Raw genomic sequence first — 65,746 nt, 5'->3', positions numbered from 1 at the left:
CACCCCGTTTTCGCGCACTATCTTCGCAAACGTAACCACTCCACCACTAGACCGACACGACGAGACGGGGCAAGAGTCTTGAACCATGAGCCTCTGGCTCACGACATCGATAGGGTTCCATACGAGCTGGGCCGCCGCCGCGGCACTGGCCCCAGCAGCCGCGTTCGCGGCTGCTGAGGCCCCCGCCTCGGAGAATCCGAGGCGGGGTCCGACAACACGGGCCATGTTGCTCCTAGTGAGCTCGAGCGCTCCCATGTAGAGTTGTCAACTGGGCCGGGCCGGCCCAGCCCGAACCGGCCCAAGCCCGGTATGGGCCGGCCCAGGACCAGCCCACTTGATCGAATGGGTTAGTTGGGCCGGGCCAGCCCTTTGAAATGGGCTCCATTTGGGCTATTTATCAAACCCAAGCCCGGCCCAGGACCAGGATCGTTAGAAGCCCAGCCCAAGCCCGGCCCAGGACCAGGACCAGGCCCAGCCCAGGACCGGTCCAAGCCCGATAATTTAGGTTAAATATTATTTATATATTTATTCCTCTTATTCAATATTCAATTCCCTACACAATTTAGCAATACTAAAATATTAAACCTATTTAATTTCCTATTCAAATACGTCTCCAATTCAATCTTCTATTCAAACTTATTAAAATATTAAATTTATTAAAATTTAGTGGTTGTCCATATATGAACGTGCACATTATTTATATGATCCAGATTATAATTAGTTTTCTATTTTGACAAGGACCATTTGAATAGGAAATAAATAAGCTCAAAATAATTTAAAGATAACGATTACAAATTTGAAACAATCTAAAATTGAAAACTCATTCGTACCCAACTGAAGCTCATTCGAAGTACAACCCAGTATAAGCCCATCATACTCGACCCAACATAAGCCCATGTGAGGCCCGGCCCATTTGAGGCCCAAGCCCACTAGACATGTGGTCCTGATTCGGGCTGGGTTCGATATTTTATAAAAAGCCCGGCCCAGGACCGGCCCATTTCAAATGTGGGCTTGGGCTGGGCTGGGCCTAACTCCTTACGGGCTCAACCGGGCCTGGGCCGGGCCGGGCTGGCCCAGCCCAGTTGACAACTCTACTCCCATGTAGAGCGCTCGAGCTGGGACGGTCCCGATTAGGGAAGTGGTTAGACCGCGGTAGAAACCGCGGTAACCGTCGCTGCGGATGATGGACCGTGCTATTTCGGAGCACGGGACCTTTTCCGGCAGCATCTGCTGCCGCGTTTTCAACACGGCGGCGGGGTAAAGAGCGCAAGAAACCGACGAGAAAAGAGCGGCGCCGAGGAAGAAAAACTTGGATTTGTCGAGCATTTCCCAATCTATATTGGCGGGAACGGGGATTAATTCTGCACCTGAATTTTCCTCTGCAGCGATTAAGCTCATCTTGGCCACAATTAATTGAAATGAAAAATATGTGGAAAAAGAAGAAGAATTATTTTCAATCTTCTTGTTCAAAAAGACCAAGTGTTAGCCATCTATATATACACAACGACGAAATACAATCAAAACAAAAGGCAACTCTTCAATAATATTAAATTAGAAGAAACTACGAAAAACAATAAAATAAAATGGGTCGAGATCATATATATAATAATATTAAAATTGAACTCTGCTTTGTATTTAATTATTTGATGAGATATTTTTGAGTTTATGCCAGCAGATTAGCACGCGATATTTTCGAATGTGTGAACTTGCTTCATCTAAAAATAATGTTTATAGAATTAGAAGAAGAGATGGTAGTATTTTTTTTTTCCTTTTAAGTTATTTAAATATTAGACTACACTCAACTAATTTCGAAACTAGATTCCAAATATAATCAATTCTTATTTATAAATGGAGAATTGGAAAATAGATGTTCTTTTCATTCAATAATTGAAAATAATAATAATTGATGTTCAATTATAATTTTTTTTTTATTTAAAGTCCATTTATAAGTTGGCCCTTTGCCCATGATTGAACATCCCTTCGTACATATTCTTTATTCTGAAATGAAGAGATATAATTATATTGGGTTAGCTAGATAAGGTTTCTTAAGAAAAAATAAATCGTTGTTAATATCATAATTGAATATTTTTATTTTAGTAAAGAAATAAATAAATAAAAAGTTCCATATTTGTCCATGTTAAATGATTGGGCTAGCCCAGAGGCCCAATAAGCTTTCAATTGGGTCCAATACTAAGCTTCTAGCTTCAGCCCCATTAGGACTAGTCGGTATTTATGTCCCACTGGGTATCGGGTATATCCTCACCAGACCCGATACCCTCCTAATTACCGAAGAGGGTCGGGTGCGGGTATGAAGTTATAGAAAATTGCGGGTATCGGGTACCCGTGTTGGGTAATGCGAGTACCCGCATACCCGAATTTAATTTCAATTAATTAATTAATTTATATAATTATTCATTTTATTACAATTTTGAATTTCTAATTCCGTGAAATTATTAGCTATGCCTATAATTTGTGAGAATTGAGAGCACCCAATTTATTAGATTCAATAAAATACCAATATATTGGTTTTTGTCACTTACGTTTCTGGTCAGAATTTTGGATTCAAAAATTCATCAAAACTTTATATTTTTAAGAATTCTGGACTAAATACCCACGGGTAATGCGGGTACCCGCAAATTGCGGGATAAAATACCCTCAAAATTACAAGCTTTCAAAAAATTGCGGAAAATGCGGGTACCCGAATATCCGCTGCGGGTATTCGGGTACCCGCACATGGTACGCGGGACGGGTGTGGGTATGCATTTTGGGTGATTTTGCAGGTCGGGTACCCGACCCGACCCGAATTTACACCCCTTGTCCCAGATCAAGATAATTACAGAGTTAATTACGTCGATAAACGATCAAGCAATAAATTATAGTTTTTATTTTTATTTTTACAAAGGGTGATTAATAATGGTTTCTCATTTGTGTTTCTTAGCTTTCAAGAAAGTGTAATTGTTTTCAAACGTGCAATAAATAAACGAAGGCTCGACAAGTCTGAAGTAGACTTCTGACCATAAAAAATTATGCGTACATTGGGAAATAATCAAGAACTTGCGCAATTATTATTATTATTATTGTTGTTGACTTGGGGCATAAAACATTATGCTTACATTGAGAAAATAATCAAGAACTTGCGCAATTTTTTTTTTGACTCGGGGGTTAGGGTTTAGGGTCTAGGGAGAAAAAATGGTTAAAAATATTATGCCTCTTATTAATGTACAATGTGTAAGAATATTATTAATACAAAAAAGTGAAATAAATGTATATTATTAGTTAAAAATTGAAATAAAGGTACATTTTATAAGTAAATAAGATGTAATAACTCATAAAGTTGATTTTTAAACGAATGTTGAATTTGATTCATCCACCATTTCTAGGAAACTAAACTTCTATATGCATCTATAAATTGTGAAGTGCATCGATCCATCCATACACACAACAAAGAAGAAAAAGTAAACAAAGGGAGATATGGAGGTGTTGCAAGCTAAGCTATTCGAAGCTGCGACACAAAATTCCATTACTTCACTGCACCACCTACTCATAGATGATCCATTGATTCTCGACAGAGCTCTCGTTAACTGTTTCAACGAGACTCCTCTGCACGTCGCGGCCATGTTAGGCCACGACGATTTCGTGCAGGAAATCGTGGGGTTAAAACCAGAGCTCGTAAACGAGCTGAGTTCGCAACTATCATCTCCTCTGCATCTGGCAGCGGCTAAGGGCCATCTCGGTGTAGTGAAGGCCCTCCTACGTGTCGATAGTCAGGCGTGCTTGGGCCGGGATAGAAACGACCTGCTGCCGTTGCATTTAGCAGCAGCGAAAGGCCGGGTTGAGGCCGTGAAGCTGCTGCTCGAAGCTCGACCGGATACAGTCAGGCTTCCAGCGTGCGGAGGAGAGAGCATCTTGCATTTGTGTGTCAAAAGCTACCAGTTGGAGGCTCTAAGGCTGATTCTGAAGAGTGTGATAAGTGTGATGAGCAATATTGATGAGTTCATCAACTCTACAGATAGTGATGGAAACACTGTCTTGCATTTGGCTGTTGCAGACAAGCAAGTTGAGGTATGTGTAATTTGTGACGTGAGTTTTTAAGGGTTAATGGCCAGTAAAACTATCCAACTTTCACATATTGTGATTTTAACCTCTAACAAAAGATTTTGTCCGTAAAATCACACGGGTGAGCAAAAATTCCGAAATCGAATAACCGAACCGATCCAAACTGAAATTTTAAAATATGGTTCGATTTTTCGGTTCGGTTCAGTTTGAATTTTTTAAAACCGAACAAAACCAAAAATCGAATTATATTTATATTATATATATATATATATATAATATTTTAATTATAATTTTCTAATATCTAACTTATTGTCTAACCCTAATATAATATTTTAATTATATGTTCTTGAAATCAATGATGGATAATAATAAAATATATAATATAATTTTGAGCAATTTTTTTAATTATATAAAAAAAATCGGGTTTTTCAGTTTTTTTTGGATTAATTCGATTTTTCGGTTCGATTTATTTTAAAATTTTCGGTTAATTTGGTTTGATTTATTCGGTTCGGTTTGAGTTTTTTTTTTTTTTTTTTTTTAATCGAACATAAATTTGGTTTGGTTTGGTTTTAGCAAAACTGAACCAAATAATCAAATGCATACCCCTAATATGAACTTTTGGTATATTCCGATTTTAACATGTAACAACATTTAATTGTTTATGATTTTAACCTTTAATTGTTCTAATTTTTCACACGGTTGTCAATTGCTCGAAATGTCTACTTAACTTAAATGACCAATGTACTTAGGGATGGCAACGAGCCGAATCTGGACCGGGTCTGGTCAATACCAGATCCAGATCCGTGGATCTGAAAATTTTGGATCCAGATCCAGATCCGCGGGTCCACGGGTCCAGATCCATGGATCTACTATTTTTAAATTAAATTAAAAAAATTTCACAAAATCAACAACATCTAATTTCCATCATGAAAAATATAACACAAAATATTTTTATCTATTTACTTTTAGTTTTTATTCTTTTGAATATAATTTATTTATTAATTTTAATTTAGTTAATATTATTAGTAAACTAAATATAAAATATAAAAAATATATATAAAATAAAACGGATCCACGGGTCGGATCTGGGCCGGATCCGGATCTAAAATTTCAAGATCCAGATCCGTTTTCAGATCCAGATCCAGATCCATCGGGTCCAAAAAATTGAGATCCAGGTCCGTAAAAATGGATCTGGATCCACGGATCTGGACCGGGTCCAAGATCCACTGCCATCCCTAAATGTACTTAATGATGTAGTTGTATGTCTGCACTCTGCACTACTTCAAGTAGCTACGATAACTGCATCAATACTCTGGAAATTAACATCCGTCTGAAAAATCAAAACAATTAAACGCTTGCGTAAGCGACATCATTATTGAAACCTGTAACAAAGCATATGTGTAGAATTGATCTCGATCTCTGGTGATACACAGACAATCAAATTCTTGCTAAGTGTGGGTGCACTAGAAGTGAATGCACAAAACCATGAGGGTTTAACAGCGCTTGAAGTTCTGATTCGAAGCAGAAGAGATGTGAGGGACTCACAAATCGAAAAGCTCCTAAAAAATGAGCAGCCACTACAAAAGAATCAGAAGAGCAACAGCTGGGAGAGCTTGATGGAGAAGCATGGTGGTTGGCTCGACAGAAAGAAAAGCACATTAATGGTGGTGGCTTCACTGATCGCCACCATGGCTTTTCAAATCGGAGTCAACCCCCCCGGAGGCGCCTGGCAAAACGACTCTCCTCCGGGCAACCTCGAGACATACATGGCGGGCGAGAGTGTTCTTATGACTACATTCCCTCAATGTTACGTGAGGTTTTACATTATCAATACGACGGCGTTTATAGCGTCCCTGAGTATCATATTGCTTCTCATGAGTGGGTTGCCCATGAGGCGGAGGCTCTTCGTGTGGATCCTGATGGTCATCACATGGATCGCCATTACGGCCATCGCGCTAACCTATTTGATCGCCATACGTTTAATGACACCCTCTTACTTTGAGAATACGCCGGTATTCAAGGCGGTTGTGGCCACCATCTTTGTCTGGATCGGCTTGATGGCGCTCCTCCTTGTTGCCCACACTATTCGTATGATAAAGAAGTTCGTTACAAAGGCTAGAGAAAGAGGGATGATCGGGCCTACAAGTTCAGCTGCAGGCCCTTGAGACAATTGCAAAAAATTCGTGTAAATAGCATTGTTACACGAATTTTGAGGCCCCCAATATGTTATAAATAGCATTGTTACATGAATTTTGAGGGCATAATATGTTATAAATATAGTTATTATTTTCAAAATTTTATCTACATGAATAAAATTTCATTTTGCTATATGGGAAAAGCTAGGAGTACATTGACGAGAACGAGAAGCTATGCAAGTATAAAGAAATTTAAAGACTGCATGACGATGAACTCAAACCAGAACCTCAGACTTATGCACACCTACCGCTAGGCCAACACTAATTAGCTTTCTAGTGAATCTAATTGGTTTCAAATGTGAAGTTTCACTATGCAAAAATATATTTATGGCGCAACAGAATTAAGGTTAATTCTATAAAAAAATCATGAGTTAGTATATCAAAATTGTCATTATCATATTGTAAAGATAAAAAAATAAAATAAATAAATAAATAAATGTATAATAATAGTAGTAGTAACAATTGAAGTAAAGATAAATAGTAGTAATACAAATTAAGCAATGAAGATTATTAGGCCACAAAGACCTGATCAAAATAAATAAATACCAATAATAATTGAAGAAATAAATAAATAAAAGAACCAAAAGGACAACATTGATGTAACCATAGGTGCTTTCCCAATAATTTCTCTTCATCTTCTTGAGAAAGTCACACAAAAATTCATTCATGGACTAAGTCTCTCAACTGTCTGCAAGTAATAAGAAGTCAACCACCCAAGTCAACCCTATGATTAACATAAATCAAGAACTTGTGTAAATGCTGTAGAGAGAGAGAGAGATGGAAAAGCTGTATGAGAGTGCAGCAAGAGGTGATGTGGAGGCTCTGCGCCAATTACTCCAAAAAGACACATTTCTCCTAGAAAGAGTCTCCTACACAACCCCAAACAACACACCTCTACACATAGCTTCATTGAAAGGCCACTTACCCTATGTTGAAGAAATCCTGAGAGTCAGCCCTCATCTGGCTGAGGAGCTCGACTCTCAGCAATCCTCGCCCCTCCACGTCGCCTCTGCACGGGGCAACGTGGAGGTCGCGAGGAGGCTCGTCGGTGCCGCGCCCGAAATGTGCCTGTCCCGCGACTCCCGGGGCCGGAACCCCGTCCACGTTGCGGCCATCAAGGGCCGGGTCGAGCTGCTGGAGGAGCTCGTCTCGAGAGCTCCTCCGGCTGCTCGACAGAAGGTGGGGCGAGGCCTCACCGCGATGCATTTGTGCGTCGAGCACGGCCAATTGCCGGCTTTGAAGGTCTTGGTGAGGGAAGTGAAAGAGCTGATCAATGCAAAGAATGATGATGGTGATACCATTTTGCATATGGCAGTCATGGGGAAAAAGATTGAGGTAATTTTGTGAGATCAAAATTCTAATTTTCATTTTCTTATTTTTATTTGTTTTTATTATTCATTATTTTTTTTTTGATGAAATTACATTATAAATAATACAAACCACACACACACCCCACCTAGTGGTTATTGTGGCCGAGAGTATTCGAACCTGTGACCTCTTGGACAACAGGCAACCACCCCAACCACTAGGCCATCCCAAGGGGACGAAAGGTAAATATAAACAAATTTGTCAGAAGATTAAAGAACATTAAAACAAAAGGCTAAAATTATTGATTGCTTTTATTATTCATTATTGATCTGATAGTATGTGGACTGAGGCTTTTCTGTTGCAATATTCCTTTGGTTGCTGATATTTTGACCTAGTCTTAATTTGAAAATAGGAAGTCTTGACTACTTTTTTATTTTATCTAACACAGTATCTCATAAGTTACATAAATTATGATCAAGATTAGATTACAAATTACACAGAAATCAAAAGGCTAATTTGTAATTTTATTAAGGGGTTATTGCCCCTAAATACACAAACTATGACCAAATTCTAGTTTATAACACCAACTTTAGATTTGGCTCCATAATACATAAACTTTCAAAAGTTTCTGGAATTTCCCATGCCCAAAAGTATGGATATTCAAAAATTACCCCATTATAAAATCTATTGCAATTTGACCCCTAAAAATTTGATTTTTGACAAAAAGACAATTTATACCTAAAATATGTTTAAAATTGGGCTTAAATGGTATATCGGCTGGAAACTTTCCTCGTGCCCGATAGGTTACTGCGGTAAACTGGGTCTGGACTGTGAGACAATGCCACGTACTATTAAGCAAAAAACAGTTTAAAAGATCCTTGTTTAAAATGGTATCAGAGCGGGTTTTTATAGAGGAATTATGTAATTTTTAGTTTATTTTATTATTAACCCATGTGGGAGGAGACTCCATTAAAAGTTTATGGATCCGGACGAGTGTCCGAGATGTGTACACTACAGGAACTCTCTCCAAAATTTGGAGATTGAAATGGGTCACTTTATAAGTGATCTCAGGTGGAACAATCGAGCCCTCGTTACCAACCTACGACGAGGAGGAGATATCGAGCTTATTCGCGATATCATCGCGAGTATCCAGAATTATCATGAGCATCTCATGAGAATGGCCGCAGCCAGAGCGACCATTGAACAAAACATGTACGAGGCCCATTGGTCACACGACTAATGGAACCAAAAGACAAAGCAGGAGTAGTCTATCCAGGCTACCAGAAGATCGAGCCAAGCTCTTCCGACAACGTTAACTTGCGGGAGATCCAAAAGACGGTGGAATATTATGGCGTCAAGCTGTACGATCTACCGATGGAGCTGAGCAGAATATCACTCAAACAAGAGGAAATAATTACCCTCTTGCGTGATATCCAGAAAAGAATGGAGGAAATCGAAAGGCGAAAACCATGTTCCGGGAAAATTCGGAAGCAATGGTCCAACGACCCGACGAATTCTCCTATATTTGATGCAGCACCCAAGGAGTTGCAGCCAGAGGATATAATCCGAATCATGAAAGGCAAATATCATGAATAGCCTTGACAGAATCGGATTAGAAGATCTACAGGAGTTAGCAGAATCCTTTGCTAACCTCAACATGGTTGATCTAAAGATGAACCAAGGAGATGAGGTGCCCAAACCCGAGCACCAAGAAGAAAGTTCGTCAAAAAGGGGTGGGGCTTCAGATGATGCAAGCCACTTCCAACGAACCAAAAGACGTAGGCCACAGATGCGGGATACTCCGGTAGGGAAGGCCACACTTGAACCAATCCATCCCTATGGATTGATTCTCAACCTCGACGAAGCCAGTTTCAAAGATTGGGAGGATCTTATCGATGAATGGGCTTCAGCTTTGAATATCGTAGTCACCACAATTGAATACGATAAAAAGGAGTTTGCCAAAATCTTCGAAGCAAGTCTGGCAGGAATGGCAAAACAATACTGGGAAAAAATCAACATCTCAGTAAGGGAAGAACTGTTTACTAGCACAAAACCTTATGACATCATTAAGGAGGCTACTAAACAGATTAAGATCCATTTCTTGGGAATGGGTTTTTTCGAAGGATCCGCAGAGGAGAAACGCAAGAAATATCATCAGGCACTCTACAATCTAAGATTAATGGTGCTAGAGCCAAAAGCTCTTGATGAATTTCTACGTCTTTATACCCTATATGTTCATATGGGGGTAGTTGATGATCAAACTGCCAAGGACCTCTTTTTCACAAAGTTTCCGAGTCCATGGAGGGAGATGCTCATCAACGAGTACGTGTCACCGGGAGAATATCCACTTGATAGTGCATCAAGAAGGATGTCCTACGTTCACAAGAAGCTGTCCGAATGGTGCCAGAAGGCGGCGGACCTGAGGAATCTCAAGAAATTGAGGAGGCTCAACAAGAAATCTCCATTGATGTGCGACAACATTGATCTTCCAACAGAGATTGGTGCTGAGTTGCTGTATCAAAGGAGAAGCAGAAAGAAACATAGGTACCAACCCTATGAAAGAAAGTCCAGAAGGAGTTCTTGGAAGCCAAGAACTATGTGGACCAGACAGAAGGCACGCTCCTACAAGTCAGGCCAACGGAGCGGACCATCTAGGAACCGATTCTCAAATCAAAAGAGAATCCCGGCGAGAAAAACTTTCAGGCGCACTCAAGCCAAAGCAAATGAAAGTTTTAAGGATTGCAACTGCTGGTCGTGCGGTGCAAAAGGGCATATTTCAACCAATTGCCCAGACAACGAGAAAAGGCAGATAAGGAGATTCGAATCCACACCGGATATCGAAGATGCTATCTACCACCAGAAATTGATACCTGTGTATCAATTTGAAGATATATCCTCTGATGAGAGTATATATGAGCAAGAAGAAGTCTTTAGTTCTGAAGATTCGGGGATGTCAGATGGATCAACCGGAGACGAGTCAGACTAAAGAGGAACACGAGGTCCACCACATCCAGAAGGAGGATCAGAATGGATTCACAAGCCATTTTCTGATTCCACAGGAAGAAGTGGTGAAAAAGCTCGTGAAGAAACTCAATAGGGAAACCGGAGAGGTACAGACATACCAAGGGTTTTCCAATGGGAGATTGAATCGAGTTTTTAATAGCTTGATACCATCCAAAAGGAAGCATCATGTCTATTTTGGTGTCACAAACCGAGAAATGGCGCTTCCAATGGAGATTACAAGTAATCAGGTGGAGATCCAGCTGGTTCCTGCTGAAGATATTAGGCAGGATCTTAAGAAAATGAAGCCAGAAGTCGCAAGCACGATGAAATGGATTCATATTGGAGCAATTCAGTTGGTAATCAAATCATCCCTCTCCCCAGGGACAGACCAACCAATTGATGTCGCACTTTGCGACAAAAGAATCAGAAATACTAGAGCATCAGTTCTAGGAGCCTTTTCGGGCAATCTCTATGCCAAGAGGATTATAACCGAGTTCTATCCACAGATCGCTTATAATCTACAGGATTCATCCTTCAGCAGAGCCCTGACCCTCTATCAGGACTACAAAAAGAAGGAGCTCATGACAGAAGGGAATAGGCCATACTCACTGACTTATCAAGTCTCGTATGCCTTATCAAATTCCCATCATACAGAATTATTTCTGGGAAAGGAGTTCATTGAAATTCCAGAAATATTCAAGGAGGTAGCCAAGGCAGTCAAACCAAACCGAGTGGAGATTCCTCAGATCGGAGAAATCGACATCGATATTGGAGACAAGACGGTGCTGAGCCATACTCAAAGTCTCAGACTTGGAGTACCAAGGCTATCATTCCAAGGAAATAGGCTAACTTCAGGGCCTATTACAAGGAGTTTCTCTCAATCATATGAGAGAATGACGATCCAGGAAACACCAGCTCCAGACATGAGGGTTAAACTCAAATGTCCCGAAGGATGGAGACAAGTTTCCACAAGATTTGATACAACAAGCAGGGAGAACCAATTTCCTTGTAGTTCGTTGTATTATCTGGCGAATCCAGGGGATAACCGATACATCGGAACTCTGGAGGTTGGAGGTTTTGAAATCCAAACCGAAGGCCAAGCCGGACAGGAAGCAGATGTCCTGATCTTAGGACGGGATTTCCTTGACAAATATAAGCCATGGTCATGGAAATCAGGAGGAATGGAGATCACAATCGGACGCCAAAGATTGATGATCCAATGACAAGTCCATTCTCGATATACATCTCTGTTGGGATGTTATACGAGAAATACAAAGCAGAATATTTTGCTGCTTATGTGGATTCAGGAGCAGGAATCTGTACAGCAAAACGAGGAGTCTTTCCAGCAGAAGTGGAAGAAGATCTACCTCGAATTGCAGGAAGGGATTTCTCCAAAAAGATTTTGCTCCTATCAAAAGGAGTAAAACAGACGGAAATACTGATCGGCGGTGCAGGACAGACACCTTGGTACAAAGTCAAGACTCCACCGATATATTTCCATGATACCGGAGCAGATATATTATTCGGGAATAATTTTCTGCAAAGCTTCAAGAGGTACATACAGGACAATGAAGCCCGGAGGCTAGTGTTCACAACCAATTGTGATCACAAGATCATTGTGCAAAGGCTCCAAGGAGCTTTTCATCGTTCAATGCCAATCAAATTTCGCAGCAAGCGTGGTGATGATGGCAGACTCCGGAGACCTCAAATGAAGGATCAAAGGAGATTCGGAGAAGTTTTGCTTAAATGCAGAACTGAGGGATTCCCAAATCTCTCTGAAGAAGAAACTCAAATCCTCAAAGTATCCCTGATATCACACAAAGATATCAAGGAAGAAGAACAGGTGTCAATTGCCGACGTCAAAAGGAGAATCCAGAAGTGTTACCACGAGAATCCTTTGGCATGGTGGGATAAGAACCAGCTCAGAGCAACCTTGAAAGTTAAAACTGGAAAGGAGCATGAGTTCGTAAGGTACAAACCTATCCTGATGAACCCTCAAGATCAACAGGATATGATGAGTATAATCAAGGAACATCTTGATTTAAAGCTAATCGAAGATGGAAGATCACCCTACAGCAGTCCTGGATTTCTGGTGAGGAATCATGGGGAGATCAAGCGAGGAAAACCAAGACTGGTCATTAATTACAAAGGAATTAATGATATTCTTGAGTTTGACGGATATTTCATCCCAAGCAGAGAACACCTTATTAACTGCATCAGAAGTGCAAGGGTATTCTCAAAGTTCGATTGCAAGTCAGGTTTTTACCAGATTCGCATGGAGGAAGGGAGTAAGAAGTTCACAGCCTTCTCAACTCCACAAGGACATTATGTCTGGAATGTTATGCCAATGGGGTTAGCCAACGCGCCTCAGATATTCCAAAGGAAAATGGATAATCTCTTCAAAGATTATTCTTCGTTTATGTTTGTTTATATTGATGACATCCTCATTGCATCAAAAAACATTCATGAACATGTCAGGCATCTGGAGATCTTTGCGGATGTTTGTCAACAAGAAGGACTTGTGCTGTCTGAAAAGAAGGCAGTTATAGCCACTCAGAAAATGGAGTTTCTGGGGATCGAGATCGATGAATCTGGGATAATTCTACAAGATCATATTGTGGAAAAAGTCCAGGGATTTCCGGAGGATCTCAAAGAGAAAAAACAGCTCCAAAGCTTTCTCGGAGTTGTCAACTTCGCAGGGATGTTTATCAAAAACCTTGCGGAACACAGAAAGGTCTTCAGTCCACTACTGAAGAAAGATGTTCCATTCATATGGAAGGAGGAACATCGAGAGGGTATGAAGAAGTTGAAAGAGATTTGCAAGAATCTCCCGAAACTTTCAATACCACAAGACGAGGATGATTTGGTCCTCTACACCGACGCGAGTGATTTCTGGTGGGCAGCAGTGCTTACAAAGATCACCCCATATGGAGAAGAACCTTGCAGATACTGTAGCGGTCTTTTCTCTGACGACGAGGCTGTGCGATGGCACATCAACGAGAAAGAATTCTTTGCAGTGCGGAAGGCGTTTAAAAAATGGCCGCTTTTCTTACTGGCTAAAAAATTCGTTTTGAAAGTTGATAACACTAACGTTAAAGCTTTCTTAACAAAAAAGTTTGAATCTAAACCTGAAAAGGCTAGATTAATTAGATGGCAAGCAGAATGCCAATATTATGATTATGATATTGTCGTTTTGAAATCTGATCAGAATGTTCTTGCAGATTTCCTTACAAGGGATGGAGCTCCCTGAAGCGGAGGCCATCGAGGCAATACAAGGGCAGCTCTTTGAAAGCTTAGAGTTGCTACAACAAGAATGGCAGAAGTGTGTACTACACACTAAACAAGCAGGAAAGATACAAGCGGCTGATGAGGCCAAAGTATCTAGCCAAATTGATGTCTGTTTCATGAAGATGTTCAATCTTCAGGAAGCAACTGAAAAGCCGCTCTTGCGCGCAGTCCGTGAAAATCGGGCTAAAGCAATGCTTTCCGTACAGGGCGGATTACCTGTAGCAGGGGATTCAAGTACCCCTAGCCCAAGTCCTGAGAGAATGGCTTCACAGCCGGACGCTCGAGGAAAAGATGTTGTTAAGGGGTCACTCCCTGAATCAACATGTCAACCCTCCACCTCTGGGGAAAAAGAGGGAGAGATCAGCCTTAGGCCCATGACAGGCCAAGTTAAGGTTGATACTAATCTTATTATTTCTTCTCCTTCTTGGCAGATGTATCAAGATAGGTGGGAGAAACTTCTCACGAGGAGAGGCATTAATCCGGGAAATTGCCGGGTTGATGTTGCAGGGAAATATCCAAGGGTGTGGTTCACGCCAGGAGCCAATCCAAACGATGTTAAAGAATGGTATGAATTTGGGGCATTAGCTTCAGTTTATACCACTTCTCCGGCATTCACCGAAATCAAGGGTCTACCCAAATGGATCCAGAAAACGGTGTTCGACGCATGGGAGAACAACGAGTCCCTCAAAAGGGGAGACGTTCTGGAATTGTACTTCTTCAGTGCAGCTCCAGAGCCAGTTGGCAAAGGAGTCTACGAAGCCTTCCATTTCATCAAGCTTCGGAGACCAGATACAGGGGCCTTGAACCGGATCAAAGTTCCTGAGTTTAATGCCGCAATCGTCTCAACATTTTCGGAAGATCAAATCTCCACGAGGCGAGCATGGGGTCTATGGGTCTGTCTCACAGAGATGGACAAAATGAAGTCCAGATTTAAGTTCTTTCAAAGCTCAGATCTGGGAACGTTCCTGGTTAACACAATGACAGGAACAACAACTCAGTTTGCTGAAAATTCTTTCGAGAATAAGAGGCAAACTATTTGGGGAAACAAGATCGCGGGGAGCAAAGAGACTCGTCGCAAATTCTGCAATATGGCTCATGTGAGCCATTGGATCGAGAGGATCTGCGACCAATGTTCGTCGCAGAAGGAGCCAGAATTCGGCAAAGGTTTCCTCCCGAAACCTGACAGAAGGAGGTTCCGGTCTGATGAGCATGATGAGCGTCAGACCCCAAAGGGAAGAACTCCGCGGGCACCAAAAAAGTAAGGTGGCCGACAAAGCAGAGTGAATCATGTGATTCACAGCAAGGACCGCACCCACAAAAGAAACGACAAAAGTGGGTGGAAGAACAGGAGGACCACTCACCAAAAGCTTCAGGACAAAAGTGAGTGGAAAGGAAAAGTAGCCGGCCCCTACCAGCATTATCACAAAGCGATAAAGCAAGGGCCCAGCATATGTGACAACACCAACAAGTGTCGGCAATAATGGCCAACAAAAGAAGGTGGATGTCAATTTCAAGCAAGCTGGCCACGAAGAAAAGCATCCGAGGCCAACTACCAAGCAATAATAGAGGGTATCAGACCTCTATAAATTCACAAGTGCTGGAGAGAAGAAGGCATCGAGAAAAATTCACAACTTTCTCACACTACACACTCTCTCTTCAGAATCTATCTTTGTAATTTTAATTCTTGTTTTCAAAGTTTTTCGTTTTTAGTTTTAGTTCCTTTTTATTTTTTATGTACACAAGTATTAGCTACCATGCGTAGCTAAACAAGTAGTCTCCTCCCTTGGGGAATATTTTATGAAATAAATTAAATTTTATATAATTCCTCTATAAACGCTTAGTTTTTGTCCAACTATTCCGGGTTGAGTAAAAATATTTTCTTTATTTTTCCAACAAATTATTTAGTTGGCACTTAGTGAAGGAGAAGGGTTGCAACCATCTCTTGCGAGTGTGTGGTTGGTGCGTGCCGGGTGGGCAGACGAGCCGTAAAACGCAACAAGACCGACTCCTGAAGAAGACCAGTCGACGAAGGTATAATGTTGGTTTAATTTAAGAATTATTTTGAAGTGTTACGGAAGCATGTTGGGCCTGATTAAATGATAAACTGTTTTAAAATTCATAAATGGGTATTTTGTCTTGGTTTTGAATATGCTGGGGTGATTCTGCAATTTTTATTATGTTGGGGATAGTTTAGAATTTTCAGAAGATGGTTATGGGAAAAACCAGAAGAATTGTAAGGTTGGTGTATTATGAGGCCAAAACTAAAGATGATGTTAAATTCTAGAAAAATGGGAAAGTTAATGTATTTATAGGCCAATACCCCTTTTATTAATGGGGTAATAGCGCCTAAATACACGAACATTTACACATTTTTGGTTTTGCAAATGAGCTTAAAATTCTACTTCCAAATGCATGAATTTGCATTTTTTTTTTTTTTTGGCACACGATGAACATTTCCGACAAATTATTGTTGAGGTAGAAGTCGGAACTGACTACTTGGCTTAAATGAAAGTCTTGCTAAATAACGTAGTTGGACATTAGGTATATTGTACTACAAGAACACAAAAACGTATTAACAAACCATTCACCGAAAATGTTCATCGTGTGTAAAAAAAAAAAATTAAAAATGAAAATTTGTGTATTTGTAGACATGATTTTTAGCTTATGTGCAAAACCAAAAATGTGGGAATGCCATTGTATTTAGGCTCTATTACCCCTTTATTAAACTAGGAAAAAAATTAATATGCTACAAAAGGCAATAAATCCAGACCATTCAACATTCATTGAAATCAAATGTATAAGAGCATCTCCTTGATTCTTTACCTACAATCAAGAATTCAAACACATCATATTCTTGCAGATTATGGAGTATCTCTTCGAAGCCCCCAACATAGACATCAATGCAAAGAACTCCAACGGCCAAACAGCAAAGTCCATTTTGGAGCAAATCCAACCCGACGCCGAAAAAGATTCCGGAATCCGACACCTCCTGTGCCCCGGCCTCGCCAGACTCAAGACGAGGCACGGAGACACGCAGCCGGTGAAGTGGCTGACGAAGAAACGCGACTCCATAATGGTGGTCGCGGTCCTCATAGCCACCATGGCCTTCCAGGCCGGGGTGACCCCCCCGGGCGGGGTCTGGCAGGAGAACCTCCTGAACGACCCCAGCCCGCACAAGGCAGGGGAGGCCGTGATGGCCCACAACCACCCCCGGGCGTTCAAGAACTTCATGCGGGCCAACACCGTGGCCTTCGTCTCGTCCCTCAGCACGATCCTCCTGCTGATCAGCGGCCTCCCCTTCAGGCGGCCGCTCTTCATGTGGGTCCTGATGATGATCATGTGGCTCACGGTCACCTCCATCGCGGCCACCTACGCGATATCCATCGTCGTGGTGACCCCGAGGAAGGATAGGGGGGCGCTGAGCCACGTCATCGAGATCTCGCTGGCCGTGTGGTGCGGCGTGATGGGGATTCTGCTCGTCGGGAACACGGTTCGTTTGGTCGACAGATGGTTGAAGAACAGAGGGGTTGTTGTGTGGAGGCCAAGAAGGTTTAGGAATATGGTGGAAGTGAGCCATGAGAATGGTGAACAAGTGATTGTTTGAAATCAGCAGTGCTTTTTTTCTCATAGCATATGCAGTTTCATATGCCTACAATTCATGTGTGAAGATTAGGTATCATGTTCATGTTTAGGTGTTTGTATTTTCACATTTCTATGGATTTTAGTGTGTGAATCTTTTCATTGAAGTTCACATGTATCTTTAGGGGTAATTATTATAAGGGATTATGGCCAAAAAATACACAAATTTTGAACAAAGTTGTAATTTTCACATGAACTTTCAATTAAGCCAAAAAATACATGAATTTATATTTTTGTTGCAATTTTCACCCAAGTTTGACTTTAAATGAAATTAGAGTTTAATTGACAGTCGAAATTAAGTCAAATATAGTATTAATTTTTGCCTTCTTAAACCTCCGAGCATTTAAATACTCTTCATCATCATAAGTTAGACCAACATCACATGAATTTTCGACTGTCAACTAAGCTTTAATTTTGCCGAAAGTCAAACTCAGGTGAAAATTACAACAAAAATATAAATGCATGTATTTTATGGCTTAATTAATTGAAAGTTCATGTGAAAATTACAATTTTTTTCAAAGTTCGTGTATTTTTTTGCCATAATCCCTTATTATAAATCCAAAACTATTTTTGCACTATCAGTTATAAAATGAATTATGGAAAATGTTTTTAAGATAATGAACTATTGATAGTCATGTATCAATTGTATCTTCCTATTTTTCAACTTCAAAAGTTGATGTGGCTCGTCAGATGTCATATTGTATTCAGAATTATTCTTTTTTATTTTTTTAATAGTCGGAAATTCGATTTTGCACACTCCTATTGATAATCATCTACAGCTGCAGAAGCCAATAAATGAAGATCACACAATATTCATTTAAAAGAATAATAGAATTTAGGTGTGAAAACGTGAAATGTTCATACAAGCAAAGCATCGAACAGTTTGTGAGCAATTTCGTAGAGCCTCAGATTTTCCAATTTTGAATTCGTCGCACGTTTTCTAGATGCAGAATATTATAATTATTTTCCTCTTATTGGAAATAATCAATTAAGAGGTTATTATACAAGAATTATTGTAATTAATTTATATTCTGCGTAGCGTTGACTCTACTCTCTACAGTCCTAATTGGCTCAAAGGGAACAAAATTCCCCAAAAATTGTCACAGCGCAATCGAATTTGCACAAATTCGATTGAACTCTACAGAGAAAAAAATGGAGCTTCTGAGATTGTTAGATCAGAATAAACAAGAAGAAGATGATCAGAAGAATCAGATTCAGCTCAAAAACCTTCACGAAGCAGCAATAAACGGATCGGTGCAGCTCCTATCGCAAATCCTGAAGGAAAATCCCCAAATCCTCCGATCGCCGGAGATCTCTTCCGCGCCGGAAATTAACCCCCTCCACGCGGCGGCGCTCCTAGGCCACCTCGAATTCGCGAGGAAGCTGCTCAGCGCGAACCCCGAGCTGTCGAAGTCGCTGGACTCGAACGGCTCGTCGGCGCTTCATCTGGCGGCGGCGAAGGGGAACGCGAAGATGGTGAGGGAGCTGATCTCGGCGGATTCTTCGATGTGCGGTGTCCGGGATGGGGAGGGGAGGATTCCGCTGCATCTGGCGGCGATCAAGGGCCGGGCGGCGGTTATGGAGGAGCTGCTGAAGGCGGAGCCGGCGGCGGCGGCGGCGGTGACAGGCGGAGGCGAGAGCTGCTTGCATCTGTGCGTGAAGTATAATCGGGTGGAGGCGATGAAGGAGATATTGCGGTGTTTGGAGGGAGGAGATGATCGATTGGTGGATTGGAAGGATCAGAATGGAAATACTGTTTTGCATCTCGCAGTTGCCAAGAAACAGATTGAGGTATGTGATTTTTTTTTTTTCTATTTTTAGAGCAAGAATTTTTGTGGGGTTTCAATTGCATTTTTAGATTACAATTTTAGTTCATTTAATCTTAATAGGTGTGTTATTGCTAATTGTGTTCATATATTTGCAATGAAATTGAATGGTATATAGTTTGAGCATTGGGTATACATGAGATTGTTGCAATTGTATATTAATATATGCGAACTTTGGCGAAAATGGTAATTTTCACCTAAACTTTCAATTAAGCTAAAAAAATACATCGACTCATATTTTAGTTTCAAGTTTCACCTAATTTTAACTTCCGAGAAAATTAAAGTTTTATCAGTCGTAAGTTCATACGGAGGTCTAAATATGCAAAAACTATAATTGTTAAATCGGATAAGTTTCTTTCACTTGCCATTGATCAAGATTATGCTTCTGAATATGATGGATAAACTTTAATTTCAACGGAAATCAAACTCAAGTAAAATTACAATTTAAAATATCAATTTATATATTTTTTGGCTTAACTGAAAATTCGAGTACAACTACCATTTTTATCAAAGTTTGCGTATTTTTTGTCATGCATATTGTCAGAGTTAATAGAAAAAGAAGTAAACCATTATGATTTACAATTGTTATAAAAAGAAATGATATGCATTAAACCTGAAATGTTTCTATTATCACCATCTTCTTTGTGTATATATTTATTTGCAGATTGTCCAGTATTTGACAATTAATACGAGAATAAAAAGAGCATGAAATGCAAAAATAAAAGCTTTCTATTCAGTATTAAGTAAAAATCAATCTAAATCATTATTCTTTAATTTACTATTGTTATAAAAAAAATACTGCATTTATAAAAAATTTACTATTATAACCATCTTCTATGTTTGTATCATGTTTGCAGATTGTCGAGTATTTGTTAAATAATACGAGAATAGAAAAGGAAGCACGAAACGCAAACGGTTTGACAGCATTAGATGCGCTACTACAAAGCCCCGGTGATTTGAGGGATTTGGAGATCAAACAATGCCTAATTAATCATCAAAACAATGCATTCCTCAAGAAAAAAATATCTAATAAGCTCTCCACGAATACGCAGCCCCAAAAGAAGAAACACAAGCACACGGACTGGCTCGGGCGGAAGCGGAGCGCGCTGATGATCGTGGCCTCCCTGACGGCCACGGTGGCGTTCCAGGCGGGGCTCTCCCCGCCAGGCGGGGTCTGGCAGGGAGACTTCCCCGGGAACCCCAACGGGACGAGCCGGGCGGACAGGGCCCACAGGGCGGGCCAGTCCGTCATGGCGTACACGCTCCCGGACAAGTACGGGCAGTACATGGTGTTCAACACGATCGCGTTCCTCGCGTCGCTCAGCATCATCCTGCTGCAGGTGAGCGGGCTGCCGATGAGGCGGAGGCGGTGGATGTGGACGCAGATGGTGACGATGTGGGTCGCCATCTCGGCGCAGACGCTCACCTACTTCGTCACGCTCATCAACATGACGCCCGAGCGCGTGGAGAACACGGTGTACCAGGTGGCGAAGATCTCCGTCGTCGTGTGGCTGCTGCTCGTGGGCGTCGTGTTCGTCGGGAACCTCACGAGGGCGGTGCGGTATGTGCTGAGGAAGTATGGGTATGTTGAGGAGAAGGAGAGGGAGAGGGAGGTGCGTGTTTATGAGGAGGAAGAGGATGAGCTTTGATTTTGATTTTTATTTTTATATGTAGATTTTTACATACATGTGATGTATACTAGTCATACTTCCTTATAAATCTTTGTCTTCGGAAACGAAAAGAACGAATAAATTACTTATAGTGCATGAATAGTCGTAATTCAGTTAATGTGATGAAATTTGTATTCCTTTTAAAGTTCGAACCTAAGTTTTAAGAGCTATTTGCTCATTACAAACAATTTATTTGAAAAACGAATAAATTATTTATAATGCATAAATAGTCGTAATTCAGTTAACGTGGTGAAATTCTTCATTTATATTGAAGTATTCGTTATTTTTATTTTACACGATTAATTTAAATAAATAAAATTTGAATATTGAGCTTTCTAAATTAATTCATTATTATTTTTTCACGATATTTAATCATTTTCACTTGATACTTTTTTTTCTATCGTTCTCTTTTTTAGAGCTTTTCTCGATCGTTCTTGAAAAAAAGAGAACAATGTAGCAATCTCCATTATATGCCCATCATTAGCTATCCCAATCTCTCGTTAATTTCCAAGAACCATCTAGCAACAACCAAACAAATCCATTATCAACCTTCTCCACCAAACTATAAATATCACCATCTTCAACCTCACTCACCATCGTCAATCTAAACAGAGCTACTCGTAAGTTATTCGAATACGAATTATTTATTTCAGAAAGAAAATAATGGATATGCGACACCTCGGCGGCGTCGACAACGTCCTCCTCTCGACGCTCCTCGACCTCGCCGACGAGGGCGAGAAGCCGGCGCAGAGCAACCCGTCGAGGGCCTACGTCCGCGACGCGAAGGCCATGGCGGCGACGCCGGCCGACGTGAAGGAGTACCCGGCCTCGTACGCGGTGGTGGTGGACATGCCCGGGATCGCGGCGGCGGACATCACGGTGCAGCTCGAGGACGACAACGTGCTGGTGGTGAGCGGCGAGCGGCGGAGAGAGAAAGAGGAAGGAGTCAAGTATCTGAGGATGGAGAGGCGCCACGGGAAGTTCATGAGGAAGTTCCCGCTGCCGGAGAACGCCGACGTCGACGCCATCTCCGCCGTGTGCCGCGACGGCGTGCTGACGGTGACGGTGCGGAAGCTGCCGCCGCCGGAGCCCAAGAAGCCGAAGACGATTGAGGTTAAGGTTGGCGGTTAGGTGGCGGCGTCGGGTTTGTTTAGTGAAAAGGATCAATAATGTTTTTATTTGAAAATGAAGGAAAAACATCTTAATTATTAACGTTTTATTTGTTGTGTGTTGATGGTGTTTGATTTGTAACGAGTGTGTGCTGAAATCTTTGTAATAAAGAATATCGGTTATTGTTTTTATTAACCGAATTTGATTAAGATGCAATTTACAGAGTTTTTTTTAGGCGCAATTTACAGAGTATTAATGGTGAAGATTTAGATGATAGTTTTTATATTGCAAGTAATTTTATTCAAATATTACTCCTATTTAAGATAAACCTCGTTTTGAATATTCTTAATTAAAAAAAATACTATCTTCTTCTCTAATTCTATTATTAATATTAATAGCTCACCTCAACATTCATATTTCTTCAATTTTCTTAATCATAGATTCATACCTTATTAATTAAAAAGTCAAAGGGTGAAAAATAGATGAAGGGTAGAATTGATATAAAATTGATAGTTTAAGATTTAAAAAATTATTTTTAATAATTTAGGATATAATTAATAGTGCGAAAATAGTTTGAGGTTTAAAGTGATATTTATCCTAAAATCAATTATTAAAAACACAAAACTACAGCGGTAATATCTGGCAAAGAACTGCTTTAAAAAAGTTTTAGAAGAGTAACTTTTTATTACAATCAGTAGCTAAGATAGAAAATTTGAGCATAAACAGAAAAGAAACAAATACAATATTAAATTAAAAATACAAAACACAAATCGACAATATGCTAAACTTTTTAGGTAAAACAGTCGCAAACGAAATTGAATCAACCATCCACCCAAAACAAAAAATAAATAATTAGATAGAATGCCAGGCTGGCACCATTTTCAGACATGGGAAGTAAAAAAAATTAAAAAAATAAAAAAAAAACGAGGCGAAACGACCCAATTTTCAAATTCCCCAAATGTCTCCACGTCAGCGAACATACACATTCTAGAACAATATCCATTCTACCAGAGAGCCCGAGCGACCCCTCTGCTTTCTCTCTCCAGAAACTTCTCTAATCTTCCGTAACCACCCTATAAATAACTAACCCCACCGTCACTCATCAGTCATCGAGAAAAAATCACAGCTCAAAACCGATCAAAAAAGGAAAAAAAAGTTGCTGCAGAATTTGAAGAGAGAAAGAAGGAAATGGATTTCAGGCTAATGGGACTCGACGCCCCCCTCCTCCACACCATCCAGCACATGCTCGACGGCGACGACGTCGGCGGCGACGCGGCGAAGTCGGGCGGCGGCCCCACCAGGACCTACGTCCGCGACGCCAGGGCCATGGCGGCGACGCCGGCGGACGTGAAGGAGTACCCGACCTCGTACGTGTTCGTGATCGACATGCCGGGGCTCAAGTCCGGCGACATCAGGGTGCAGGTGGAGGAGGACAACGTGCTGAACATCAGCGGCGAGCGGAAGAGGGAGGAGGAGGAAGGGGCCAAGTACGTGAGGATGGAGCGGAGGATCGGCAAGTTCATGCGGAAGTTCGTGTTGCCGGAGAATGCCAACACGGATAAGATCACGGCGGTGTGCCAGGACGGCGTGCTCACCGTGACGGTGGAGAAGCTGCCGCCGCCGGAGCCGAAGAAGCCCAAGACCATTGAGGTTAAGATTGCGTGAGGGGATGAATGGTGGTGGTGCCTAAAGGAAAGAATGGGAGCTGGTGTCAAATAAATGGTGTTTTCTGCTGTTTTTGTCGATCAATTCCATCAAATCTTCTAGTTGATTGAAATTTGGTCGGTTTAGTTTGAATTTCACCTTGTTGCTGCAGTGGTTTTTTTTTTTTTTTTTCTAGTTTCTTTTTTGGTGATTGATGGATGATCTATGTACTAGATAATCCCTATCTTCTTAATATGAAATATGAATTCGTGATCCTACGTTACAATTTCTATTTAGATTGCTTTTTATTTTTGCAAATTTATTAAAATAAAAATGTTGACACATTCTAGTAGTATTCTTTGAAGCATTTAAAAAAAAAGTTCATTACACTTAGTCACTTATCGTATTAATATTATAATAATATTATTATGAATTAAAGTAAAAAATATTTGAAAAAAACTCATCCTACTTATAAAAATGTCTTCTCTACAAAATAATGAAAAAAGATATCTACCCTCAAAGATGACACTCTAAATATGAATTATGAATTCGTGACGGTTTACTATATATTTTCAGAAATTGAAAAAAAGAAAAAGAAAAGATGACGCTCTAAATATAGGAAAATATACTTAAAAGATGACACAATACTATATTTTCAGAATAATGATATACATATATACATATTATATATTTTTCACACCTTTTCCTCAAAGATAACACTATATACGAATTAAGAATTCGTAACGCAATACTATATTTTCAGAAATTGAAAAAAAGAAAATCTATGACCTTGAAAAGGAACAAGAAAGTAGATAAAACCAATATCAAAAGTTTGGGTAAAAATTAAATTACCTTGTGGTAATGGAGTTAAACCAATTTAAGAAGTTTGGCTACAAAGAAGTTGAGAGGCTTTCGAGCTGTACGCTGCTGCTTCCGACGACGATCTTCTCGATTTTCTTTCCTAACGAATAGAGCTACAAAAAACCCTTCTTTATCTTCTTCCAGATTCGTTCGCAACAGATGTTCAGCTGCAAAAATCAGAAAATCAAATTGAGAGTTGCTCAAGCATTTAGAGAGGGAGAGGGATGAGAGAGAAGGAACTTTTACAGCCATCAAACGTGGGGAGGCCGCGGCGAGGCCACTGGGGAAACGGTGTCTCGAGTTGGAAGCCACGAGATGATGCGAGATGCAGAACCGAGCTGACAACATCTTCGTTCTCGATTTGATGTATTGAACATGTGCTGTAAACGATTCTCTCCACTGCTGGGACTGTACAAAATCCAATATCACCAACAAATATTATTGTCACATCCATATATTGAAATATGTTAGATATAAAGAAGGGTTGATCATGTTTTGTGTAGTTAATTTTTAGCATTTTCCAAAGATATATCTCCAATTAACGTTGTGCGAAACTACATTGTTTAGTTTAGACTTTAGTGAGTGATGTGGAATAAAAAACAACCTAAAAATCTTAGCGAGGTGGCTCGTCGTTCTGTTGCTGGATTTTGTAAAGCGGGAATATAAATCGAATTATTTCAAGAGTTGAAGATTTTTTAATAGAAAATATTAGTTGAAGATATTTTTCTGAAAAACGATGAAAGTTGGAGACATAAAACATGAATAGAAAAAACGATCAAACACATTGATGGCCTTACAAGATAACGCATGCTCGAGGACCCTCTTCTGGAACGCTGCAAGCCTGCGAAGCCGCGCCGTGTCGACATAACTAGACCGGTCTGGTAAGAGAAATCAATAAATAGATGACATTTTATATACCGTGGAGAGCTAAGAGAGATGGAATTTCTAATTCTACAGTTATCATAGGTGACAAAACTCACCTGCACTATGTGATGGAAGTAGATGATCTAGTCTCTCAAGAGCAGTCCCAGATCCAGAGCATGATGGATCCAAGAGTATAGCTCGAATCTGCAAACTGAAACGGTTATATATTTTTAAGAATTTGCATCTGAAGACTGAAAAATAATGTTTCGAGATTACCGTGGAATGTGAGGGATCAGTAGGATCAAGGTTTAAGAAGTCTTCATGTTTAACTTTCACATCTATGTGCAGTTAAGTTAAACAGGTCTACAATTAGCAACAATTAACTGTATAATATGTTTACATGAAGCAGAGAAATAGATACTGATCTTGCTAAGGCACAGATAGATGGAGGCAAATCAAGTTTTTGAAAGGATACTCGTTGCGCCAGAGAGTTTGACATTATTTTTCAAGCGCTCTACTCTTTCTTTGTTAAGTTCGCAAGCTATAATTTTGCCCTCGCCCTTCATGAGAGCAGCAAGGTGGACAGTTTTGTTCCCAGGAGCTGCACAAGCATCGATAACCTTCTCGAAAGCAGATGTGTGTAGTTAAATAATGTCGGATTACATACACAGATGAGGAACTGAGGATACTTTGAGTAACATACCCTCCATCCAGGTTTAGGATCAAGAGCTACGGCAGGCATGGAGCTTGCTTTACCCTGCAAATGATACAGACTTTCATGGTGCTGGTTCACGATAGTATATCTATTTTCTACAGGAAATTCAAGACGGATCATAGGACTTTGCTTCAGAGAATCTTGAAAGTGAATACCTGCAGGAAAACACTTCCATTTTTTACCAGAGGATGATTGTGTAAATCAGCACCTGGTGGGAGGACCAGTAAATCTGGGACTGTGTCATCCTCTTGGACCTGAAGGATAGAGTATTGATCAAAGAAAAAAGTTCATAATTTACAAAAATATGATAAATATAAGCTCCTAAAGTTTGGAAATCTCTAGTGTGCTATTCTCGCCATCATTTTCTTATTATCGGTCATTTTTGTATGCAATTAGTGTTTGCTACTATCCTTACAGATTCTCGAACCTTGCCAACGGGCCTCAAGTATTTTTGTTTATGTGAAATTTAGTTCCTTAACAACATATTCTTGATTGGCAGGACAAGAAAACAGAGGTTCTGCACAGCTCATGAAGGCATGCCATATATAACTATATGAGTGGACTGTAGAGTGAGTTCATCTCACCAATTTAAAGAACATACCGAAAATTGTTGTCTTAATTCGCTTATGACAGATTCAGTGTCGATCTTTAAAGTATTTACTCGAACATAACGAGGTTTCTGTAGCTCTGCAGAAAATCGGACAGTAGGAATTAATGTAGGACTTTCACAAATCTTAAATAATGTCTCTTTCAAAACTAGACAGGGCTCCGAATACAGGAAGTTGCAAGAATACACACCCGCAGTTTTATCAAGAGCCATCAAGTCTTTTACATTTTTCAGTCCCTTGCGCCTTAAAATCCGTGATAGAGCTGATTGCAATGCATCCTTCTTTGACATCAGATGCTTCTCAGCATCACCAGTTAATAAATCTTGCTAGAAAAAAAAAAAAAAAAAAAAAAAAGAATCAAGATGATGGATATTTTAGGAAAATGATAATAAATAAATACAATGTGGATGCAGTAAAGCAAGACAAATATATTACAACTTGACTGATTGAGGCATACAGGCATTAACAGATCAACTTCGATACGCAGTATCAAAAAAGTGCTTAGACTGGTATCAGTGAGCTAAACAGAAGTGGCAAAATAGTTTACCTGTCCAAAAAGTAAATCATATGTGATGATATACAATAGCTCATTCTGCTTCTGTGGAGCAAAAGCAAAAATAATATGAAGTTAACAAAATATCAACAGCATTGCAACAAATACATAACAGGAGATGCATTGAAGTTTTTTCTAGTAATCACATCAATATCTGTTCTAGTAGCTGTACCTTCCATTTGGAATTTACAACGTCTGCCTCCTCCATAACCTCCTTAATAACTGAGAGATCTACAAATCAAAATACTGATTTTAAGCTTAACTTCTCAGCTTATCAAGCCAATCTCAAAAGCCAGTGCTTCTACTTAAATTTTTTTAAATTGGGCTCATCACAACTTAATAATCTACAACATTGCAATTTCCATGTCATGAAAACAAACATCAAGTCCGACCAACTCGAATTGAGCTTCATATCAACAAGCATGGATTCTAACTAACTCAAATTGAGCTTAATCACAGCTCGATAATCTACACAGCATTTCATGCAAATAGAGAGTCTAGCCAACTCGAACCAAGCATAATCACAACTTGATAATCTAAAGCATTAGATGTCAAATCCAAAAATACAAAGTCTCACCAACTAGAAGTGAGCTTAAAAACCCAACATGATAATCTAAAGCATTACATGTCCTATCAACAAATAAAAGGTCTAACCTACTTGAGCTAGGCATAATCACGACTCGGTAACCTACACATTAGATGTCATATCCACAATTACATAGTCTATCAAACTCGATTTGAGCTTCACCACAACATGGTAATCTACAGTATTAATATCATGTCAACGAATACGAAGTCAAACCAGCTCAAATTGAGCTTAACCACAACATTATGATCTACAGCATTGATCTCATGTCAACAGATACGAAATCCAACCAGCTCGAATTGATCTTAACCACAGCGTAACAATCTACATCATTACACATTGTATCAACAAATTCGAAGTTCGACCAGCTAGTTCGACACCAACTCATTAGCATAATAGATTCACTGCAGCAAATGAGTTAAATGGTACATTCTGTCCAATTATTATTATTATTCCAAAAATGAACATTCTACTTGAGTAATTTGCACGGTTGAACTGAACAAGTGCTGCTAACATACGCTTGAGAGTTTCGCAAACCAACGCAAATGTAGCCTTCTTGTTCCTGACGGTAGGGCTATAAACGAGCGACTTAATTGACCCGACGGCTCGCCGCCGAGCATCGCCCTGAAGCGCGCTGCGCAGCACTTTAGCGGCTTCTCTCCGGGCGAAGTAAGCCGACCGTTCGGAGTTGCTCTGCCGCTTCGCCTCCGGCTTCCGATCCTTCCCCGCCGATGCGTTTGCAGTTACCGGCTTCCTCCGCGCCATGGCTCTCTGTTTAATTTTGTCGGGGTTTAGGGTTTTGTTTCTGCTGAAATTGCTGTTTCTGAAATATTTTTGGGGAATTAGCGATTTTGATTTTCGCGCTTTCTTTACTTAAACGAAATCGTGCAAGGGGTATTTCATTCCTTTTATCTGACCTGAGGGCTATAAATGAACAAAGGTACTCGCAACCTATTCGAAATTCGACTCAAAAAAGGCTCGTTGGAAATTCGAGATTTTTATCGAGCCGAGCTCGAGCTTGACAATGCTCGGCTCGTTAAACTCGCGAACATGTTTGGATTCGATTGTTCGCGAAACATGTTTGCGAGTCAGTTCACGAATCATCAGTCGAGCCTTCAATCGAATTAGTGCATGAGCCTTAAACGAGTCACGAATAACATATTAATTTTTAAAAAAAAAATAAATTTATAACAAGTTCGAGCTCAAACACCATCTATACGAACATTTAACGAGCTGAATTTGAGCTCAAGCTCAAATTTGACATTATCGAGCAATACCCGAGCCGAACTCAAACTTGTTAAGTGGTGACAAGCCGAGCTCGATCAACAAGATAAAAGCTTGAATCAAGCTCGACCCGAATTCGACCATCAGAATATTTAAACGAGCCGAACTCGAACTTGCTAGTATTTAACTCGACTCGACTCAATTCGTTTACAGTCCTAGTCCTAGACCTAAGTACGTCACCCACATACCATGTTATGCGATGGATAGTGGAAAATGGCTAAATGTGAAATACGTATTGAATATTTCTCTCATTCATTTAAAGAAAATGTATAAGTAAGAAACTAGTATATTTTGTAACATAAATTGTCAAATTGACTCATCTATAGACTGATTATAATATTATTATGATTTATGTATGACCTAAAGACTCAAAACGTTTGCAAAAATGCAAGTAGAAATGGTCTTCTAGTGTGAGAATCCAAATTCTGAAATTCCCTATTGACATTGAATTTGATTCCTCTTACTCTTTGGGGACTACCCAATTAAGTCAACTAAATATTAATTCAAAAAATAAAAATCTTGGGTTCTCATGCACATTAAACACTTCAATTTATGTGGAAAAGAAGGAATTGGTCATATGAGAGCATTGGCCTAAAAATTGCAACTTCTAATTACGGTCCACCTCCAATATTCAAATAGAATTGAGACAATCTTATCAATTTTATATAAATTATTTCACACACACACGAGCGCATTGCTATTTTAAACAAAAGGTTTTGATGAATTTATTTGAACAATTCTCGCTTAAAACATATATTAAAAGTGATGGGGGAAGAAAAAAAAAATATATCTTTAATACTAGCATCTACATTCTGAATTAATTTTTTCGACATTCTTTGAATCTTCTTTAGACGGCTAAGAATATTACATTCTTTATAAGGTATAAATGTGTAATGGTAACTTATTTCGTCCTATTATTTCGCTTAATCTTACTTAATTTGCTAGTTGGATGGCTTCGATAATATATTTTATCATTAATTACCTATCAAGTTGAACAATTTGTTTTGGAAAAAACACATTTATCTAGAAGAGTTTAATTTGATATTGTCAAAAGTTTTGGTATCACAGAAAAGCCAGCTATATATGATATATCGAACAAAAGAAGTCAATCACTACTACTAATTGCTATTATAATATGTGAATCTAGGCACCTTTTATTCCTAGCAAATTCCGAAATAGTTCAATAATCTAAACTAACTGAAGTGTTCATTTTTTATTTTTATGGATTTATAACATTTTTTAAAGCATGATCGATAATTATTTTCATTTTTTTTTTGTAGTGATGAGTCAAACCAACAACTTAATAATTAGAGGGAATTTTATACTATCTGAATTGTACTTCAAATTGTTATTTATTATAGTGTATTGAATATCTTGAGTTATAAAAATATTGATGAAATTTGAATCACGGAATATTTATAATTCAACCAATATATATAGTTATCGGAATTAAATTAACTTTTATATTACCGAACATCACCAACAAACACGTACGTATCATGTACTTATCTACAAAAATAAAATGTAAATAAAATATGTTTTTAATTTTTATATTCAACTCGATACCTTTTTAAAAATCCTTATTTTCTCGTGTGACTTTTCTTTTGAGTTTTCTCGTGTGACTTTGCTAATATGGACAAAAACTAAGTAGTATTTTTCGTAGTATAGTGCTAATTGGATTGTTTTTTTTGTGAAAACTGTGCTAAAATTTATTCATATTTTATATTTTAAAAATAATTTTTATTTTAACACATCGCTAAGCAACGTATTATATACTTATCATATTTCCACATCTCATATGAACAATAGGACTTCTTGACTTATGCACTATGATGCACGGATTCTTCAAAAATTAGCATGTACGGCGAATCGGAGTCTTTTGGGGTGCGATTCTCTCGGATTCTCGCCGGATTCGCACCTGATTCGCCACGTGGCGTATCTTTTAAAACAATTTATAAAAATAAACCGGATTCGCAAATTCCATAGGCGAAATTCACGTATCTCATGCACGAAAGGCCTACACAAGGTTGATTTTGATAATTTTATTGGACTAATAATATTTGAATCGTTATATTGTTGCCCAATTAACTTATATAATTGAAAATGCTTAACTTTTGAGTAAAATAAAATGTAAATTACATATAATTAATTTAAGAAAATTTAAATTGTATATATTTTATAAGCATTATATAATAAAATTTAATAATTAGATGTATCCTTGCCAAATCGCACCCTATAATTTTTTAGAAACCCGTATCCCCGTACTCGTATCGTATCGCCCCCTGCATCCGTACCCCCGCACCTATGCACGAGTCGATGCGCATTCACACGAGATTCTCTATGATCATGAAGTATATATACTATAGTTTAATTAATTTTATTATTTCAATTATTAAATTTCCATCATTAATGAAACACTTAGATGTTAAAAGGGAATTCAATTAATTGAATTCATTACTTGTTGTTTGGTTTGAGTAATGAGTTAATCATTACCCTTATTTGAAGGTAACCTAATCACCTAGTTTGTTACCCCTCAAAATAGAGGGGAAACAAAAGAAAGAGAATTCCTTACTAATGATTCATTTTCATTGTTTAACCAAACACTCAATAAAAATAATGATTATTGTTACCATTCCATTTCTTTATTTGATTCCATTCGCTTTTCATTCCTTTACTTGAACCAAACGAGCACTTAATATGAAATATCTACCCGTTCACGTAACACGATAAGTACTAATTAACCACGTAAGTCTATGACTCGACTCATATGAAAACGAGGGCTCTTTGGTCTAACCACGAGACCACAACCATAGTTATTACACTCATTAAGCAAGGAATCAAAAAGTCTACGCACAAGGTCTTCGTTGACATGCCCCATTTAACACTTCGAAACAATCAACTTCGTGTTAATGTTAGGCACTAACCCCTTTGGGGGTCCAAAGGGGGTGTGGGGACCGGGTCGAGTGCGGTTCAGATCGTTTATTGTTTTACTTCATCAATTTCTAAAATTCATATTTATCCGGGAAACGATACGAGTTTTAAGAAATGCATTTTGAGAACGGATTAAAAAGAAAATATGGATATGTATTTCAGAAATTCAACAGTATGATGGTGATGAATACAAGTTAATGTTAATGTTTGGCACCATCCACCATTGGGGGTGGGGATGGGGTCGAGTGCGTTTCAGACCGTTTAATTTACTTTGTTTGATCAAGAAACATCTTCGTCGATAAAATGGATACATATTTTAAAAAAAATTAGTTGTATATTTAGTGAGTGGAGAAAGGGTCATGCAAATTAGAAAAAATAGTTCATGTGAATTTATTAATGACAATATATGTTCGTAAATACGAGAAAAATTTAAAAGTCATAATTAGTGTGATTGTGTTCGATAAATGAATTAAAATTGAAAATATTTTGTGGATGGACAAAAATGGTAAATTAAGGAAGATTAAAAAAAATTAAAAAAAAAGTTACCATACATAACATTTTTTCTAATATAGCTTCCATATATACTATTGAAATTCATCCAAATTAAAAGCATTTTGAGTAACGATCATAGATATTTCCCATCACAAAAACAAAAATCATAATAACAAAAGACAATTAGTAGGGCCCAATTTATTACCTTAGCCACCACTACTTATTGATCCCAAGTCTCAAGCAACAACTAAGAAACTTCTCCCCTCATAACAAGAAGCTCACCAAAAACACACACACACACTACTATTATATACCAATGCCACACACACACAGCCGATGATCATGGCTGAGAACTACCACAACACAAACATCTCCGGCGCCTCTTCCGGCTCCGGGGGCTCATCGGCCCACGCTCGTGGGGGCCACGGCCACGAGCCCGGCTTTGATTTTACCAACTTTGATGCCTGGTTTGATGGTTTTCCGGCGGATTTCTCCTCATTTTCTCATCTACTGAATTGCATGCCCAACGAGCTCGAGGCTGAATCCGGAGACGCGAGCTACACGAGTAGCTTCTCCGGGGAAACTACGATCAACGGTGAGCAAATTGAGCAAGATTTGAATTCATCATAGCATCACATATTCACAATGCTGCTTTGATTAATTGTTTTTGATGGTTTTGAACTTTTGATCACTTTTTTGATAATGTTATGTGTTTAATCAGGAGAGAGTGGGAGAGAGAGGGAGAGGAGAGGAATCAAAGAGAAAGTTGCTTTCAAGACTAAATCAGAAATTGAGATATTGAATGATGGATACAAGTGGAGAAAGTATGGCAAGAAGATGGTGAAAAACAGCCCTAATCCAAGGTACATACATATCAAATTGATTAATTTAAAATAACAAATCGATCTATAAATTTTATGTAATTTATGAAATTGATAATCTCAATATGAGATATTAGAATCAAAATAAATATATAAAATAAAAAAGATAACGATAACATGAGATAAACGTGAGCAGTGCTCACATAAAATAAAGTATATATGTAGCATATCCTTTCTCCGTGTACACACTACTGGTTTCAAACTTTAAATCATGAATTTATTCACCAAAATGACATTGTAGATATTCATGATCTAAGCGTCGAAAAAATAATTATTATTCTATACGATATATATATCTGGATTCATTTGAACCGCGCTCTTTTCCTACATAGTCGCTCCTTGGGGCGGCTAATTGGCAAGTGCGATATCTAACTAGTTATATTTCGTAGATCGAGATATCCTATTGATATTTTTGAGTAACTGTTACAAATATTTTATTTTTAAAAATATTACTCATATAGGAATTACTATAAATGCTCGGTTGAAGGGTGCCCGGTGAAGAAGAGAGTGGAGAGAGACAAAGAAGATCGACGATACGTTGTGACAACCTACGAGGGAATCCACAACCATGAAGGTCCAACAATCTAGCTAGGGTTATATCAATAAATTTAAATTTGATTTCATGAAATTAATATATATGTTGAATTTAAGTTAGATTTTTTTTTTTTTTACAGCTTGATCACCTGCAGAAGTAGATGTAATGGCAGCTTAAAATAGATATAAGCAGGATATTTTGCTTTTTTTATTTATGTTATAGCATTGTACTTGTACTATTCCAATAACTTAGCATTTGATGAAATTGTATTAATTAAGCATTTGATGAAATTGTATTAATTAAGTACTAATTAAGTAGTACCCTATTATGTTTTTCCCCTCATTTAATTTATTATATATATATATATATATAAGAGAAGGCTAGAGTATAAATACTACTTAACATATAAAATACGAACTAGCTAAAATGCATGAATTCTATGTTGAACACCTATGAAATATGTATATAATTGTATGAATTGCGAAAAATAATTTTTTTTGCTACCTATTGGATTCGAACCCAGGACCATGAATTCATTCAACAAGGTGATGAATCAACCATGGATGACCTTTATGATCTAAGAGCTGATGAAAATTGTTCCTATTTTATATTTTAAGATGTGTTTTTATTTTAGTCAACCCATATTTTTGTATATCATATCCGAGGTTAAGCAACTCTCTGGAGTGGATGAGCTCATGATGGACCTACAAACATCAAATTATGGCTTAATAATTACTGATCAACTATTGATTTTATCTGATTTTGCTGCTAATCAAAATTATTCCATCAATCTATGTGTATTATACATATGCATGTTGTGGATATAGTGGTGTAACACTAAATAATGTAACGAAATAAGCGAGAATTGTATGTTACTTATCAACTAGATTCAAACGTATTCGTTTACTTAAGTAGTCAACTGTCAATTGGCATTTTGCCTTTTCGGAATTCTTCGTGGCAACGTAAGCTTCACAAGACTATAACTAACAAAGTCTAACCACACAAATTTATTAGCTATGTGATTGAGTCGAATCAATCAACATTGTTATACTCAGCTTGATTTGTTTGCTATCGAAACGAACCTGCATAATATTGTTCATTTAATATTTTGAAAATGCACAAATGGTCTAAATCTATTTTTGTAAGAAAATAAATTATTTTGTTTACAATAATATGCAATTGCTAAAACTCACTATTTTCTTTTAGCAGTTATCGTTACTTAGATATTTAATACATGCAATTGTTATATATAATAGTATATAAATTTAATTTTTATTTAATTATTGATATTATATTATCAAGTTATTGTCAAAATTTATTAGTCGGCGAGCTAGCGAGTCGAGTACTGTTAAATTACATTCTGATTTTAGTTTACTAATTGAGCACGAACAAATTTTTATTTACCTTAAATTAGAATAGCTAGCTCGTGCGTAGTTTGCAGCAGAGCATGATATCTCAAAAGACAAAAATATTTTTTAATTTAAACTAATTATAATAGTATGAAAAATATGCATCAATTCTCCTAATTCGTAGAAGCAAAAATTACAACCGACAAAAGAAGTAACCGAATGTACGAAACTAGCATTATTGAATAATTTACACAAAAATAGAATATATGTTAATCGACTACACTACATATAAATTTTGATAGATTTTATTATTATATTATTATCATTATTATAAACTTATCCGATAGAATCGACAAATTAAAGACGATAAATATTGAATTTTTTTCCCCCAAAATTATCATCATTTTAATATTAGCATGCCCAATCTACTCGTAATAATTCATAAGCATATAAAATAAAATAAAATAATGATGTGTGCATAATAAAACAAGTGGTCTATTCCAGTCACGTCGCTAAACAGATTAGATAACGAGATAAATCGGAAAGCTTCACTCCTTCCTTCCTCAATTAAATTTTCCGGCAATGGCGGCGGCGAACGGCGGCGTTGTCGATTCGATCGTGCATGCGCCCTACGCCGCTACAGTCCGCGTGATGCTCGCTTCACTTGAGCGGAATTTGCTGCCGGACGCCGTCGTGCGCCGCCTCACGCGGCTGCTGCTCGCGAGCCGCCTCCGCTCCGGTTACCGACCGTCAGCTGAAATTCAGCTCTCCGATCTCATACACTTCGCGCATTGTACGGTTCTGAAATTCTCTCGCTCTGTTGTTTTTAATTTCGAATGGAATTATTTGTTTTTTTCTGGAGAGTTTACTTTCTGGTTGTGCTGAATAGTTGTTGCAATTTTTTTATTTGTTAATTTTTATTTAAGTGATTGTCTTTGCTTTTGATTGGAGATGTTAATTTAATCATAATGTAGAGCTATAGTAACATTGAATCTCATGAAATCTCATTCCCTAATTTGTTGAAGCGACGATCTCGAGTTAGCGGTTATGGATTTAGCAAAAATATCTCCAATTCTCCATTGCTATTTTTGTGGTGTTCTGAGAAAAAGAACGAAGAAAGATGGAGCAATTCTAGAAATTTAGAGTTCAAGGTCGAATTTCTTGCGAGAAACAAATGGAGATATGAACAATCAAGACAGAAGAGATATGAACAATTCTAGAAATTTTGAATTCTAGGTCGAATTTTTTGAGTTCTAGAATTTCTTGCAACTTCACCTTGCAGCTTTGAGAGAGATGCCGATAGCAATCAAGACAGAAGAGCCCAAGTATCAACATTATGAAGTTCCAACCTCTTTCTTCAAGCTCGTTCTTGGGAAGCATCTAAAATACAGGTAAATTTTCCCAGAAAAACTCAGAATTTATTGTTTTCTTTTTTCTTTGTCAAGAATCTGGATATGGGAATGGCGATCGAATCCCAATCTCTCACCCTTACATAGGCGAGGAATACTGTTAGGCCATAGGACTCGTGCTAGTTATAATCTGCGAATTGTTCGACTCAGATTTTAAGCGTTGATCGTGCTTTGCACATGGCATTTTGCAGTTGCTGCTTCTTCCCAGACAAGTCGAGCACTTTAGAGGATGCTGAGAAGGCAATGCTAGAGCTATACTGCGAGAGGTCGCAGATGAAAGACGGCTATTCTGTTCTTGATGTCGGCTGTGGCTGGGGATCGCTTTCTCTGTATTTAGCACAAAAGTATCCTAATTCCCAGATTACTGGGATTTGCAATTCAACAACACAAAAGTCACACATTGAGGAGCAGTGTCGGTACATACTCTTTTTTCTTTGTATAAAAGCTTTGGTATCAAAAGTCAAGAATGCTGCTATATAAGCTCAAGTCGAATGTAACTAGAAACTGTTCTTGGACATTAATGAGATGTCACAATACATACATCAGTTTTGAGTCCGATGCCAGTTGATTTTGTTGGAGATGCTCGATCTAAATGCACTCGTTCTTCGTGGCAGGGATCTTGAGCTGCAAAATGTGGAGATCATTGTAGCAGATATCAGCACATTCGAAATGGAAGCTTCATATGACAGAATATTTTCCATTGAAATGTTTGAGGTGAGTTAGAGTTGATATAAATTATTGTTGGTCGGGTCGGGCTAATGAGGTTCATTTTTGTTGCTCTCAAACAGCATATGAAGAACTATCATGATCTTCTTAAGAAGATTTCAAGGTGGATGAAACCAGACAGTCTTCTATTTGTGCATTATTTCTGCCATAAAGCGTTCGCCTACCACTTTGAGGTTAACCACTTTGAAGGGCACTCCCACACCGCCATTAAAAAGTTTCGTTTAATTTTTCTTTCACAAATGCTAGACTAATTCGCGCTGTGATGTAGGATGTCAATGATGACGACTGGATCACTAGATACTTCTTCACTGGAGGTACAATGCCCTCAGCTAATCTACTCCTTTACTTTCAGGTGACCTCCCTTTCATATCATTCTCTAAAGCATCTTTCTACGTTTGGGTTTCTCTCGTTTTCACTGGCTATTTGTGATTCTTTCGTGCAGGATGATGTGTCTATAGTCAATCACTGGCTTGTGAATGGAAAGCACTATGCACAGACAAGGTAAGGACAAGAACTAGGAATTTAGAAAAGTTTCTTACAATATAATTGAGATTCTATGTCCTTGCTAACCAAATCTAAGGGACTCTAAATCTAACAAAAGGCTTCGCTTGCAGCGAAGAATGGCTTAAGAGAATGGATAGGAACTCGAGTTTGATCAAACCAATAATGGAATCAACTTATGGCAAAGATTCAGCAGTGAAGTGGATTGTCTATTGGAGAACATTCTTCATTGCAGTTGCAGAACTATTTGGCTACGACAACGGGGAAGAATGGATGGTCGCTCATTTCCTTTTCAAGAAGAAATAGAAGAGCTAAAGTGGGTGACAGATTCATTTTTCAGACTAAACATAAAAGAATCAATGTAGCAGATGATGTAATTTTCCAGATAACGTGACAACGATCTCGTCTTCTAAGATCCTAAGGTGCTGGTGCCTGTTTTGTCTAAAATGAGAAGATTAATGTTTGCATACTACAATAAGGTTTTTCATAGTTCTCACTTCTCATTTGATCATAATATGCATAAAGAAGTATTTCTCAGGTTTATCCAAATTTGAGGATAAAGGTTAGTTAAATGAGTTCAACTCAAGTAATGCATAAAACAGATATGTAATACTAATAAATAGATTTAAAAACCCCAGTACAACAAAATTTGAAACTTAAAACTTCCAAGAAGTTTCGAAAGTATGATCGGATCAGATAAAGGTTCGATTCGATCCTCAATCTGCAGAAAGTTCATCAACAGTTTTACCCATCAGTCTAAGTAGAAACTATAAAGGTATTATACTACTCACTCAATTATGAGAAACAATTATTCAAACAGCTACGAATGGGAAGCAGGAAAGAGAGTCGAAGAGAAAGGCTGTACCGGTGACCTGAATTCTCACACTAAATTAAAAGTTTAAAACAGCATACGAATCTATCCATTTCCATCAGTAGCATTCGAATTTTTGCTAGACCTTACCTCACTATTGTTCAAGCACCAAAATTCACAACCAAAACCATAAGAGAGCCCTAATTTGTCGAATCTCTGAAAGAGAAGGAATTAGTAAGGTAAAAACTTACAAGTAATGGCAATTTTGATAGTAGCAATTTGTATTGAAGCACTATTAAACAGCCTTGATCACAATTCTAACCTTTACAAATAAGAAAAAGGGCCAAGAACATACAACTTCTTATTTAGCTACTCATCGCTGTATTCAAATCTATCATCTCGAACAATATATCCCTTCTAATACTACTCAACATTTTGTCAACTTATTCGAACAAGTAGCTCTTCGAACAAGATTCAAAATCCGTTTTTGCTTTTCTTCAGCGAAAAAACTTCCATATAACACCACCAAAGATGGCTCCAAACACTCATGGAACTGCTCATCTCTACGAAGATACAATACCTAGATTCTCCTTGAAGTCCTGAAAGTCTAAAGTGGTAATGGAATTCTATGAGCTGCTCGTAAATTTATCTTACAATAAATGATCCAAAGTAACTACAGAAGTCCCACTACGATTTGATACCTAGAACTGCTACTATAATCGATCTTCATAACTAGAGTCGAACACATTCAAACTTCTTCTAAACATTACATAATCAGTTCGAATCAATGATCAAATCCACAAAAACTACAAAACTGAATACGAAAACTTCGTTAAATTCCCAGCATTCACCTCAGTAGGAAATAAAATCACTGAGAAACACCAGTTTTGCTCTTGAATTCATCTTGATCAGTCAAACCCAACACCCCATCAGCTTCCAAGAACCTACTTAGATGCTTGTCATCCAAATGTTGCTGGAGAAAACAGTAAAAAAAATATACTTATATATATATAATTAAATTAAAAAACAAACACAATTACTCTACTCCATAACATTTCACAACGTTACCAATAAAGAATTGAATTCTTGCATCTAATACAATCAAAATGTTTCTGGCAAAACAATAAAAGAAAAGAATATTAAAAACCAATACAATAACTCTACTCAATCACATAATTTCACAGCTTTCCCCATAAAATTTGAATTTTTGCTCAAAAAAAAAAAAAACTTACAGATAAACACTGTCTGTATTTCTCCCACTCAGAAATGCACCCTTCTTTATCCCATTGCCCTTTCAGGAATTTCTCCGAATACCATCTATGCATAAAATGTTGAAACCAATTTAGGTCATGGAAACCCTCAGCAGCAAAACAATTCCATATTTTCTGAAATTTAATTACTATTGTAATAAATATTTAAAGTTAAAAACGATAAAAAAAAATATTGGAATTTTACCGGTTGAAGCAATTGTGATACGCAGTTCTCAAATGGGCACAAGGTGAAGTTGCTGAAGAAGAGGAGCGCTTACTGTCTCTCATAATCCCCATTTTCTAAGATTACAATTTTATGAAATCAACATCTTTGAACTGGTAAACAAAAATTCGTACAAAATTGGTTAATCTATTTTCCAATAATAAATTATACTTTCCTGCAATTTTCTTTGCGGCCAAGTAAATATTGGGCCGAAGTTGATTTAAAGGCTATTATATCAGAACTTCTGGGCCAGCCTTCGATCACTTTATCATTAATATTCATTTCTTCTTGATCTTATCATCTTTCTCTTTTTGAATTGTTTCATTGTTCCATTGATCTCGTTTTAATTTTATTTTTGATAATTTTACGCTACAAATAATATAATCCAATACTTTTACACATTTTTATTATATTAATTTAAATATCCTTAATAATTGTGTTCAATAGAAATAAGACAAGTCTAATAAGACCGAAGAGTGTATAGTTTTTTTGAGAAAATAATCTCATGTGAACTCTTCGAAAAAAACAATCTCGTATGAAATTAGAGGGTTAAGTAAAATTTATTGACAGAATTTTTGAAATTTTTTCAAAAATTGAAATGAGATGGAGGTGGTAACAAAATTTCACTTCACTTAGGGTATGACTGATATGTAGGAATGAAATGGGAATGAAATGATGATTCCTGCGTTCATTTCCGATCCTATGGCTGGTACAGTTTTTGTGGTGGGAATCGCCATTCCCATGGAATGCCTATTCTCATCCGTATGGGATTAGCCATTCCTTCCCTCCTCCATGGTATTTTGTATTCCCACAGGTATGATATTACTCAAAAATAAAAGTTTATTTATTTTTAATAAAATAATAATAAGAAATTAATAATAAAATGTAGTAACAAATAATAATTACTAATAATAATAATAATAAATTGTAACAATTAATAATTAATAATTATAAAATAATTATAAATAATAATAATTATTATTATTGTTATTATGAGAATACCAATGAAAGTAAATAATTTATGAAGCTTACATGACTTGGTTGTTCATACTGTACTCATAATAATACTATTTATATGATTTGGATCATAATGTGAGTTCAAATCAAAGTGCGGATCAAAATTTAGGTGTAGGTGTGATCCGATTATATAAGTGATTGTATCCCTGATCTCCTCTAACTTAGATATGTAATTGTAATTAAAAAAAAAATTGATAAAAAGTTGAAGGTGGAGATAGATTTGATCGTTATATTTATACTTTCAATAAAAATATAATAGTATTATATATATATATATATATGTTGTCAGCAGTCACATCACAAGCTACTCATTCTTTCACAAATAAAAACTGAAAACAAAGTTTTCACCTTTGTAGAGAACTCAACAATGGCGGAGCAGAATCAGAAATACTCTCAGTTTAGAGGGCAGCCGCGTCTGCCTAAATTCGCAATCCCTAAGCGCTACGATCTCAAACTTAAGCCCGATCTCGCCGCCTGCAAATTCGCCGGCGCCGTTCAAATCTCCATTGACGTTGTTTCAGACACTAAGTTCCTCGTCCTCAATGCCGCCGAACTCTCCGTCAGCTCTAAATCCGTCAGTTTCGCGTCTGCAAATAAGGTAGCCTAGCGAAATCGTTCTATTTTTTGTTTTTGATTTTTTTGCTATTTCGGTTTTCATTGTCTATTTGGGAAATAATTTGTTCGTAAATCAAAGCTCAATCGCATTGAAGAAAAGGGTGAGGATGATTTTAGACTGTTTTTGAGCTCGTGCGTTAGAATTTAGGGATAAATTGATAAATACATGTGTGGTTGATGTAAATACTTGTATAAGTTCCATAAGTTTTTTTTTTAATGTATATTTTATTTTATGAACCATTGTAGAAACTTATTCGAGTGTTAAACTGTCCCTATAATATGAAATACTTTGGATTTAAGATCTGATAAATTGGTTCTGATGCATAAAAATCTCATCTTGGAAGGATACTTACATTGCTCGAAATTTCCAGGTTTTGGAGGCTGTGGCAGTAGAGTTGTTTGCTGAGGATGAGATAGTGGTTCTGGAGTTCAAGGAGAGTTTGTCGATTGGTGCCGGGGTTCTGAGTATGGAGTTCGAGGGTACTCTAAACGATAGGATGAAAGGATTTTACAGAAGGTGATACACCTCTTACATCTATGTATTATATACTTTTGTCGTGTTTTTGACATTTTCTGTGACATTCATGATTTCTAGTTACAGCATAAATCGTACGGACAAGTCTGATGAGTGTGCCTGTGAATTACATATTTGCGCTGATTTTTGTGTGTTTTTTTCTGGACGTATATGCTTTTGCTTTTCTTAGGACACGGAGGATAATTTTTCCTTAAAATAAGTATCTTGAAACACAGTTTGAATGTAAAGCTTCCCGTCTATTAATAGACGCACTTTGCAGCAACTGGAATTCTTTATAACAACTGTGAATGGGAAAAGTGGAGTATGCGTGTAGTTGTCATTCAGTTACTTGATATCTTTTATTCATATAAGGAGAAATCATCATTTCGTCTTCTGTCTACTGCTCTGCTTTATGCTTTTGGATGCATAATGTAGGTTTCGTGAAATTCTTGCCCTATACATTGAAGTGTAGATAACAATATGATGCCTTACTGCAGCACGTATGAGCACAATGGCGAGAAGAAGAACATGGCTGTGACGCAGTTCGAGCCAGCTGATGCCAGACGATGTTTTCCCTGTTGGGACGAGCCTGCTTGCAAGGTACTTCTAGTAGCATCTCGGTCGCCATTATTTATTCATACTCAAACATTTCAGTCGTTTCTGGCTTGTGCATGGTGGTGATAGAGTTCTAAAATTGTTATCTTGGTTTGTGACTATGGCTTGAGGAAGCTGGGACTAATATATTTCCCCTACATTTTAATCACTGCAAAACGTTTGGAAATACGTCTCTATCAGCGGTGTTCTTTGAGTTATCCATCGTAAGGGTCGTCAATTTTATTTCAACCTAATAGGTAGTGTTATTCATGGGCTAGTGAAGTTAGCTAAAAATGATCTGATTTTTTTATCACAGTCAAATGCTTCATTAACATAAAATTCTTTTTGCCCGGTTTAGTTCAACTGTTCAAGTGGTATGTTTTGTCATTGCTATCTTATCGACGTACGTATGTATCTTTAGTTGAATGCGGTGAGGACCTGAAACCAGTTTCATGTTCTCTTCTGAAAACTTGTAAATTCCCCACACTTGCTATTCAGGCCACTTTCAAGATTACATTAGAAGTTCCATCGGACTTGGTAGCTCTTTCCAACATGCCAATCACTGAAGAGAAACAAAACGGGAATCTCAAGACCGTCTACTATCAAGAATCACCAATCATGTCAACTTACTTGGTGGCTGTTGTAGTTGGCCTGTTTGACTATGTTGAAGATAATACACCCGATGGTATATTTTCCCTCTCCTTCTATCTCAATTAGATTCTAAAATTACCTTTGTTCTCTTGATGATGTATTACCGTATTTACAGGGATCAACGTGAGAGTGTATTGCCAGGTTGGCAAGGCAAGTCAAGGGAAATTTGCTCTCGACGTTGCTGTCAAAACCCTTGGCCTTTATAAAGAGTATGTGGTGTGCATTATCATGGCTTTTCTAATCACATGATATGAACTTGTTGACTTAGTTATTATTAATTTATAACACAGGTACTTTGCTGTGCCATATTCCCTTCCTAAATTGGACATGATTGCAATCCCTGATTTTGCTGCCGGGGCGATGGAGAATTATGGTCTTGTTACATACCGTGAAACGGCTTTGCTTTATGATGAAAAACACTCTGCAGCTGCAAACAAACAGAGGGTAAAATGAATCGGCTGAGAATAGATGATACTGTCCTGAATTAATTACGCTTCTTTTATCTCTTTCTTTAAATCCTTTTATATATAAGGCCCTATTTGCTTCACGAGACGGTATTAAATTTGAAAGAGGAGAAGAAAGTGGATAAGTTTTTGGTCTTAGATAAAGGAGAAAGAGGTAACTGTCCTTAGTGTACTAATTAATACACTGCTTGTCTCGTATTTAGGTTGCAACCGTTGTAGCTCATGAACTAGCGCACCAGTGGTTTGGCAATCTGGTGACTATGGAATGGTGGACTCATTTATGGTTGAATGAGGGATTCGCGACATGGGTATTATTTTCGTTTCTTTAAATCCTTATTTTTTTATGGAGAAAGGTATCGTAAAGTTCTTGAGGTTCTAATTCTTCGAGTTCAGGTAAGCTATCTAGCTGCTGATAGCTTGTTCCCAGATTGGAAAATTTGGACTCAGTTTCTCGATGAATGTACCGAGGGACTTCGGCTGGATGGGCTTGCTGAGTCTCACCCCATTGAGGTTATTGGCAAACATTCACTCTTTTCTTTTTCTATTTAAATTATTCTCATTATTTGTAAAGATTTAGTTAGAATTATTTGTTTTGATGTTCGGTTTGTTTGCAATCTCATTTCAGGTAGACATAAATCATGCAAGCGAAATCGATGAAATTTTTGATGCAATCAGCTACAGGAAGGGTGCATCTGTCATTCGAATGTTGCAGAGCTATCTTGGTCCCGAAAGTTTTCAGGTTGATGATTTGGTCATTTGTAGCTGGGAATGTCTTCAAAATCCCATTTGATCAAATAATATATCTTATCTCGTTTCGTTGTTCTTTTCTGACATCTTCTAGAGGGGACTTGCTTCGTACATTAAAAAGTTCGCTTGCTCGAATGCAAAGACAGAAGATCTATGGTCAGTTCTTCAGGAAGAATCTGGTGAGCCTGTGAACAAGTTGATGAACTCATGGACGAAACAGATAGGTTATCCCGTTGTCTCAGTGAAGCTCAAAGACCAGAGCTTGGAGTTCGAACAGGTTATTTCGAATCCACTTTTCTTTTCACGGTTGATTATTTTCAACTTTTGGAAATCCTGATAGGCTCTGTTTATATCGTGTTTTTGGACAGTCACGGTTTTTATTCAGTGGTTCTCATGGTGACGGGCAATGGGTCGTCCCAATAACTCTGTGCTGTGGCTCTTATGATGAGCGTAAAAACTTCTTGCTGGAAACCAAAAGTAAGACTCTCGATGTTAAGGAATTACTGGGCGCCTCAGTTTCATCCGGACACCACTGGATCAAAGTTAACGTGGAACAGACTGGTTTCTATCGGGTGAAATACGACGAGGGCCTATCGGCTGGACTGAGGAATGCAATAGAGAGAAAGTACTTGTCAACGTGCGACAGAAATGGTAATTTTGATTTGTTTCTTTTGTTCTCTCGTTTTACAGCTCGGGCGAATATTAGAATTTCACTTTATATCTCGACCAGGAATATTGGACGACTATTATTCGTTGTCCATGGCATGCGAGCAATCACTTACCTCTTTACTTGCCTTGATGGGTGCTTACCGGGAAGAGCTCGAGTATACTGTCCTATCTAACTTGATCAGTGTAATGCTCTCTTTGTTTTCCAGAATTTAGTACTCCCTCCGTCCACTAATTGTTGTCCTAGGTGAAGTGTAAATTTACACTTCACCTAGGACAACAATTAGTGGACGGAGGGAGTAATTTTTTGCTCATAGATTACTTTTTCCATCACATAAATTTTCTTGGCTCCGCAGGTAGCTTCCGCGGTAGCAAAAATTGTTGGCGATTCCTCGCCTGAATTGGTTGATGAAGTCAAATTGTTCTTCATCAATCTTTTCCAGAATTCCGCAGAGTATGTTATTCACGATTTTCTCTGTCCTGCTTTCTACACGACGTTTCATGGGTTGGTTGTACTGTATTAATAATATATGGGTGCACGAAAACTCGTATCTCATATACTCGACTCGTGGGATTCTCAAATGTCCTTGAGTTCAGATGCAACGGTTGTCTTTTTTCTTTCTTCCATTCTCATGGATTCTGTAGATATAAAAAGTTGAAATAGAGTAATAGACCACTATTTTTCTTGCTTTACCTGCCCTTGATGTCGTTTCTCTTTTTTGTCGATCTGCTCTTTGTATAAAGCAACGTTTTATCTAGAATTATTAAATCTGGTTGCTATTTCATTTCTGTAACAGGAGACTTGGTTGGGATCCTAAACCAGGGGAGAGCCACCTCGATAGCATGTTGAGAGGAGAGCTTCTTACTGCGTTGGCTTCGTTCGGGCACGAGGCAACTTTAGACGAAGCAAACAAGCGCTTCTGCATATATTTGGAAGATAGAAACACAGCTGTTCTTCCTCCTGATTTGAGAAGGGTTGCAACGAAAAACTTTAAACTCTATCCATAATCGATATCTGAGAGCTAACTCATGCTCTTTTTCGCTGACACCATCTCCTCGTCTCCTGTTTTCCAGGCAGTGTATGTTGCTGTGATGCGAGGCGTGAACAAATCAAACAAATCTGGCTACGATTCCCTTCTCAGAATTTACAGAGAAACCGACCTCAGCCAGGAGAAAATACGAATTTTAGGTACAATTTCTTCATCATTCGAGCATTTTACACCGTGTCAATTTTGCAGGCGCTGATTGCATCCTGATCTTTTGTGTAGGCTCTCTAGGTTCTTGCCGGGATCCTGAAATCATTCAAGAATTCCTCGACTTCTTGCTATCTTCACAGGTATGTAAATCTGTAAAATCAAAATTCTTGGTTGCAACAGCAACACATTTTCCCTTGCAGATTCCTCAACAGCGGCTGTTCCCTTTTCCAACGCAGGTCAGGAGCCAAGACGTCGTGTTTGGGCTGTCTGTCAGCAGCGAATCTCGCGAGACAGCATGGAATTGGTTGAAAGTAAGTCCATTCAGTTGTTTGGAAAAAAAAGCTCGTTTCTAGGTCGCCTAGGTCGCCCCCCGTTGATTGTTGGTTTCGTGACTTTCGTCTGGTTTGCAGGTCAGGTGGGACCATCTCACCAAAACCTACGGATCCGGATTCCTGATAACTCGCTTCATCAGCGCCATTGTATCACCGGTACGTGCTCTCATCTCCTCGGCTCATCTAACCCTAGGCAGCCGGGTACTGATGCCCGGACTCTGTGTTGTGTGCAGTTCTCGTCGTATGAGAAGGCGGGCGAGGTGGAGGAGTTCTTCAGCAGCCGTATGAAGCCGTACATCGCGAGGACGTTGAAGCAGAGCATCGAGCGCGTCCACATCAACGCGGCATGGGTTAAAAGCATTCGGAGCGACAAGGATCTCCCACACGCTGTCAAGGAGCTTGCACACAGGAAATACTGATATACATATATATCTTTTTCTGCTTGCTTGCTTCTCTTCTTGTTTGGATTATTTCTGCTATGGAAAATATTACTTATATAGGAAACTTAAATTAAATACTTACTTATTTCAGAAACTTAATTTAAATATTATGCATCATCAGATTCTTTTTCAAGTACACTACTGTTTTATGACTTCTTGGGCTGCCTACTTCAGTGTTGATTCCCATCTCTCTATGTATATGTGGAGCATTGTGATATGAGTGGCTATTTTTTTTGCTCGTGATATTACAAAAATTAAATTCATTATAAGTAGATAAATTGATAATCAAAGATCACGAATTCGAAATTCACGGTTATTTTCTAAAATTCATTAATATTTGTGAAATCGAGCAAAGTCAAATGAATTTTTCATACGTGGTATAATTATTATGCGGGAAAAAAAGTCAACCATCCTTTTCACGTAAGGAGCCGCTTATTCAACCGAAATAAATTATATAGTATGGTTTTCAAAAAAAAAAAAATGTCAACTTTCGACTATTTTTATTTCTCATAAAATTTAATGAAGCTATCTATGAAAGATTCCATCTGTATTTCTGATTCAATTTGGTAGATTGGCTATCAGTTTCGTTGAATTATTTAGAACTTTTCCTCTTTATATTAATTATTATTTTAATATTGTTGGAACTTGAAAAATAACGTATACAAACATTATTTAATTTGTTGTCCTCTGAAAATGACTTATCAGGCAATCTAAATATATATATAAAATATATTTGGTTGGATTCCAAACTAGTACATCTTTTTGTGATTTTGCACAAAGCTACAGCCCATAATTAAAACATATGGGCAAATCGAAACAACTCACAATTTTGTTATAGAAAAAAAAAAAAGACCACTAAGAAAATGATGTTTTTATCCTAGGTCTTGTTCTTGATCTTTCTTTGAGGCTTCAAGTCCACAACAACAATGGAGATGTTGTCCTTGCTGCCCTTCTGCAGCGCCCGGTTCGAGAGGTACTCCGCGGCCGCCTGAGCCGCGGGGTCGATCCCCTCGCCCCGTTCCAACGGGAGGGAGACGCCGTTGTTCTTGTGCCACAGCAGTATCCGTCTCCGAGCTAGATCGCAGGCCTCGTCGTTTGTCATGACGTCCCAAAGGCCGTCGCTGGCCACAACGAGGCAGTCGTCCTCCCTCGTTCGTGGCACGAACATCACCTCCGGGTCGGGGATTATCCAGGGCTTCAGATATCGGTCTCCTGCACGCGAAGATAGCGCGAGCGTTTAGAATTGTGGAATGACGGTAGGAATGGAATGAAATACGAGAGGACTATAGAGGGGCGTACCGATAGACCTCGACATTGCAAGGACGCCAAAGACGCGGTGGCCGTTCCACTGTATGACCTTCCCTCCCGATGCCTCGATCCGTGCGTACTCGTCTTCCCGATTAGGCTGCAAGATACAAGAAAACAGAGTTGAGAGCGTGTAAAAGGCCGGGAATTTGCCCTAGAAACACCGGGTAGTAGCTACCTTGTGATCGACAGATAGAGCCATGGCTTCTTTGCCACGGTAGAGCACGGCCCTCGAGTCGCCACAGTTGGCGACTATTATGTGCGAGGAACATACTAGGACAACGACGGCGGTGGACCCCACGGTCTCCGGGGCGAGAGGCTCGAGGCCGGCCTTCCCTCCGATCTCGTCGTCGACCTTGAGAAAGCATCTAGTGAAAGCTCTCCTCCACCTCTCCTCACAGTTGGCATTATCATCAAGGTTGTTTATCATGACATCCAACTCTTCATTCAAAGCAAGATGCAGACGATCACGACAGTAATTAGCTACCTGAAATATAAAGGTTTCAACGTAATCGATACCTCGACCGCGATACAACGACGGGGTGTCATCAAAAACACGAGACGGACACGAACCTGAGAGCCTCCGTGACCGTCGTACACTCCAAAGAAGTGGCCCGTCAGATGGCTCAAGCACGTCGTCCCTCCACCATCAGCTCCGGTTAGCATCCGGATCGGGATTTTGAGCAGACGAGGCAAAGCTGCGACCGCGTCCTCCATCTCCGGCCGCCTGCCACACACGGAGGTAAACCCCCAAAGAGGCACGCAATCCACCTCAAAGATGCTCCGGCTCACCCTCCCGCACAGCCCTCTCTCCGACTGAGCATCACCGGCCTTGGATGATTCAGACACGGCAACATCCCCTTCCCGGCTGGCCACGGACACAGACGGAGAATCGCCTAAAACGGCATCACTGCCCGGACTCCTCGACACCCGTATCCTCGAAGCAAGTTCCCTCTCAACCTCCAAGAAGTTGGCCTCAAAGCCCAAGAAATCATCACCACACAGGCTGCTAGTATCACTCACCACCTCCAATGAGTCCGGCATTGCATCACCCTCCAACGACGAGGACCCATCCTCCTCCCGAGCCAGCCACATGGTCTCGTCCTCGGATGTCATAGCCAGCAGAGACGAGCCCTCGCTCCTCGCCTCCCCCTCCCCCGACCCCAACGCCACAGAGAAGCTAACATCACTCCCTGAATCACCAAAGCTACAATCATCATTCTCACCATCCACAGAGTTGCCCAAGCTCTTCGTCTCCCCATCCGGGAGCACGCTAGCCTCGTCGTCTCCCATCAACTTCAAGTTCATCTCATCCACGCAACAATAACAACAACAACAACAACAACAACAACAACGACAACAACAACAGCAGCACCCCACACTAGGATAGTCAAGAATCAAGTTACCTAAACTATATGGCACTGCAACCGCCCCACGCCTCGCCTCCATCGAGATCACTATCTAAATACGAAACGTCGCCCCGCCGCCCACCTACAACTACATCACCTGTCATTATTATATTAACTCACCACCTCCCTCCAACATAAAGCAAAATCTACTAGTACAGATCAAGAATCCATTCCCCCATGATCCAAAAATGCACATGAATAACCTCATCGAAAGCCTCAGCATCCCAACTAAACCAAAGAAGGCTTATAAATTACAAGTTACTTGCTAGATCTGTCAAAGCTAAAAATGAACACCAATCACCATCATTTATAAAGGAGTCACCACATATAGAAAAAAAAGGTGAAACTAAACTTCTTCTCTCACATATTTCACTTAATCATCTATTATCTAAAACATAAAAAAAACAAGAAAAAGGCAAATTCATCATGGCCAAGATCCCTTCTTTACTCAGACAGTCAACTAAAAACAAAGAAACAAGAAGAAAACTAATCAAGATTGAGAATTTTAGTAGTTTCTGAGCTGAATAAAAGCAAGGAAGCAACAAAATGGTTGATGAGAGAGAAACAAGGGGGAAAAGCAGAGCAAAAGTTTCAAGAATCACAAGAAAACCCTGAAATAAAAGGCAAACTTTTTTTCTCAACAAGACGACTTTGAGTACACTGGATCTGAGGCAATCTATGTCAACCCTTTATTCAAATCTTGAGCTACTTTATTTAGTCTAACTCTCCCTTTCAACCAATAATTACTTTTATTTGCAGCAGTATAGTAGTATCAAGAAATTGGTAATAGCATAATAAATAAAATAACAAAAAGAAATTGAAAATGAAAGGTAACTACAACAACTACCTATTTCTCACTGTAATAGTTTCCCTCCTCTCACCATCTTGAACATCTGCTGACAAATCAAGAACCCAGCCAAAAAAATATGGGTTCTCCAAATTTTGAAAAATATCATTATAAAAATCTTTCCTTTTTTATAGTTTGTGAATTCACAGAGAAAAGTCAGTGGAGTCACTGGAGTGGGTGTGTGAAAATGATTAAAGAAACAAAAAAGAATGCAAGAAATACTAAAAAATTAAAATATTTGGGTTTTCTAATACAAATAATTATAATATGCTATCTCGAGGAAAAAGAGGAGAAGTCAGTCCAACCAGATTTAGCATATTAAAGCATCTCTCCACCCATTTGATTTGGATTTGAAAATTTCATGTTTTGGATCTTAGATATTACTGCAGTGAAAAATACATTAAACTAACAAAAGAGGAATAAAATGATGTGGAGTTTACACCAGTTTGATCATCATTATTTATTGATTTTCTTAATTATGCAAGTTTACTTGTGCTAAAAAACTTATCAACTTTATTTGATATTGATCGTCACCTCAATTTTGATATCTCACATAAGATTTATTTGGAGGCACTTCAATCAAACAAATTAAAAGTCGTGTCCCATTAAAAAAAATTATAACAAAAATTTAATGGAAAAAACATCGAACTAATAATATATTTAACATGTATTTGTGTTCCAAAAAAGAATGTGTGAAAAAAACATATCAAAATTCGTATATTTACATGCTAATACTTCTGAAATAAACGTTCAAAGAATATTTCGATCAACCATTAAAAATTGTCACAAATGTAAATATTGGTAAATGCTATCCATAAACGTGAGATTTATTACACGTTCCAACAAATAGTGGTTGTTTGTGAATAACCAAATTAGAAGTGATCATATTAAAATACAAAATTAGCTTCATTTTAATCTATTAATTTAGAGTAAGTTTCAATTAGAGAAATAATGTGAGTTATAAATCGCGGATAATTAAATAAGATTTTTTGTTGAGATTTTAGTCACGTGCTAAAGTCTGTTTTTCTCCAACTAATTTTTTAAAGCTTTCAACCGTTGAAAATTTGTGTAGGGAAAGAATGAGTGACCTTTGCAACTTTTTTCTACTATGATTGATTCATTTCAAGTAAAGTTTGGCGTGCTTGGATTTTGATTGCTTTCATGCTCATTCACCACATTGCTTTACCACGTGACATCTATTAAAATCTATTTATTTTTTATTTTTATCTTATTATAAAATAATATTATTGACTTCGAATGTTTGAATAGTAACAACAACCAACTTAAAAAGTTATTGTTTGTTTTAGCTTTGATTACAATGATCTATATATGTAACACAAAAACTCTTTTGCTTCTCTCCACCTTTGAACAACAAAGAAGTATAAAATTTTTCTCTCTTGATCTGAATTTTACGCATACAGACAGACTATGAAATTGGAACTCTAGCAAGAAAAAAGATGAGCTTTATGTACTAACTAACTTCAGCTCAAATAATCGCCATCGAATGCAAATCAACGTCTAAGATTAAAAACCAAAATTATAACCCTCTTTTACAATTAAATCTCTCCGTGTAAGTATATTTACAAATAAGACCTTCCTCCTCAATATGCGATTTCCTTTTAAGATTATATCCGACGTTGAACAGATTAAACAATAGTATATTGACTAGTATTTCAATTAACTTTATTTGCTATGATCAAATGATGAATCTAAGTAAAAGTAATGCATCATGCCCAACTTTGAACTTTGGATGCAAAAATAATATTTTTGTTGGAATATACAAATATCAAATATTAAGACAATATTGATTTTTTTTTAATCAATATACAAATAATCGGGCCCTATGGCCCGGCCCCTATCTATCTAAATCATTTACAAAGAAGGCCCAATTCCAACTCAAAAAAAGAACAAGAGGCCCAATTCGTTTTTTTTTTTTTTTTTTTTTTTTTTTTCTTTTGAGGGAAATAGTTTAAAGCAGGATTCCGCGCGAATCTTCCAGAGCCTTCTTCACCCAAAGCCAAAATCACTACGAAATTCGATTTGTCTGTTGATTTTTTCTGCGCTGAGATACCGCAAACGATGTCGTACTTGCTGCCGCATCTTCACTCCGGATGGGCCGTCGATCAGGCGATTCTCGCGGAGGAGGAGCGCCTCGTCATCATCCGTTTCGGCCACGATTGGGACGATACCTGCATGCAGGTCTGATTTTATTTCATATTTTTCGCTCTCTATGATCTGAATTGTATTTTTCCCCGATTCGCCTGTTTTTTTTAAGTCAATTGGTATTGTTAATAGGAGTTTTTGAAATGGAGCTTGATTTTGTTGTTATTGTGTGTTTTTGCCTCTTTTGGGCAAATTTGAGCTGCATAAATGCTTGAATTAGGTCTTAATCAGAGCAATGCTTTGGATTGGAGTTGAGTTGTGGAATTTGAATGCTATGTTGTCGACGTTATGGTTGCTTCAGTATAAGCAATGTCGTATTTCTGTGATTTCGACTTCACTACCTATAGTTATTCGTCATAATCAGTTTCAGGTGGATGTTATAGATGCTCCATGTTACGGTTAGATTAGAAGCCTTATAATTTGAAATACATTTGTTGATCAAGAGTAATGCCATCATCCATGAATAGCATTTGAGCTGTGAGCTTCCATTTATGTTTTCCTCATCTGTGTAGGTAGTCTTGATCTTAAATAAATTAATGCTTTTCAAGTTATAATGAGTTTTAGTTCATTGCATCTGCTATCGCATTAGCTATCTGCTGCTACAAGAGCATGCTTCGTCTATGTTGGTGTATGCTAAATAGTGTTACATTTGTTATATTATTGCTCGAGTTGATCTAAAGCTCGCCAAAAATTTGTCCAAAACTAACCTAAAGTGTCGAAGTTCTCGCAATCTTAGCTAAGGTTTTATGTCATCAAAGAAGTTTGGTTGATAATTGGGACTATTCATCCTCGTGGTCTTTAGCTCGTTCGTCTATTTTACACTCCATTGTCATGATGCTATTAAAGATATTTCTGTGTCGACCCTCCATCCTCTGCTATATTGTGAACATTGTGCATCTCCAAGTTAAATTGCAATGATATATCTATATTCCTTGTTCTTGATGAATTGACTTTCTTACTAGTCTCTACACATAAGGATTCGATAAACCTCTGGTTTACGAAGTTGACTCGTTGAAGAGCCAAAGCAACAAAAGTCCACAAATAGCAGTCGCATCTGGTTTGTTATTTTTTTGTTCTTTTATTTTCACTATGAAGTTAAATTTTCTATCAATTTGATCTTTCTTGACAACCAAAAGTGTGGATTAGCTAGAATAGTTCTGTTCAATATCATGCCTGCTGTATCTGACTATTGGCTCTTACAAATTACTACGACGATGCCTGCTTTTCCCCGTTATAAATTTATAATATATCCAACATATGTGTAACTAGATTTATGTTACTTCTTTTCTAAGTTCGTTTTGTTGCATAACTTCTATCAGATACTGTTAGAAATCACCTATGGTCTCTGTATGGTCACAAAAAAAAAACCTCTCGGCCCGTTTTCTCTCTGGCTTCTCAGCTCGACCACGTATCTTATTTCGTGCAACAGTTGTCTAGCATCTCACTTGTTGTTGACATGTAATAATCTTCAGATGGATGAGGTGCTGGCTTCGGTTGCTGAAACGATCAAGAACTTTGCCGTCATATACCTGGTGGATATCACAGAAGTGCCCGATTTCAACACAATGTACGAGCTGTACGACCCTTCGACTGTCATGTTCTTCTTCAGGAACAAGCACATTATGATCGATCTCGGCACTGGAAACAACAACAAGATCAACTGGGCGATGAAGGATAAGCAGGAATTCGTCGACATCGTTGAGACGGTGTATCGTGGTGCCAGAAAGGGACGCGGTCTTGTCATCGCCCCCAAAGATTACTCCACAAAGTATCGTTACTAAACTATTTTTGTACCCTATAGTTTATGGGTGTGATTGTTGTTCTTTGAACTGACATCATTGTTGGTGACGGCTACCGATTTTAAAACTGCGTCGTTGGATCTTGATTTCACTCGAGGCCTCTGGGTCACGTAGATGTTACATCTGATGAAATATACGAGTGAAATGTCCGTCACTACGGAGCATTTGGTGTAATTCGTTAAAATGTAGCACGAATTGAGTCGAATGCGATTTATTCAGATAATTAGTATGTATTTTATATGTCTTCGAATAAGTGTCTTATTTCATAGTGTAATTCTTTACAAAAATAATGCTGAATTTTCATATTTTATTTTTTTTGAGAAAGAATTTTCAGTTTTTCTGTTGTATAGTAGTACTACTACACATCCCTTAATTGTAGCCTTTTCTTTTTAGCAACATTATTAGCTTAAATGTTAAATTATTTATCTAGTCTTAAAAGTATCTTGAATTTTCAATAATATTAGTAATAAAAATGTCCTTATTAATATTTTTGTCAAATTAAAAACATTTGTGAGGATATTTTATTATTTTTGATTCAATGCCAATTATTTAGGCCTGTTTATTAACATTATTGAAAATTTAAAATATTTTTGAATCTAATCTTGATTCATTTGTGAGAGTTTACACACTCGTTTAATAATTTCCATAAAAGAATAGATTAAAAAAGTTAAATAATCTCTCTCTCAAAAAAAAAAAAAAAATTAAATGATAAACCTAATCCAAATTCCAAAGCCCAGTTTCTCATGGCGGAGAACCCAAGTTCAATGGGCCTGTCGAAACCCTTATAAAGGGATTCCCTTCTCCCTTTTTTCTCGCTCTTCATCAGTCATCACTTTCACTTCTCTTCAATTCTAGTAACTGCTAAACCCTAGCCCTACGCCGGATCTCTCGCTTTTTCTCTCTACCTTTTTCTGCTTCATTTCCTTTCCGTAGATCGTTAATGGCGAGCACAACGGAGCCGACAGCTCTGAAGAGAGAAGAAGAGGAGGAGGACGATTCGAAGCCATCGGCTGAAGATGAGGATACCGGAGCTCAGGTTGCTCCGATCGTTAAACTCCAGGAAGTTGCCGTTACAACGGGCGAAGAGAATGAAGATGTTCTCCTCGATTTGTGAGTAGTCTGATTCTAGATTTGAGTTCCGAGTATTTTTAGTGGAATTGTGATTCGAGTTGGAAGCTGATTGGTGTAGTTTTTTTTTCTGTGTTATTAACTGGCTAAATTTAGATGCGAGTAATCTGATTCAAAATTTAGATTGAAGTAGAATGTTGTCGCGTTTAGGTGATTTGGTATTTGGTTGATTCTGCCGATGTAGGTGTTATGCTATGCTTTTGATGATAGTGATGTATGATCTTAGTAGTGTGACTGTAGATTCAGAATGAAGTGAATTGCTTCTATCCAGTGAAACTCTAATGAAGAAGTGGTAAATGTTTTAATTCATTTACTAAAAGGTGTTTTGCGTTTCAATTGATGCATTTGATATTTTGATATAGGATTTGGATGAATCTGTGCAATTGTTGTGATGCAGCTGAAATTTCAACTAAATTTTTGTTTCTGATGAATGCTCTGTTTTCGTGTGCTCAATTGAATTGCTACAGTGGAAAGTGTTTGTGGAAATACCGTTTGTATTCTTCAGTTAGCATTATTTGATATTGAACTGTTCATTTTTCGGTAGGAAAGCAAAGTTGTATAGATTTGACAAGGACGGTAACCAATGGAAAGAGAGGGGAGTTGGAATGGTGAAGCTACTCAAGCACAAGGATACTGGCAAAATTAGGCTTGTTATGAGGCAGAGCAAGACGCTCAAGATCTGTGCCAACCATCTCGGTTAGCAAATCACTTTCTCTTATATTCATGAATTTGCATTTCAAGTTTAGTTGTGATTATGTTTTTTATGCAACTTTTTTTAATAAAAAAGGATACAAGTTAAATAACATAGGTGTGCGTATCTACGTGTTTGTCTTTTTTAGTGAAAGATTCATGAAGGCATATGCCTGAAATTTACCTTTTCTTTTCCAATTGCAGTGCATCCCACAATGTCGGTACATTTAGTTGCATGCCTATGTGATTATGTTTTTTTATGTAACTGTTCTTTTTTTATAAAAAAGGATACAATATAATTAGTATAGTGTGTGATTCTACTTGTTGTACTTTTTTAGTGAAAGATTCGTGAAGGCCTTATGCCTGAAATTTACCTTTTCCTATTCAATTGTAGTGCTTCCCACAATGTCGTTACAAGAGCATCATGGGAACGAAAAGTCCTGTGTGTGGCATGCTGCCGATTTTACAGATGGAGAGCTAAAGGAGGAGACATTCTGTATCCGTTTTGCCTCGGTGGAGAGTAAGTTGTTTTCCCCTCTTTGTCTAGTATGCATATTACAATATTGATCTTTGTATGATGTTATTGCTAACGAACTCATGCTAGTAGATGAATGTATTGTAATTTGGAATACATTTGTTTGATTCATGCTTTTAGTAATAATATATCTCATTGGCATTTTGGTTCGTGTGATTTGTTGTTACACTGTTTTGTTATGCATAACTAAACTATTAGTTAAAATTGCTTTGCATATAAAGTTATAAAATATGCCATCCCCATTAATGTGGTTATAAGTCGAACAACGTGCAATGCTATATGGTGACTTCAAATGTTTTTTTGTGGAGACGTCGTCCAGTTTTATGTGTTTTACTTCTAGAATGACTTGCTCTATTCTCGTAGTCTCATTAGGATTAGCTAAAACTAAAAGCAGTTAAGCCGACATTATCTCTATACAATTTCCTAACCCCTCAGTGCTAGCAAATTCTGATATGGATTTGTTTTTGTCTCTTTGTTCAGACTGCAAATCTTTCAAAGACAAGATCGAAGAAATCACTGAATCTCTGGCGAATGACGGTGGAGAAAGTGCAGAAGCTGATGCTGCAGCCAATCTCATTGAAAAATTGAGCGTCGAAGAAAAGGGCAAAGAGGAGAAATCAGAGGCCAAAGAAGAGCCTACGCTCAAGGAAGAGAAAAAGGACGAGACCGAGAATCAGGAAAAATCTGGCGACGACAAGTAGGGTTTTCTCATCCGGGAAGGGTCGGGTGAGACACGGGTAAATCCAAGTGAGAAAAATCCTGAGACTAGTAGAATGAGTTGTGCATTTGGTTATGTTGGTTGGTTTGTTTGCTGGTGTCAATTGATGTGTGTTTATAGATTTTAAGTGTGCGGCTTTTTACCCTTATGTTGTCGTCTTTGTTGGTATATCGGTTGTGTATTGCTAAACTTTTACAGGGTGCATTTACCATCGCTGCCTATATTTTAATCATGGCCGTTGATTATTGAGGTCTTCTGTTTGCTTCATATGCCCCTCCTCTCCATCAGATTCTTATTTTTAAAATTAATCAGAATTCGTATCTAAATTTAGGCGGACTTGCAATTTCACCTTGACGGATAACACGAGTCCTAATTATTACTTTTTCTGTTTTTTATGTGTATCAAAGAAAAAAGGAAATTTTTATAGTTGTAATTTTATTAACTATCATGATAATTGCATGTATAATTAATTACAACAATTTCAAAAATATGAAACAAGATATGAGAGGAATGTAATAATTATAAAATAGGACACTTACTTTGTTAAATAAAAAAATATTAAAATAGGACACTTAATAATATACTCCTTTATTTCTATGAAAATTTATACTCCTTTGTCCCACAATTTATGGCACACCATCTGTAATATATCATTTTGATTAATCTCACTATTTTAATCCATTTTCATAAATGATATTCCCTCCGTCCAACTAAAAATGACTCATTTCTTATGGGCACCGAAATTAAATAAAATATGTAAATTGAATAAAAGCGATATAACCCACAACTTTTCAAGAGTTAAATATTACTCCCATCTTTCATGTAAATGAGCTAAATGAAGGGAGTAATAATTGACTCTTGAAAAAGTATGGACTCACCACTTTTTTTATCCACAAATAGTGGGAATACAAGTTTGAAGAAACAAACTTGGTGAAAATGATGCCTTCCACGAAATACGCCACCTGATGTAGACAGAAATACTTGAAGAATAATTTCACAAAACCAAAAAACAAGAGTAATTGTTGGTTTGGGTGGCATGAAAAAAACAAAGTGTGTAGTGAAGCAGTAGTAGTGGTGGGGGCAACCATCCATCCATAAAAATTAAGACAAGGACGCTGCCACAAGAGAAAGCAAGTTTCCCTTGCCAACCTGGGCAATCCCCGCACAAACTACCCTCAATTTTTCCCTACCACACACTCCCCCTAATAATTAACCCACCCCCCCATCTAAATAATGTTAGTCAAGACACACTGTACAATTGAGTGACGACTGAATCGAGGCGAGGCGGGAGAAACATCTGTTACCGTCTAGTTTATGGAGACATCACGTCGTCCACTGATGTGATCATTTGTACGTCCGAGTCCATGGGCGTCGCTCTCATGATGCCGCCACCCACAGCGTCACCTATCACATGGAGTTGAGTGTATTAAGACACAGCGCAGCATGCTACCAACTAAGGGGGCGTTTGGTTTGTGGATGGGGGATAAGATAAAGATTAATAAGATTGAGGATGATTAAATGATCGACCCAACTTTAAGGTGATCCAATTACATGATCAAGGGTCAAACCAAAGGCATCCTAAATGTACAGGGAGCATGGCTTACCAAATATGGAATCGATAGATGGTCGTCTTGGTGACGCACTCCTGGTATGATCTGCAGTTCAAAAACCGTATGTACAGATGGTTATATATGCGAGGATCAAGTTATATATAAAGATAGCTCCAAATGGGGTTGTGTCTATTATGTATCGAAATTAGAATTTTATTATAGGTATAGCTCAATTCTCAAGTGGGAGGGAGACCTCTAAAATCCATTAGCTTAGAAGGTATGTAATTATACGCTAAACGGAACTATCTACGAGAACTCAAGGAACTCAGAGAAAATGCTAATCTGTACCTGATGAATAACGCAGTGCCTTGACAGCATCAAAATTCTTGTAAGTATAGCCCACGAAACTCAAATCCTTTGGAGTAAGATGCAGCTGCTCGATTAGACAAGAGGGTCAAGTTATTCACCCTAGTCATTATCAAGCTTTTTAGGATAAATATTACATAAATGACAACTATCCTGCCATGACTGCAATGAGAGTCAGTTGCCACTTGGCTGAAGTGGCAACCGACTCTGATTGCAAACTATCGGGGAGAAACTGGCAACTGCTAGATTAAATATGCATAAAGAGCAAGAAAAACCTTTCGTGAGGGTCCTGATCCAGAGCTTGCTTGTTTTGGAGGATCCAACTGTTGGAGAGAAACATGCATGCATCAATTGGTCAATTCGAAAGAAAAGTTGAGTAGCACAAAATATTTGTTCATATAATTCTTAAAGAAGACTGGATCATTCCAGCTTTTGATTTAGAGATGTCTTAAACTATGAGATCCTATGGGATTGCTAGTGCTAGTGCTAGTGTGTGTGGTGGGGGTGGGGGGGGGGGCAATAATTCTGAAGCATAGAACAAGAAGAAAAAAAAACATAAGAAAAATTTAAGGTAAAAAAAGGAAAGGATTATTTATCTAAAGTCCAAAGCAAAATCTAAGTAAGAATTTCACCAAACTAGTGACTTCTGAGATAACTAGAGAACCAATACTTAATATCTCTAGATAAAGTAGGCATCGATGGCAATAATTAAAGTGAAAAATAAAGCAACGAGACTAGAGTGTACTTCATCAAACTTCATAAAGTTCTGAGTATCCAGCTCTCCATTAACCTCCGGTTTGAAGGCTGCTTCCATTTCATACAGTTTATCCCATTCAACATCCATAAACCAGGGGTGGGCCTGTAAATATTCATTTAAAAAATTTAAGATACATACGCTTGTATGTAGAGAAAGAGATGCCAATATAACATTTATATCACTAGCTAAATTCAATCTTTATGAACTCGTACCTTTATCTGGGTAGCCCCTCCAGTTCCAAGCCTGTGTTCCACATCACAGAGTAACCTACATATGAGATCTTTGGCCTCGAGACTCAATTTGGTGTCTTCAGGAAATTTCAGGTGATTTCTCCAATGAACAATCTGCCGAATTGTTCCTCAAAGCTTATCAGATCAGAATTGGTTCAAAAGTAATTCCACTTTGTAAAGGAATGTTTTGCGTGTGATCATTTCAAACTTTAGCAAAATGCATGAAGGCTATTCGTGTTTGATCTCCAGTTCATACTAATGTCAACACACTGAAAAGTGGGATTATGCATATTGGTCTTACGAAATGTTTGTTACGGGTAAATGGTAATTGGTGCCTAGCAAATTAGGAAGTGATAAAATTAGCTAATCCGTGCAAATTCAGCTTTCCGTAACATCACTATGAATCCCCACGGTCCAGTTTTAACGCATTGCAAGATATATACATAATATAATTAGAAGCAGATAAAAAGTTCGATGAAAAATACAGATTGTTATACATCATATGTGAAGGATATACCTTTCTGCAAGTGGTCATAGGATCATCAGCATAAAAAGGGGGATAGCCAACAAGCATTTCATACATGATTGCCCCTAGCGACCACCTACATAAATATATGATCATTAAGGTGACGAGCAATAAAAATTACCACAAATTTCACTACTATGGCATCTAAATATGCAAGTAATGGAACATGAACATAGTTCTGAATCCCAGAGTTACTGCATAGATATGATTTTTTATAGAAGCATTAAAATTGCACATTGGCTCTAGTAGAGTAATCTCATTCCATTTAGATTTAGTCATTAAAGTACATAGCAAGATTCGAGCTGAACTAATGAAGAGAATGTATATATAAATTAAATTTTCACATTACCATAAGCCAAATACATAAGTTGCAGAGTAACTTATTTCTAAGGTGAAAGAAAAGGCGTCAACTGACCAGTCACACTCCATGCCATATCCCTTTTTCAGTAACACTTCTGGAGCAATATAGTCCGGCGTACCAACAGTAGAAAATGCCTTGACATAGAGAAATGCATATGATTAACTCATACTTTGGAAATCAATGGAACACAAATTATTAGCTAAGATACAACTCAACAAGCGACCAGAAGACGTTCCTTATAAAGAAAGAAGAACCATATGCAGCAAGGTAAGCTATTATGAGAAACTACTTAGAGCTACAAGGCATAATGCAGAATTAAATTTCCCATTTAACTAAAAAAGAAAAACAGTGCCGTTGCACCAGCTATAACACAAAAGTCATGATGTCCATAACAAAGGACGGTTGCAATTTAAGCAATTCGAGATAGTAAATTTAAGGTCAGACTCAGGTGAATCCAATCCAGTCATGGTTGAGCAAGATGCAGCAAGCCAGGTGACCTTAATCCTGAAAATTTGAGGATACATAACGGACAAGACCCTAATCTAAAGTTCTAGGAAAAGTAAAAAACTCTGATTTGTAATGATTCCTTACCAACTTTCTTCTATTCATCTGCCAATGCTGGAGTTGTTCTTGAGGACTTCTCCAGTTACTACCATTCGTAGCATCGGGAAAGCGTCTATCGATATCCATTGGTTCCTTTATGTTTTCATCATCCATAGCCTCATTTTCATTTACAGTAGACAAAGTTCTACAATCAAGTGGCTTGCAAAGGCCAAAATCTGACAGCTTCATGTGACCGCTCTTGTCAAGAAGAAGGTTGTCTGGTTTGATGTCCCTAAAGATAAATTTTAGTGAGAAAAAAGGTAAATCACATGAACTAATTATTGAAATACTCAATAGTCAATACCGACTCATTCTCCAGAAAGATTGACGTGAACTCTTAATTACTCAATGTTAGATCATACCCACCTATGAATATAATTGTGCTTGTGAATGGACTCAATGGCCAGTACACTTTGAGCTATGTAAAATTTAGCCACATTTTCAGAAAGTGTGTCTTCTCTCATCAGAAGAGTCATCATGTCACCACCAGGGAGATATTCCATGATAAGATACAAATATTCAGCATCTTGAAAGGAGTAATACAGTTTAACAATGCAGTGGCTGGCCACTTCTGCCAATAGGTTTCTCTCTGCTCTAACATGTTCCACCTATAAAGCAGAATATTTGCCAATGTATTAGGCCGGTTCTCAAGAAGATCTTCCAAGGACTTATAGAGACGATAGTTAAGAATTACAAGGATGTGGGCCCAAAGACCAAAACAAAAGAAGGGAAAAAAAAAAGGCTTCCACTTATGCAAATGTTAAAGACTTGGTCGGAATCTCGTCACTTGTTGACATAGGGTAAAAGTCTATTGTGGACAATTAAAAAATAAAACAAAGTTCTGCATCTTTTACTAATATACTACCTGTCCCCTGGAAACCATTTCAGATTTCTTCAACTTTTTCATGGCATATATATTGCCAGATTTCTTTTCCCTACATAATCGGACCTGCAGTTCCAAATTTTTATCAGAAGCTGTAAAACAACTAAAAGAATACAGTTATACATTAATTATAACTATTAGTTACTCAATAAAGCTTAATTAGGAAGTCTATAAAAAAAATATTTGAAAGGCACAATTGAAATTATATATGTAAATATTTCACATTCAAATTCATTTCTATTATTTGAAATATATTAAAAGAAAATACTAAATAGATAGAAGGAACATATGCAAAATTTCCAACCTCACCAAATGCTCCACGACCTATGATCGTTAGAAGTTCAAAATCATCTACACATATCTTGTTCCTTCTCAGTCGCATATATTCTGTTTCCTTTCGCTCTAAATCTTTAATTAGATTGATTTGTTCCTCTTTGGGCACATCTGAAGTCGCCAACTTCCTTTCCAATATCCATCTCCTAGAATAGAAGTATGAATATCAAAGGTTCTAAAATTTTGCTAAATCTCCATAACATAAACTTTAAAAGACGGAACTGGTTGAGCAATTCAAAAGGCAAAATGCGGAGCAACAAATATAAAATCTCTATAACAGCAAATTTGAAAGAATGGATGATAGAACTGGTATTGTGAACTTTGTCTACGACTCTACAATCACATAAATTGCATACCAGAATTATGTTGCCGTTAACATATTAATTAAGACTTGCACATACTGAATTACACTTTTAAACTTATCTGTCTTCAGCCAAAGAGGGAAATACTAGGCAAACTTTCATTCAAAAATGTGAACATAACAACTTGAGAATTGAAACTCATTGGCAACTTTTCCGTTTCCCACCATGCACCAAAAAAAGTATCGCCAGCTATTTCCTTCTGTGTTTTACCATTAAACATAAGCACTCTTTGCAAGAGACAGAGTATATCATCCTCCTGTTTTAATACTCGACGAGTAAATTACCTAAAACTAACCGCCACAAGTCATGTCCCGACAAAAATCTCTACCGACTAGGCTGAGCATCTTGAACTAACCTACCGGTATTTAACTCTCAATTTATTGATTGTAGGCTTTGAAATCAATGCCAAAAGTTCCAGACCTACTCTCCATATTCAGAAAAGAGCATCAGAGCTGAAAATCACGAAGATTCAGCTATAAAACTAAAACAAAAACAGTGAGTATATAAATTCACTCCGAGCTGATTTTTCCTGTCCCGAGTTCCACAGGCTTGAACTCGAGATATATATACATGCATGGAAATCGAATTACCGCTTAACAACCTTCATACACATTATAAATCTCAGCAACTTAACCGCTGCAATCTCAAATTAACCACTCAAATTCAACTTACGTCTACAATACGCTAGAAGCAGAATCGTTTTACTTCAAACAAAATTTTCACCAAGGGAAGCCTCAGATCACTATCACTCGATTACATCCAACCAACCAAAATTCTAATTCATTTTACAACCTAAAATCCACAAGTTAAAAAAACTCAACAAAAAACTACAGAAATAAATCAGCTAATCAACGCAGTAGATCTCGTAAACAATCTCGAATTGCAGCAGGAAACAAGTAATTGAACACTAGTTTAGAGCATTTTCAAGTCAAAACAAAACTTCGCCACATAGCATACAAGCTCAAAGCTCGCTACTCGTACACGCGCGCACGAGCGCGCTACACACACACACGCACGCACGCACACGCACCTTTCCTTCCTTTCCTGTATGCTTTTCATCTGATTTCTGTAGTGATTCTCGATGAACTGTTTGGCAGCAGCGACTTTCTCCAGTGTCAGACTTGAACCTAGAACTTCCTCTTCCCCATTCGTATTGCCTTCCTCTTCATCCATTCTAGCTTCCTCTCTCTCTCTCTGTGTGTAAATTTCCGCTAAATTTTTGTTTCCTCTCTCTCTCTCTCGCTCTAAATATGGGCACACATATATATGTGTGTGAGCTTATATATACTGATGTGTGTGTATTTATTGCAGGAACGAGAAAAGGGCAAAGCTGAGTGTCGTTTTACCTCATCAGCGTATTTTGGTCATGATCCCCTACTTTCCATCCTTTTAATGTTCGTGCACCGCGTTGCTGAAAGTGATTGTACCTTGAGACTTGTACCTTGAAATCTTTAGCAAGATTGAAGTAGAATGTGGTTAATTACATTTTTTTTTGTAAAAAAGTATAATAATGTATTTTTTTATATAAAAAAAATAAGGAATTTGAAAAAAAAAATAACTTCTTATAAAAGTTAAATTCGAATATTATATTCATCTATCAACATGATGTATTTATCGTAGATTTTCG

General features: G+C 37.9%; 15 protein-coding genes across 18 annotated transcripts in view; 10 read left to right on the top strand and 5 right to left on the bottom strand.

Moving 5' to 3' along the window:
* Positions 1-1,398, bottom strand: part of LOC131015482 (uncharacterized) — a 2,007-nt gene extending 609 nt beyond the window's left edge. The window contains 2 exon segments of the mRNA XM_057943907.1: positions 1-255; positions 1,102-1,398. The exon segment at positions 1-255 is cut by the window's left edge and continues 244 nt beyond it. Coding sequence (XP_057799890.1) covers positions 1-255; positions 1,102-1,398 — 552 coding nt within the window.
* A 1,967-nt stretch (positions 1,399-3,365) lies between these two features.
* Positions 3,366-6,386, top strand: LOC131015386 (ankyrin repeat-containing protein BDA1-like). The gene is made up of 2 exons (XM_057943766.1): positions 3,366-4,062; positions 5,490-6,386. Exons 1-2 carry the CDS (start codon positions 3,472-3,474, stop codon positions 6,219-6,221), a joined length of 1,323 nt encoding a protein of 440 aa, XP_057799749.1. The 5' UTR covers positions 3,366-3,471; the 3' UTR covers positions 6,222-6,386.
* A 548-nt stretch (positions 6,387-6,934) lies between these two features.
* LOC131015387 (ankyrin repeat-containing protein NPR4-like) lies at positions 6,935-17,655 on the top strand. The gene is made up of 2 exons (XM_057943768.1): positions 6,935-7,586; positions 16,711-17,655. Exons 1-2 carry the CDS (start codon positions 7,029-7,031, stop codon positions 17,452-17,454), a joined length of 1,302 nt encoding a protein of 433 aa, XP_057799751.1. The 5' UTR covers positions 6,935-7,028; the 3' UTR covers positions 17,455-17,655.
* Positions 17,656-18,345: 690 nt separating this feature from the next.
* Positions 18,346-21,081, top strand: LOC131015376 (ankyrin repeat-containing protein BDA1-like). The gene is made up of 2 exons (XM_057943757.1): positions 18,346-19,280; positions 20,173-21,081. Exons 1-2 carry the CDS (start codon positions 18,642-18,644, stop codon positions 20,962-20,964), a joined length of 1,431 nt encoding a protein of 476 aa, XP_057799740.1. The 5' UTR covers positions 18,346-18,641; the 3' UTR covers positions 20,965-21,081.
* Positions 21,082-21,409: 328 nt separating this feature from the next.
* LOC131015464 (17.3 kDa class II heat shock protein-like) lies at positions 21,410-22,304 on the top strand. The gene has a single exon (XM_057943884.1). The coding sequence runs from the start codon at positions 21,649-21,651 to the stop codon at positions 22,114-22,116; it is 468 nt and encodes a 155-aa protein (XP_057799867.1). The 5' UTR covers positions 21,410-21,648; the 3' UTR covers positions 22,117-22,304.
* A 636-nt stretch (positions 22,305-22,940) lies between these two features.
* LOC131015460 (17.3 kDa class II heat shock protein-like) lies at positions 22,941-24,025 on the top strand. The gene has a single exon (XM_057943879.1). It carries the CDS (start codon positions 23,284-23,286, stop codon positions 23,758-23,760), a length of 477 nt encoding a protein of 158 aa, XP_057799862.1. The 5' UTR covers positions 22,941-23,283; the 3' UTR covers positions 23,761-24,025.
* A 536-nt stretch (positions 24,026-24,561) lies between these two features.
* Positions 24,562-28,779, bottom strand: LOC131015377 (25S rRNA (cytosine-C(5))-methyltransferase NSUN5). Its single transcript, XM_057943758.1, has 13 exons — positions 28,445-28,779; positions 27,513-27,571; positions 27,335-27,385; positions 26,978-27,113; positions 26,781-26,866; positions 26,335-26,433; positions 26,168-26,221; positions 25,940-26,084; positions 25,741-25,802; positions 25,581-25,668; positions 25,398-25,478; positions 24,847-25,008; positions 24,562-24,767 (listed from the first exon to the last, which is right to left on the bottom strand). The coding sequence occupies exons 1-13, from the start codon at positions 28,689-28,691 to the stop codon at positions 24,607-24,609; spliced, it is 1,431 nt and encodes a 476-aa protein (XP_057799741.1). The 5' UTR covers positions 28,692-28,779; the 3' UTR covers positions 24,562-24,606.
* A 4,107-nt stretch (positions 28,780-32,886) lies between these two features.
* On the top strand, positions 32,887-34,327 carry LOC131015456 (probable WRKY transcription factor 51). The gene is made up of 3 exons (XM_057943874.1): positions 32,887-33,228; positions 33,355-33,496; positions 33,976-34,327. Exons 1-3 carry the CDS (start codon positions 32,970-32,972, stop codon positions 34,100-34,102), a joined length of 528 nt encoding a protein of 175 aa, XP_057799857.1. The 5' UTR covers positions 32,887-32,969; the 3' UTR covers positions 34,103-34,327.
* A 1,517-nt stretch (positions 34,328-35,844) lies between these two features.
* LOC131015404 ((S)-coclaurine N-methyltransferase) lies at positions 35,845-38,523 on the top strand. Its single transcript, XM_057943786.1, has 8 exons — positions 35,845-36,191; positions 36,681-36,789; positions 36,999-37,223; positions 37,422-37,521; positions 37,596-37,706; positions 37,802-37,885; positions 37,976-38,034; positions 38,148-38,523. Exons 1-8 carry the CDS (start codon positions 35,981-35,983, stop codon positions 38,338-38,340), a joined length of 1,092 nt encoding a protein of 363 aa, XP_057799769.1. The 5' UTR covers positions 35,845-35,980; the 3' UTR covers positions 38,341-38,523.
* Positions 37,254-40,559, bottom strand: LOC131015478 (uncharacterized protein At4g33100). 2 transcript variants are annotated; one of them, XM_057943902.1, is made up of 4 exons: positions 40,301-40,551; positions 40,078-40,162; positions 39,697-39,818; positions 37,254-37,431 (listed from the first exon to the last, which is right to left on the bottom strand). In XM_057943902.1, exons 1-3 carry the CDS (start codon positions 40,390-40,392, stop codon positions 39,714-39,716), a joined length of 282 nt encoding a protein of 93 aa, XP_057799885.1. In that variant the 5' UTR covers positions 40,393-40,551; the 3' UTR covers positions 37,254-37,431; positions 39,697-39,713. The 2 variants fall into 2 exon arrangements, with proteins under 2 accessions (XP_057799885.1, XP_057799886.1); XM_057943903.1 differs by lacking the exon at positions 37,254-37,431 and having other exon boundaries at positions 39,080-39,818; positions 40,301-40,559.
* Positions 40,560-41,634: 1,075 nt separating this feature from the next.
* LOC131015329 (aminopeptidase M1) lies at positions 41,635-47,687 on the top strand. Its single transcript, XM_057943685.1, has 19 exons — positions 41,635-41,933; positions 42,322-42,467; positions 42,962-43,064; positions 43,557-43,743; positions 43,825-43,918; positions 44,000-44,153; positions 44,377-44,481; positions 44,567-44,683; positions 44,799-44,912; positions 45,015-45,197; positions 45,289-45,571; positions 45,651-45,772; positions 45,943-46,040; positions 46,384-46,561; positions 46,661-46,775; positions 46,855-46,922; positions 47,019-47,093; positions 47,193-47,270; positions 47,348-47,687. Exons 1-19 carry the CDS (start codon positions 41,703-41,705, stop codon positions 47,531-47,533), a joined length of 2,637 nt encoding a protein of 878 aa, XP_057799668.1. The 5' UTR covers positions 41,635-41,702; the 3' UTR covers positions 47,534-47,687.
* Positions 47,688-48,252: 565 nt separating this feature from the next.
* On the bottom strand, positions 48,253-51,337 carry LOC131015362 (protein phosphatase 2C 50-like). 2 transcript variants are annotated; one of them, XM_057943739.1, is made up of 5 exons: positions 51,116-51,337; positions 49,433-50,548; positions 49,038-49,346; positions 48,854-48,959; positions 48,253-48,766 (listed from the first exon to the last, which is right to left on the bottom strand). In XM_057943739.1, the coding sequence occupies exons 2-5, from the start codon at positions 50,306-50,308 to the stop codon at positions 48,432-48,434; spliced, it is 1,626 nt and encodes a 541-aa protein (XP_057799722.1). In that variant the 5' UTR covers positions 50,309-50,548; positions 51,116-51,337; the 3' UTR covers positions 48,253-48,431. The 2 variants fall into 2 exon arrangements, with proteins under 2 accessions (XP_057799722.1, XP_057799721.1); XM_057943738.1 differs by lacking the exon at positions 51,116-51,337 and having other exon boundaries at positions 49,433-51,074.
* Positions 51,338-53,068: 1,731 nt separating this feature from the next.
* On the top strand, positions 53,069-55,392 carry LOC131015466 (thioredoxin-like protein YLS8). Of its 2 annotated transcripts, XM_057943888.1 has the most exons (3): positions 53,269-53,314; positions 54,241-54,335; positions 54,751-55,392. In XM_057943888.1, the coding sequence occupies exon 3, from the start codon at positions 54,751-54,753 to the stop codon at positions 55,057-55,059; it is 309 nt and encodes a 102-aa protein (XP_057799871.1). In that variant the 5' UTR covers positions 53,269-53,314; positions 54,241-54,335; the 3' UTR covers positions 55,060-55,392. The 2 variants fall into 2 exon arrangements, with proteins under 2 accessions (XP_057799869.1, XP_057799871.1); XM_057943886.1 differs by lacking the exon at positions 54,241-54,335 and having other exon boundaries at positions 53,069-53,314.
* A 397-nt stretch (positions 55,393-55,789) lies between these two features.
* Positions 55,790-58,415, top strand: LOC131015443 (ran-binding protein 1 homolog c-like). The gene is made up of 4 exons (XM_057943852.1): positions 55,790-56,187; positions 56,750-56,901; positions 57,290-57,415; positions 57,911-58,415. Exons 1-4 carry the CDS (start codon positions 56,018-56,020, stop codon positions 58,129-58,131), a joined length of 669 nt encoding a protein of 222 aa, XP_057799835.1. The 5' UTR covers positions 55,790-56,017; the 3' UTR covers positions 58,132-58,415.
* A 701-nt stretch (positions 58,416-59,116) lies between these two features.
* LOC131015366 (uncharacterized) lies at positions 59,117-65,429 on the bottom strand. The gene is made up of 13 exons (XM_057943743.1): positions 65,150-65,429; positions 63,729-63,903; positions 63,407-63,490; positions 62,908-63,149; positions 62,530-62,773; positions 61,993-62,072; positions 61,569-61,653; positions 61,034-61,165; positions 60,810-60,923; positions 60,340-60,387; positions 60,047-60,131; positions 59,753-59,803; positions 59,117-59,552 (listed from the first exon to the last, which is right to left on the bottom strand). Exons 1-13 carry the CDS (start codon positions 65,290-65,292, stop codon positions 59,461-59,463), a joined length of 1,575 nt encoding a protein of 524 aa, XP_057799726.1. The 5' UTR covers positions 65,293-65,429; the 3' UTR covers positions 59,117-59,460.
* Between the last annotated feature and the right edge of the window lie 317 nt (positions 65,430-65,746).

Source organism: Salvia miltiorrhiza, chromosome 3 (assembly GCF_028751815.1).
Source record: "Salvia miltiorrhiza cultivar Shanhuang (shh) chromosome 3, IMPLAD_Smil_shh, whole genome shotgun sequence".
Classification (NCBI taxonomy): domain Eukaryota; kingdom Viridiplantae; phylum Streptophyta; class Magnoliopsida; order Lamiales; family Lamiaceae; genus Salvia; species Salvia miltiorrhiza.
This window is presented reverse-complemented; position numbering and strand designations above follow the sequence as displayed.

What these genes read in the sequence shown, in the direction of transcription:
- LOC131015386 (XM_057943766.1), top strand. Translation starts at nt 3,472, where the DNA reads ATGGAGGTGTTGCAAGCTAAGCTATTCGAAGCTGCGACACAAAATTCC. An exon ending in TTGCAGACAAGCAAGTTGAG is followed by an intron (nt 4,063 to 5,489) that starts GTATGTGTAATT and finishes GGTGATACACAG; the next exon opens with ACAATCAAATTCTTGCTAAG.
- LOC131015387 (XM_057943768.1), top strand. Translation starts at nt 7,029, where the DNA reads ATGGAAAAGCTGTATGAGAGTGCAGCAAGAGGTGATGTGGAGGCTCTG. An exon ending in TCATGGGGAAAAAGATTGAG is followed by an intron (nt 7,587 to 16,710) that starts GTAATTTTGTGA and finishes ATATTCTTGCAG; the next exon opens with ATTATGGAGTATCTCTTCGA.
- LOC131015376 (XM_057943757.1), top strand. Translation starts at nt 18,642, where the DNA reads ATGGAGCTTCTGAGATTGTTAGATCAGAATAAACAAGAAGAAGATGAT. An exon ending in TTGCCAAGAAACAGATTGAG is followed by an intron (nt 19,281 to 20,172) that starts GTATGTGATTTT and finishes TCATGTTTGCAG; the next exon opens with ATTGTCGAGTATTTGTTAAA.
- LOC131015464 (XM_057943884.1), top strand. Translation starts at nt 21,649, where the DNA reads ATGGATATGCGACACCTCGGCGGCGTCGACAACGTCCTCCTCTCGACG.
- LOC131015460 (XM_057943879.1), top strand. Translation starts at nt 23,284, where the DNA reads ATGGATTTCAGGCTAATGGGACTCGACGCCCCCCTCCTCCACACCATC.
- LOC131015377 (XM_057943758.1), bottom strand. Translation starts at nt 28,691, where the DNA reads ATGGCGCGGAGGAAGCCGGTAACTGCAAACGCATCGGCGGGGAAGGAT. An exon ending in GGTTTGCGAAACTCTCAAGC is followed by an intron (nt 27,572 to 28,444) that starts GTATGTTAGCAG and finishes TTTGATTTGTAG; the next exon opens with ATCTCTCAGTTATTAAGGAG. An exon ending in TTGTAAATTCCAAATGGAAG is followed by an intron (nt 27,386 to 27,512) that starts GTACAGCTACTA and finishes TTTGCTCCACAG; the next exon opens with AAGCAGAATGAGCTATTGTA.
- LOC131015456 (XM_057943874.1), top strand. Translation starts at nt 32,970, where the DNA reads ATGATCATGGCTGAGAACTACCACAACACAAACATCTCCGGCGCCTCT. An exon ending in CGGGGAAACTACGATCAACG is followed by an intron (nt 33,229 to 33,354) that starts GTGAGCAAATTG and finishes GTGTTTAATCAG; the next exon opens with GAGAGAGTGGGAGAGAGAGG. An exon ending in AAAAACAGCCCTAATCCAAG is followed by an intron (nt 33,497 to 33,975) that starts GTACATACATAT and finishes TTACTCATATAG; the next exon opens with GAATTACTATAAATGCTCGG.
- LOC131015404 (XM_057943786.1), top strand. Translation starts at nt 35,981, where the DNA reads ATGGCGGCGGCGAACGGCGGCGTTGTCGATTCGATCGTGCATGCGCCC. An exon ending in CACATTGAGGAGCAGTGTCG is followed by an intron (nt 37,224 to 37,421) that starts GTACATACTCTT and finishes TCTTCGTGGCAG; the next exon opens with GGATCTTGAGCTGCAAAATG. An exon ending in CGTTCGCCTACCACTTTGAG is followed by an intron (nt 37,707 to 37,801) that starts GTTAACCACTTT and finishes GCTGTGATGTAG; the next exon opens with GATGTCAATGATGACGACTG.
- LOC131015478 (XM_057943903.1), bottom strand. Translation starts at nt 40,392, where the DNA reads ATGGGGATTATGAGAGACAGTAAGCGCTCCTCTTCTTCAGCAACTTCA. An exon ending in TATCACAATTGCTTCAACCG is followed by an intron (nt 40,163 to 40,300) that starts GTAAAATTCCAA and finishes TTTTATGCATAG; the next exon opens with ATGGTATTCGGAGAAATTCC. An exon ending in AATACAGACAGTGTTTATCT is followed by an intron (nt 39,819 to 40,077) that starts GTAAGTTTTTTT and finishes TGTTTTCTCCAG; the next exon opens with CAACATTTGGATGACAAGCA.
- LOC131015329 (XM_057943685.1), top strand. Translation starts at nt 41,703, where the DNA reads ATGGCGGAGCAGAATCAGAAATACTCTCAGTTTAGAGGGCAGCCGCGT. An exon ending in ATGAGGGATTCGCGACATGG is followed by an intron (nt 44,482 to 44,566) that starts GTATTATTTTCG and finishes CTTCGAGTTCAG; the next exon opens with GTAAGCTATCTAGCTGCTGA. An exon ending in ACTTCTTGCTATCTTCACAG is followed by an intron (nt 46,923 to 47,018) that starts GTATGTAAATCT and finishes TTTCCAACGCAG; the next exon opens with GTCAGGAGCCAAGACGTCGT.
- LOC131015362 (XM_057943739.1), bottom strand. Translation starts at nt 50,308, where the DNA reads ATGGAGGCGAGGCGTGGGGCGGTTGCAGTGCCATATAGTTTAGGTAAC. An exon ending in CTCTATCTGTCGATCACAAG is followed by an intron (nt 48,960 to 49,037) that starts GTAGCTACTACC and finishes TGTATCTTGCAG; the next exon opens with CCTAATCGGGAAGACGAGTA. An exon ending in TGCAATGTCGAGGTCTATCG is followed by an intron (nt 48,767 to 48,853) that starts GTACGCCCCTCT and finishes CTTCGCGTGCAG; the next exon opens with GAGACCGATATCTGAAGCCC.
- LOC131015466 (XM_057943886.1), top strand. Translation starts at nt 53,195, where the DNA reads ATGTCGTACTTGCTGCCGCATCTTCACTCCGGATGGGCCGTCGATCAG. An exon ending in GGGACGATACCTGCATGCAG is followed by an intron (nt 53,315 to 54,750) that starts GTCTGATTTTAT and finishes AATAATCTTCAG; the next exon opens with ATGGATGAGGTGCTGGCTTC.
- LOC131015443 (XM_057943852.1), top strand. Translation starts at nt 56,018, where the DNA reads ATGGCGAGCACAACGGAGCCGACAGCTCTGAAGAGAGAAGAAGAGGAG. An exon ending in GAAGATGTTCTCCTCGATTT is followed by an intron (nt 56,188 to 56,749) that starts GTGAGTAGTCTG and finishes ATTTTTCGGTAG; the next exon opens with GAAAGCAAAGTTGTATAGAT. An exon ending in CCGTTTTGCCTCGGTGGAGA is followed by an intron (nt 57,416 to 57,910) that starts GTAAGTTGTTTT and finishes CTCTTTGTTCAG; the next exon opens with ACTGCAAATCTTTCAAAGAC.
- LOC131015366 (XM_057943743.1), bottom strand. Translation starts at nt 65,292, where the DNA reads ATGGATGAAGAGGAAGGCAATACGAATGGGGAAGAGGAAGTTCTAGGT. An exon ending in AAGCACAATTATATTCATAG is followed by an intron (nt 62,774 to 62,907) that starts GTGGGTATGATC and finishes ATTTATCTTTAG; the next exon opens with GGACATCAAACCAGACAACC. An exon ending in TATGGCATGGAGTGTGACTG is followed by an intron (nt 61,654 to 61,992) that starts GTCAGTTGACGC and finishes ATATTTATGTAG; the next exon opens with GTGGTCGCTAGGGGCAATCA.